This window comes from Oncorhynchus gorbuscha, unplaced genomic scaffold, assembly GCF_021184085.1.
Source record: "Oncorhynchus gorbuscha isolate QuinsamMale2020 ecotype Even-year unplaced genomic scaffold, OgorEven_v1.0 Un_scaffold_1488, whole genome shotgun sequence".
Classification (NCBI taxonomy): domain Eukaryota; kingdom Metazoa; phylum Chordata; class Actinopteri; order Salmoniformes; family Salmonidae; genus Oncorhynchus; species Oncorhynchus gorbuscha.
In genome coordinates this window covers 41,393-107,229 of record NW_025746253.1, presented here as the reverse complement: position 1 = coordinate 107,229, position 65,837 = coordinate 41,393, and the positions used below count along the sequence as shown (strand labels likewise).

The following is a 65,837-nucleotide window of genomic DNA, read 5'->3' as shown; positions in this document are numbered from 1 at the left end:
TCCCATCTCCCTCTGCCTCCCCTTTCTCATGTAATGCCTCTTTACCTCCCTCCCAGCTCCCTCTGCCTCCCCTTTCTCATGTAATGCCTCTTTACCTCCCTCCCATCTCCAGATGCCTCTGCCTCCCCTTTCTCATGTAATGCCTCTTTACCTTCCCATCTCCCTCTGCCTCCCCTTTCTCATGTAATGCCTCTTTACCTCCCTCCCATCTCCCTCTGCCTCCCCTTTCTCATGTAATGCCTCTTTACCTCCCTCCCATCTCCTCTGCCTCCCCTTTCTCATGTAATGCCTCTTTACCTCCCCTCCCATCTCCCTCTGCCTCCCCTTTCTCATGTAATGCCTCTTTACCTCCCTCCCATCTCCCTCTGCCTCCCCTTTCTCATGTAATGCCTCTTTACCTCCCTCCCAGCCCAGATCTCCCTTTCTCATGTAATGCCTCTTTACCTCCTCCCAGCTCCCCTTTCTCATGTAATGCCTCTTTACCTCCTCCCATCTCCCTCTGCCTCCCCTTTCTCATGTAATGTCTCTTTACCTCCCTCCCAGCTCCAGATGCCTCCCCCTTTCTCATGTAATGTCTCTTTACCTCCCTCCCAGCTCCAGATGCCTCCCCTTTCTCATGTAATGCCTCTTTACCTCCCTCCCAGCTCCAGATGCCTCCCCTTTCTCATGTAATGTCTCTTTACCTCCCTCCCAGCTCCAGATGCCTCCCCTTTCTCATGTAATGCCTCTTTACCTCCCTCCCATCTCCCTCTGCCTCCCCCTTCTCATGTAATGTCTCTTTACCTCCCTCCCAGCTCCAGATGCCTCCCCTTTCTCATGTAATGCCTCTTTACCTCCCTCCCATCTCCCTCTGCCTCCCCCTTCTCATGTAATGTCTCTTTACCTCCCTCCCAGCTCCAGATGCCTCCCCTTTCTCATGTAAGATCCCAGCTCCAGATGCCCAGAGGGAGACGGTGTTTGTTTGTGCTGTCTGCAACTCCACCCTCAGCAAGTGAGAAATGACTTCCACCTCCTACCCACTCATGGAAACCTAGGGAGGGTACTGCCCCTCCTACCCAGGGTTCGAAGCTCCTTGGCTGGGTAGAGCCCGCGGCAGATCAGCCTCTACCCCGCCTGGGGTGGTTCAAAACCCCAGGTTGTCTGGTTCTCTGGCTCCAGCCCAGGTGACCAGGTTATTAAGATGAACCAGTCCCAAATGGCAACCTATTCCCTATAAATTACACTGCTTTTGCCCAGAGCCCTATGGGGTTCCCTATGGGCCCTGGTCTACAGTAGTGGACTATATAGGGAATAGGGTGTCATTTGGGACACTACCACAGACTCTCATCAGCTTGTGTTGCATTGAGATTTATCCTGTACTGTCATTCTGTCAATGGAGGTCCTGAGAATGCTGAGAGGTGTGTGTGTGTGTGTGTGTGTGTGTGTGTGTGTGTGTGTGTGTGTGTGTGTGTGTGTGTGTGTGTGTGTGTGTGTGTGTGTGTGTGTGTGTGTGTGTGTGTGTGTGTGTGTGTGTGTGTGTGTGTGTGTGTGTGTGTGTGTATGTATAGGATATGCTATAGATTGACCCTGTTATAACTTATCCATTCTGTAGTGGTTTTATATGTTGGTCCTAATGTTAATTTAATGGATGTAAAGACAGGATGCTAAAGACTATGCCTCAGTCCTAAATGGCATTCTCTAATCCCCATGGAGCATAACCTAACCCCATGGAGTGATTTCCAGAGGTGATCCCAGAGCTGTGTTCAAATACTCATACTAGCTGTACTATTTGTGATGTAACATTGAGTATGTAGTTAAGTACTTATTGGACATAGTATGCCAAATGTTCCTGGATGTCGTACTAAATTCACCTAAATACGAAGTATACAAGCAGTGGACACTATTTCTGTGCTTTTAGGGACCATAATGCAATTCTTCAGAAAATGGGCGTGGCTTCACCAACGTTTTCAGATTTGAGGAAAATGGCTGACGAGAGCAGATAGAAATGAATTGCTTTAAGAAAATGTTGAGCAATGTAATAAAGTAATGACTTTTCAAACAAGTTAAACGTTATGTTGGCTGACAATTTATTAGCTACGCTGTCCTTACGAACCACAGCATGTCATTCAGCAGTATGTACCGGGCTGTTAGCTAGCTACCTAACGTTAGTTGGCTACTAATACATTGAACTTGCCAGGTAGTACATTGAACTTGCCAGGTAGTATATTAACTAACTACCAAATGTTTATTGACTTGATTATTCACATCATTCTTAGCTAAGTGCACAGAATAGCTGAATAAAACGCGTTGAATATGGCCGGTGTCAGTAAACGTTGTCAAGGGAAAAAAGCGTTATTAAATTGTTGCCTGCAGCACAGTTAGTCACCAACACCCTGGATAAAATGAAAACTGCCTAACCAGCTCTGCTAGGGTGAGTAAAATGGTCAGGGTGAGGGTTTCTCTCATTTGTGTCTGGAGGTAGCTAGCCAGTTAGCTTGGGTGCTTGACTGCCGTTGTGAGGACAGAACGCTCAGATCAACCCTACTCATTTACATTTACATTTAAGTCATTTAGCAGACACTCTTATCCAGAGCGACTTACAAATCCCATGGAGATCTCTGCAGCCAGTTTGACCTCTGCCTCCACTCCTTGGCCAGAGCGTCTATTGTGGGCTCCGAGACCGAAAAGCTCTGGATTTACGAACTGACAACGCTTTACGAACGCACCCCATATTGAATTTACAGACACAGCCGAAATCGTAAAATGTCTAGCGAGTAATTTGTTATGCTAACAAGCCAGCAAGAGGTTGCATAGCAACAGCATCAACTTCTGGTAGACAGGCGAAGTGCTAGTACACTCAACTGAAAGGATACCCTTCGTTTCCAGTATTCTAAAATTAACTAATAGTATGTAGTATACAGGAGGTTGGTATGGGTACTTGAACACAGCACAGGCTTTAGATTGACACATAAGAATGTACATGTTACACTTTTACCATTGTGATCACCAATATTCAATCCACTGAAAGTTTATATTTATCCAATTTATTAATTAATTCATTTGTTTGATTAGCTTGACAGGAATGGAGGAGTTTGTTTACTCTTCATTGCTTCAATAAACTGTGATTTTGAATGTTTGAAATTAATTTATGGCATATTTTTCCTGCCTTTTTTCAGCCTAGTTGTAGAGAGCTCTGTTTAAAAAATAAAAAATGTAAAAAGAGAGTGTGCAGGTTTGGTGCATCTGTTTGCGTTTCACTACCGTAAACATTGTATCTGTCCCATTGTGGCGTCTGTGAGAGCTAAGCAGCACCATAGAGGTCATCTCCTTTTTGAGGTAGTCCTCAACTACTACTTCTATGACTTGGTAAACATACTGAAAAGGTGCATACTGCCACTTGCATTGTGTTGTTTGAACAGATATAAAGCCAAGGTTGGTGATTTACTGCCACCTGCAGTCATGACTACTTCAGAATCATCCTCAATGGTGCTGCCCATGCTAAAACAGGCCTTTGGGCACTAGAGTCCTCTATCTATCTCTATGGTCACTACTCAACCCAAATTCACCACATGCCAGAAGGCTCCAGGTTCCTCTCCTCACAACCCAAATCTATCACATGCCAGAAGGCTCCAGGTTCCTCTCCAATCCTCTCCTCACAACCCAGGGAGAATCTCAATAGTCTGAAGTACTTTCCTTACTTTGTTGTTTTCCTTAATTCCACCTGTCTTCCTCCGTATTGTTTCCACCTTTCCTATCTCCTAAAATCAGTTTGTATTACCAGAAGGAAAGGAAACAAGGAGAGGAATGTACAGTCGTAGCCAAAAGTTGAGAATGAGACAAATATACAGTTTCACAAAGTCTGCTGCCTCAGTTTGTATGATGGAAATTTGCATATACTCCAGAATGTTATGAAGAGTGATCAGATGAATTGCAATTCATTGCAAAGCCCCTCTTTGCCATGCAAATGAACTGAATCCCCCCAAAAACTGTCCATTGCATTTCAGCCCTGCCACAAAAGGACCAGCTGACATCATGTCAGTGATTCTCTCGTTAACACAGGTGTGAGTGTTGACGAGGACAAGGCTGGAGATCACTCTGTCATGCTGATTGAGGTCGAATAACAGACTTGAAGCTTCAAAAGGAGGGTGATGCTTGGAATCATTGTTCTACCTCTGTCAACCATGGTTACCTGCAAGGAAACACGTGCTGTCATCGTTGCTTTGCACAAAAGGGCTTCAAAGGCAAGGATATTGCTGCCAGTAAGATTGCACCTAAATCAACCATTTATTGGATCATCAAGAGCTTCAAGGAGAGCGGTTCAATTGTTGTGAAGAAGGCTTCAGGGCGCCCAAGAAAGTCCAGCAAGTGCCAGGACTGTCTCCTAAAGTTGATTCAGCTGCGGGATCGGGGCACCACCAGTACAGAGCTTGCTCCGGAATGGTAGCAGGCAGGTGTGAGTGCATCTGCACGCACAGTGAGGCAAAGATCAGGGACAGTCTGATATTCTGCAAAAGGTACAGGGATTGGACTGCTGAGGACTGGGGTAAAGTCATTTTCTCTGATGAATCCCCTTTTCGATTGTCCGGAGAAGACAAGGTGAGCGCTACCATCAGTCCTGTGTCATGCCAACAGTAAAGCATCCTGAGACCATTCATGTGTGGGGTTGCTTCTCAGCCAAGGGAGTGGACTCACTCACAATTTTGCCTCGGAACACAGCCATGAATAAAGAATGGTACCAACACATCCTCAGAGAGCAACTTCTCCCAACCATCCAGGAACAGTTTGGTGAAGAACAATGCCTTTTCCAGCATGATGGAGCACCTTTCCATAAGGCAAAAGTGATAACTAAGTGGTTCGGGGAACAAAACATCAATATTTTGGTTCCATGGCCAGGAAACTCCCCAGACCTTAAACCCATTGATAATTTGTGGTCAATCTTCAAGAGGCGGATGGACAAACAAAAACCCACCAATTCTGATAAACTCCAAGCATTGATTATGCAAGAATGTGCCGCCATCAGTCAGGATGTGGCCCAGAAGTTAATTGACAGCATGCCAGGGCGGATTGCAGAGGTCTTAAAAAAGAAGGGTCAACACTGCAAATATTGACTCTTTGCATCAACTTAATGTAATTGTCAATAAAACACTTATGAAATGCTTGTAATTATACTTCCGTATTCCATAGTAACATCTGACAAAAATATCGAAAGATACTGAAGCAGCAAACTTTGTGTAAATTAATATTTGTGTCATTCTCAAATCTTTTGGCCACGACTGTACACAAGTGCTACGCAATGATATATAGACCACGCCCCGCGCCCTACCCCCTCGTGTGAGGTCCTCCCAACCCCCGCCGCTCTCTGCCCCACCCCATCCTCTCCTCCCCCTCTGTCTCTTCCTCCCGCCCTCCAACCCGTCCCAGTGTCCCAGTAAAGCGCTTTGAGCTCCGGGACTCGTCCTAGTAGCCTAACGCCGTCAGATGGAAACATGGCGACTGAGGTGAGAATGAATAGACTAATCTATCGTCTTCTTCAGCCTATGTCTTTCCCTTTACCTCTATGGGCATATGGTTGTATTGTCTTCCATGTGAGCAGGTAGCCTTGTGGAGACGGTTGTAACCTATATTCTGAACCGTTTGAATGGCGTTTGTCAGTAACAGCAAGGTTAGCCCTATGATAGAAAAGATTGTGTAGCATACAATCATTTCAATCTCTGTTATCAAGCAACAATAGAAATCAACACAACAGTTGTTTATTTACGTATAAAAAGTTCATTTCGAATATAACATTTGCTCAAACGGGTCAGGCAGGCAGGTTCATTTTGGCAAATAAATAATCTGTTTTGATTAGAAATGGAAGGCTTGTCATTTTAACACTTCTTCGGTCACCCTGACCGTCATGGCATGTGAATAGCATATAATCCCTATATCATTATATTGCCATATTAAAGGCGTCGGGAGGCTACGTGCCTGAATAGAGGTTAGTTAGAGGAATTATCTTTGTAGCACGAACAGCATTTCCAGGGCTGTGTAGCCTATGCTACAACTTGTGCTTGAGAACAGGGATAAGCAAGCAATCCTCGCGCCGTTAAGCTGTTTTGGTGAAAGCAGAGCTCTTGTTTTTTTTTTGTCTCTAGAGTTCCGCCGTTAATCCGGTATAGGCAGGCTGGCCCGTGCTAGTGCTGAAACCTACTAAAGAGAGATCAGCACCGTGGACAGCAACCCATTGAGGTCAAGGAGAGAAAATCTCCGCGTTTACAACGTTATTCCGTCCAACTGCCCTTTTTATTGGCTCTCATTCATCGACACATTGGGGAAACAAGCTTGACGAACCATAACAGCCTAAACTAGTTTCCCAAAGCAAGAAACTAGACTGGCCTACACCCCCCCCACACCCACGCCTAAACGGCTAAGTCCACAACTATGGACATCAAGCGTCTTTAGGGAGGGGGGGGGACGATCATTTGGTGCCATCCTTGGCCTATTGAGCCTTCTAACCCTGCTCTTACAGAGATTGATTTGTTGTGAGCTGTTCTGTGATGTTGGGCCTTCTTCTATTGGCTCAATTCCATGATCCGGCTGCTGTAGCAGTGTGCATGGTCAGAGAGAGAGGAGAGAGAGAGAGAGAGAGAGAGAGAGAGAGAGAGAGAGAGAGAGAGAGAGAGAGAGAGAGAGAGAGAGAGAGAGAGAGAGAGAGAGAGAGAGAGAGAGAGAGAGAGGGAGAGAGAGGAGAGAGAGAGAGAGAGAGAGAGAGAAGAGAGAGAGAGGGAGAGAGGAGAGAGGAAGAAAGGAGAGAGGGGACGGGAGAGAAGAGAGAGGGAAAGGAGAGAGGGGAAGGGAGTTAGCTACAGAGAGAGAAGACCAGTTAGAGATAGAGGAGAGAGAGTGTGTCTGTGTCTGTCTGGGCCGTGATCCAACGGACTGCCAGACAGACTTTGATTGAACACCTCTCCTCTATCATCGTATACCCCTAAAGACTACATCAGCCACTGTTTGTATACATTACCTCTTGAACAGAGAGTATGTGTGTGTGTGAGAGAGAGAGCGAATGAGCAGTTTAGTTTTATTCTCATGGTGAGTCATACACACTGCTTCCTCAGAACCAGAAAGTTAATCCATATTAGAATTCTATCCACAATCTCTCTCTCGCTCCCCCTCTCTTCCTCACACTCCTTTCTCTCTCCTCTCTCTCTCCCCAAATATGTGTGTGGTGTGGTGTGGTGTGTGTGTGTGTGGTGTGTGTGTGTGCGCGCTCTTATGTGTGTTTGTGTCCTGTAGTTCCATAACCTCCAAGAGTTGAGGCATAGTGCATCTCTGGCCAACAAGGTGTTCCTGCAGAGAGACTACAGTGAAGGGACCACCTGCCGCTTCCAGACCAAGTTCCCTTCTGAGCTGGAGAGCAGGGTGGGTAGTCTAACACACACACACCACACACCACACACACACCACACACCACACACACACCACACCACACCATACACACACACACCACACACCACACCATACACACACACCACACCACACACCACACACACACACACACCACCACACCACACACCACACACACACACCACACACACACACACACACACACACACACACACACACACCACACACCACACCACACACCACACCCCACACCACACACACACCACACCACACCACACCACACACACCACAAACACACACACCACACACCACACCACACACACACCACACCACACACCACACACACACCACACACCACACACACACACACACCACACACCACACACACACACACACACACACACACACACACACACACACACACACACACCACACCACACACCACACACACACACACACACACACCACACACACACACACACACACACACACACCACACCACACACACACACACACACCACACACACACACAAACACACACACACCACACACACACACCACACCACACACCACACACACACACACCACACACACACATGGCTGAAAAGACCGCTAACTGAGTGTCTCTCTGTCAGATTGAGCGGCCGTTGTTTGAGGACACCGTGAAGAGGTTGAATATCTACTATGCGGAGGCAGAGAAGATGGGAGGCCAGTCCTACCTGGAGGGATGTCTGGCCTGCGCTACAGCCTACCTCATCTTCCTATGTATGGAGACACGCTATGAGAAGGTGAGACCGGGCTAAACCACCACAAGAGAACCACAGTAGAACTTCAGTAAGACCACAATATAAACACAGTATAACCCCACAGTAGAACCACCACACTAGAACCACATAGTAGAACATCACAGTAGAACCACACAATATAAACACATTACGATCACAGTAGAACCACACAGTAGAAACATTACGACCACAGTAGAACCACACAGTAGAAACATTACGACCACAGTAGAACCACATAGTAGAACCTGAGGCCCAAGACACCAGTGTGAACGTCAACAGTGAAGAGGTGACTCCGGGATGCTGGCCTTCTAGGCAGAGTTACAAAGAAAAAGCCACAACTCAGACTGGCCAATAAAAAGAAAAGATTAACATGAGCAAAAGAACACAGACACTGGACAGAACACAGACACTGGACAGAACACAGACACTGGACAGAACACAGACACTGGACAGAACACAGACACTGGACAGAACACAGACACTGGACAGAGGACCTCTACCTAGAAGGCCAGCATCCCGGAGTCGCCTCTTCACTGTTGACGTTGAGACTGGTGTTTTGCGGGTACTATTTAATGAAGCTGCCAGTAGAGGACTTGTAAAGGTGTCTGTTTCTCAAACTAGACACTCTAATGTATAGTCGGGGCCAAAAGTTTTGAGAATGACACAAATATTAATTCTCACAAAGTTTGCTGCCTCAGTGTCTTTAGATATTTGTGTCAGATGTTACTATGGATACTGAAGTATAATTACAAGCATTTCATACGTGTCAAAGGCTTTTATTGACAATTACATTAAGTTGATGCAAAGAGTCAATATTTGCAGTGTTGACCCTTCTTTTTTAAGACCTCTGCAATCCGCCCTGGCATGCTGTCAATTAACTTCTGGGCCACATCCTGACTGTTGGCAGCTCATTGTTGCATAATCAATGCTTGGAGTTTGTCAGAATTTGTGGGTTTTTGTGTGTCCATCCGCCTCTTGAGGATTGTTCTCAATGGGATTAAGGTCTGGGGAGTTTCCTGGCCATGGACCCAAAATATCGATGTTTTGTTCCCCAAGCCACTTAGTTATCACTTTTGCCTTATGGCAAGGTGCTCCATCATGCTGGAAAAGGCATTGTTCGTCACCAAACTGTTCCTGGATAGTTGGGAGAAGTTGCTCTCGGAGGATGTGTTGGTACCATTATTTATTCATGGCTGTGTTGTGAGGCAAAATTGTGAGTGAGCCCACTTCCTTGGCTGAGAAACAACCCCACACATGACTGGTCTTAGGATGCTTTACTGTTGGCATGACACAGGACTGATGGTAGCGCTCACCTTGTCTTCTCCGGACAAGCTTTTTTCAGGATGCCCCAAACAATCGGATAGGGAATTCATCAGAGAAAATGACTTCACCCCAGTCCTCAGCAGTCCAATCCCTGTACCTTTTGCAGAATATCAGTCTGTCCCTGATGTTTTTGCTGGAGAGAAGTTGCCTCTTTGCTGCCCTTCTTGACACCAGGCCATCCTCCAAAAGTCTTTGCCTCACTGTGCGTGCAGATGCACTCACACCTGCCTGCTGCCATTCCTGAGCAAGCTCTGTACTGGTGGTGCCCCGATCCCGCAGCTGAATCAACTTTAGGAGACAGTCCTGGCACTTGCTGGACTTTCTTGGGCGCCCTGAAGCCTTCTTCACAACAATTGAACCGCTCTCCTTGAAGCTCTTGATGATCCGATAAATGGTTGATTTAGGTGCAATCTTACTGGCAGCAATATCCTTGCCTGTGAAGCCCTTTTTGTGCAAAGCAATGATGACGGCACGTGTTTCCTCGCAGGTAACCATGGTTGACAGAGGTAAAACAATGACTTCAAGAACCACCTTCCTTTTGAAGCTTCCAGTCTGTTATTCGAACTCAATCAGCATGACAGATTGATCTCCAGCCTTGTCCTCGTCAACACTCACACCTGTGACATGATGTCAGCTGGTCCTTTTGTGGCAGGGCTGAAATGCAGTGGAAATGTTTTTTGGCGATTCAGTTCATTTGCATGGAAAAGAGGGACTTTGCAATTAATTGCAATTCATTTGATCACTGTTCTTCTAACATTCAGGAGTATATGCAAATTGCCATCATACAAACTGAGGCAGCAGACTTTGTGAAAATTAATATTTGTGCCGTTCTCAAAACATTTGGCCACAACTGGACTGTCCTCTTGCTCAGTTGTGCACCGGGGTCTCCCACTCCTCTTTCTATTCTGGTTAGAGACAGTTTGCACTGTTCTGTGAAGGGAGTAGTATGCAGAGCTGTACGAGATCTTCAGTTTCTTGGCAATTTCTTGCATGGAATACCGTCATTGCTCAGAACAAGAATAGACTGACAAGTTTCAGAAGAAAGTTATTTGTTTCTGCCCATTTTGAGCCTGTAATTGAACCCAAAAATGCTGATGCTGCAGATACTCAACTAGTCTAAAGAAGGCCAGTTTTATTGCTTCTTTAATCAGAACCGTTTTCAGCTGTGTTAACATAATTGCAAAAGGGTTTTCTAATGATCAATTAGCCTTTTAAAATGATAAACTTGGATTAGCTAACACAACGTGCCATTGGAACACAGGAGTGATGGTTGCTGATAATGGGCCTCTGTAGATATTCCATTAAAAATCAGCCGTTTCCAGCTACAATAGTCATTTACAACATTAACAATGTCTACACTGTATTTCTGATCAATTTGATGTTATTTTAATGGACACAAAATAATAGCTTTTCTTTCAAAAACAAGGACATTTCTAAGAGACCCCAAACTTTTGAACGATAGTGTATGTTCCTTACTTTGTCATACTGTCTCCCTCTTTTGTTATTTCTTTCTCTCACTGTTCCCTCTCCCCCTCTCTCTCTAACCCTTTCATCCCCCTCTTTCTCAATCTCCCCCAGGTGTTGAAGAAGATAGGCAGGTACATCCAGGAGCAGAATGAGAAGATCTACGCCCCGCGAGGTCTACTCATCACTGACCCCATTGAGAGGGGCATGAGGGTCGTATCCTTACAGCTACTACTGCTACTCTGTGTGTGTGAGAGAGAGACAGACAAAGAAAAACAAAGACAGAGATGAAGAAAACAATAGACAGAGAGATTAAGAAAACAATATAGACAGAGAGGGTGAACAGTACACATGTATGAGATTTAAAGAGGGAGAAAGAGATGGAGCGAGAGAGATGACGAGTCAACAGTACACGTGGACTCCCAAGAATAAGGAGCTTGTACAGTGCGTGTGTATTGGATAGACCCAGACCCTCCTTATAGACCCAGGCCCTCCTTATAGACCCATACCCTCCTTATAGACCCAGACCCTCCTTTTAGACCCAGATACTATTGACCCAGACCCTCCTTATAGACCCAGACCCTCGTTATAGACCCAGACCCTCCTTATAGACCCAGACCCTCGTTATAGACCCAGACCCTCCTTATAGACCCCGACCCTCCTTATAGACCCAGGCCCTCCTTATAGACCCAGGCCCTCCTTATAGACCCAGACCCTCGTTATAGACCCAGACCCTCCCTATAGATCCAGACCCTCCTTATAGACCCAGACCCTCCTTATAGACCCAGACCATCCTTATAGACCCAGGCCCTCCTTATAGACCCAGGCCCTCCTTATAGACCCAGGCCCTCCCTATAGACCCAGACCATCCTTATAGACCCAGACCCTCCCTATAGACCCATACCCTCCCTATAGACCCAGACCCTCCTTATAGACCCAGACCCTCCCTATAGACCCAGACCATCCTTATAGACCCAGACCCTCCCTATAGACCCATACCCTCCCTATAGACCCAGACCCTCCCTATAGACCCTCCCTATAGACCCATACCCTCCCTATAGACCCAGGCCCTCCTTATAGACCCAGACCCTCCTTATAGACCCAGACCCTCCCTATAGACCCAGACCATCCTTATAGACCCAGACCCTCCCTATAGACCCATACCCTCCCTATAGACCCAGACCCTCCCTATAGACCCAGACCCTCCTTATAGACCCAGACCCTCCCTATAGACCCAGACCATCCTTATAGACCCAGACCCTCCTTATAGACCCAGACCCTCCTTATAGACCCATACCCTCCCTATAGACCCTCCTTATAGACCCAGACCCTCCTTATAGACCCAGACCCTCCCTATAGACCCAGACCATCCTTATAGACCCAGACCCTCCTTATAGACCCAGACCCTCCTTATAGACCCATACCCTCCCTATAGACCCTCCTTATAGACCCAGACCCTCCTTATAGACCCAGACCCTCCTTTTAGGCCCAGAACCACCCTTTAGACCCATACCCTCCCTATTGACCCAGACCCTCCTTATAGACCCAGACCCTCCTTTTAGACCCAGACCCTCCTTTTAGACCCAGATACTCCCTATTGACCCAGACCCTCCCTATTGACCCGGACCCTCCCTATTGACCCAGACCCTCCCTATTGACCCAGACCCTCCCTATTGACCCGGACCCTCCCTATTGACCCAGACCCTCCTTTTAGACCCAGACCCTCCTTTTAGACCCAGACCCTCCTTTTAGACCCAGACCCTCCTTTTAGACCCAGATACTCCCTATTGACCCAGACCCTCCCTATTGACCCGGACCCTCCCTATTGACCCAGACCCTCCTTATAGACCCAGACCCTCCCTATACACCCAGACCCTCCTTATAGACCCCGACCCTCCTTATAGACCCAGACCCTCCTTATAGACCCAGACCCTCCCTATAGACCCATACCCTCCTTATAGACCCAGACCCTCCTTATAGACCCAGACCCTCCCTATAGACCCAGACCCTCCTTATAGACCCAGACCCTCCCTATAGACCCAGACCCTCCCTATAGACCCAGACCCTCCTTATAGATCCAAACCCTCCTTATAGACCCCGACCCTCCTTATAGACCCCGACCCTCCTTATAGACCCCGACCCTCCTTATAGACCCGACCCTCCTTATAGACCCCGACCCTCCTTATAGACCCCGACCATCCTTATAGACCCCGACCCTCCTTATAGACCCCGACCCTCCTTATAGACCCCGACCTTACCTATTGAACCAGACCCTCCCTATACACCCAGACCCTCCTTTTAGACCCAGACCCTCCCTATAGACCCAGACCCACCCTTTAGACCCAGACCCTCCCTGTAGACCATCCCTATCGGAGTGTGTTCCTTCCTTTAACCCCATCCTGTCCAGATAGAGATCTCTATCTATGAGGACCGAGGCTCCAGTGGCTCCTGCTCAGGCTCCAGCTCTACGTCCGGCAGCAGTGCTCGGTGACCGGGTACATGTCACCTCCTCGCCACCTCCCCGGTCCCTGGAACGCTACACCCAACCACAGTGTTCGGTGACTGGGTCCACGGCACCTCTACCCCCCTGATCCCTGGAGCTCTACAACCCTGGTCCCTTAGAGAACCACCCCGACAGCAGTGCTTGGTGGGCTGGGTATGCCTCACCTACCGCAACCACAATGGCCCTGACCGTAACAAACTTGAGCTAACCGACCGAACATTCGATCGCAACTGAACCACATGGACCGAAGCAGATCAAGCTGAATCTATCAACGTTGGGAATACTGACGATTTAAAATTGCATTTTGGTTACATCCCAAATGACAGCTTCTTCAGGCCCTGTTAAAAAAGACACTATATAGGGAGCCATTTGGGACACAAGTCCTCCTATAGTGCACTAGTTTGGGGCTCTGGTTAAAAGTAGTGCACTAGTTTGGGGCTCTGGTTAAAAGTAGTGCACTAGTTTGGGGCTCTGGTTAAAAGTAGTGCACTGTGTTTGAAGATAGTAGTGTTCAAGACAGGGACTAGGGTGTCATTTGATATGGAACGATGATGGACTACTACACACCTACCCGTATTCATTAGTGCACATCGTAGTGAAACGTTTGAACCAGGGAAAACAGTTCTTATTGGACACGTTTCAGGTAGTCCCTCTACTGTTTCAGTTGGTTTTCTGCCGTTTGCTGTCTTGTGAATAGGCCCACGACCCAGACACGTACTGTAGGAGATCTAGGGTACTTCCCAAATGGCACCCTATTCCCTATATAGTGCTCTAATTCTGACCTGGGCCCTAGTAGTGCACTATATAGGGAGTAGGGAGCCATTTGGGATGTGGCACTACACAGCTCGGCTGAGATGTAAACCACATGGATGGGCTGATAGTAGCAAACAGATGAATGCAGCTCGTTCCATCCAGAGACATATATTTTAGCCTGTATAATGGCTCAGGTACCATCCACTGGTCAGTGTCATGATGCAGCTTGGTATCAAACACGCCACAACCCAGCTAACCTCTCGTCTTCAGTGCTGAACCACCAGCCCTCCTAGATCATGATTATGCAAATACACAGCTACCTGTATAGACTATGTAGCATCCTTTAACATAGTGTTCTTCAGTCCTGGTGTTTTAGTGCTGGTCTGGAACGAACGCCTGCACCAGGACCCTGTAATAAAGTCATGAACAATTCTTCCTGCACGCGCACAAACACTCCTTCCTTTTTTGCTACACAAACCCTCCTCCAAAGAACCATAAACTGCCAAAATGTCATTATTTATTGATGTGAAGCGTCTGCCTTTTTATTTTCATCTGGGACATGTTTAGGCAAATGTAGAGAACTGGAACCTTCATTAAATGTAGAGAACTGGAACCTTCATAAATGTAGAGAACTGGAACCTTCATTAATGTAGAGAACTGGAACCTTCATTAATGTAGAGAACTGGAACCTTCATTAATGTAGAGAACTGGAACCTTCATTAATGTAGAGAACTGGAACCTTCATTAATGTAGAGAACTGGAACCTTCATTAATGTAGAGAACTGGAACCTTCATTAATGTAGAGAACTGGAACCTTCATTAATGTAGAGAACTGGAACCTTCATTAATGTAGAGAACTGGAACCTTCATTAAAGTAGAGAACTGGAACCTTCATTAAAGTAGAGAACTGGAACCTTCATTAAAGTAGAGAACTGGAACCTTCATTAATGTAGAGAACTGGAACCTTCATAATGCTTGTTGTTGTTTGATACTCATGATCAGAAGAACTTTAATAAATAATCACTGCTCTTCCATCACTCCATTTTAACATGTCATATTTTTCACTGTAAAGGAAATACCCCCTGGGCACACACTGGTTTAGAATTCCATGTTATTTCAGTGGAGTGGGCACACACTGGTTTAGAATTCCATGTCATTTCAGTGGAATAGACGTTGAATTGACTTCTCTAGTCTGGTAAATATCTTCTCTCTCCCCAGAACCTAATCAAGCATCTGATGCAATTATGTGAGATTTTCAATCTGGGTTTCCGAAATTACATTCAGTATCACACCGTTTTCAAACTGTTACAGACAACATGCCTAAACGTTCCATTCACGTCTTACTATTTGGTCCAACTGAGCATGCCGACCCCCCCCCCCCCCCCCAAAAAAAAAAGAAGTGCATAGTTGTCCAGAGTTGAGGGGTCAAGGGTCACTCCTTCTAGCATCATACATGTCAAAGTTCATCCGGTAGGACCTTGACACTCCTGGAGCATCATTGGAGTCCATGCGAGGGCTGTGGTCAAAAGTAGTGCACGATATAGGGATTGACCAGGCTACCATATGGAACTCAGTCAAGCAATCCCCATGGAGGCATGCGACTGAGGGGCCTCATATCTCCATTCAGACCATGGAGAGGGCCAGTAGAAATAGGAGGGAGAGCCCAGAGAGGACGGGTCCCGGCTGGGGTGAGGAAGAGCGGACCCCCTGGAAGAACGGAGCAACAGCTGCAGAGAGATGGAGAAAGAGGGTAGTAACTAGTGGGTACCGTCTAGGGTTAGTCTGAGGGTAGTAACTAGTGGGTACCGTCTAGGGTTAGTCTGAGGGTAGTAACGAGTGGGTACCGTCTGAGGGTAGTAACGAGTGGGTACCTCTAGGGTTAGTCTGAGGGTAGTAACCAGTGGGTACCTCTAGGGTTAGTCTGAGGGTTGTAACGAGTGGGTACCGTCTAGGGTTAGTTTGAGGGTAGTAACGAGTGGGTACCTCTAGGGTTAGTCTGAGGGTAGTAACGAGTGGGTACCGTCTAGGGTTAGTTTGAGGGTAGTAACGTGTGGGTACCTCTAAGGTTAGTCTGAGGGTAGTAACGAGTGGGTACCGTCTGAGGGTAGTAACGAGTGGGTACCTCTAGGGTTAGTCTGAGGGTAGTAACGTGTGGGTACCGTCTAGGATTAGTCTGAGGGTAGCGACGAGTGGGTACCGTCTAGGGTTAGTTTGAGGGTAGTGACGAGTGGGTACCGTCTGAGGGTAGTAACGAGTGGGTACCGTCTGAGGGTTGTAACGAGTGGGTACCGTCTAGGATTAGTCTGAGGGTAGTGACGAGTGGGTACCGTCTGAGGGTAGTAACGAGTGGGTACCGTCTGAGGGTTGTAACGAGTGGGTACCGTCTAGGGTTAGTTTGAGGGTAGTAACGAGTGGGAACCGTCTAGGGTTAGTCTGAGGGTAGTAACCAGTGGGTACCTCTAGGGTTAGTCTGAGGGTAGTAACCAGTGGGTACCTCTAGGGTTAGTCTGAGGGTAGTAACGAGTGGGTACCGTCTGAGGGTTGTAACGAGTGGGTACCGTCTAGGGTTAGTTTGAGGGTAGTAACGAGTGGGTACCTCTAGGGTTAGTCTGAGGGTAGTAACGAGTGGGTACCGTCTAGGGTTAGTTTGAGGGTAGTAACGAGTGGGAACCGTCTAGGGTTAGTCTGAGGGTAGTAACGAGTGGGTACCGTCTAGGGTTAGTCTGAGGGTAGTAACGAGTGGGTACCTCTAGGGTTAGTCTGAGGGTAGTAACGAGTGGGTACGGTCTGAGGGTCTGAGGGTAGTGGGGTCTAGGGTTAGTCTGAGGGTAGTAACGAGTGGGTACCGTCTAGGGTTAGTTTGAGGGTAGTAACGTGTGGGTACCTCTAGGGTTAGTCTGAGGGTAGTAACGAGTGGGTACGGTCTGAGGGTAGTGACGAATGGGTACCTCTAGGGTTAGTCTGAGGGTAGTGACGAGTGGGTACCGTCTAGGGTTAGTCTGAGGGTAGTAACGAGTGGGTACCATCTAGGGTTAGTCTGAGGGTAGTGACGAGTGGGTACCGTCTAGGGTTAGTCTGAGGGTAGTGACGAGTCAGTACCGTCTGAGGGTAGTGACGAGTGGGAACCGTCTAGGGTTAGTCTGAGGGTAGCGACGAGTGGGTACCGTCTAGGGTTAGTCTGAGGGTAGTAACGAGTGGGTACCGTCTAGGGTTAGTCTGAGGGTAGTAACGAGTGGGTACCGTCTAGGATTAGTCTGAGGGTAGTAACTAGTGGGTACCGTCTGAGGGTAGTAACGAGTGGGTACCGTCTAGGATTAGTCTGAGGGTAGTAACGAGTGGGTACCGTCTAGGATTAGTCTGAGGGTAGTAACGAGTGGGTACCGTCTGAGGGTAGTAACTAGTGGGTACCGTCTGAGGGTAGTAACGAGTGGGTACCGTCTGAGGGTAGTAAAGAGTGGGTACCTCTAGGGTTAGTCTGAGGGTAGTAACGAGTGGGTACCGTCTGAGGGTAGTAACCAGTGGGTACCTCTAGGGTTAGTCTGAGGGTAGTAACGAGTGGGTACCGTCTGAGGGTAGTAACGAGTGGGTACCTCTAGGGTTAGTCTGAGGGTAGTAACGAGTGGGTACCGTCTAGGGTTAGTCTGAGGGTAGTAACGAGTGGGTACCGTCTAGGGTTAGTCTGAGGGTAGTGACGAGTGGGTACCGTCTAGGGTTAGTCTGAGGGTAGTGACGAGTGGGTACCGTCTAGGGTTAGTCTGAGGGTAGTAACGAGTGGGTACCGTCTAGGGTTAGTCTGAGGGTAGTAACGAGTGGGTACCGTCTAGGGTTAGTCTGAGGGTAGTGACGAGTGGGTACCGTCTGAGGGTAGTAACGAGTGGGTACCGTCTGAGGGTAGTAACGAGTGGGTACCGTCTAGAGTTAGTCTGAGGGTAGCGACGAGTGTGTACTGTTGGTAGGTAAAAGGAGAGGGAACGAGGGAGGAGAGCACCAGGCATATCATCAGTCCCCTCCATCCCTCTCTACTCACCCACACATGCCCTCCCGTCCTTGGTGGGCTTGTGGCCCCTGGAACATGTCTTCCTGGGGCCACAGTTATAGTGGCCGTAGGTGTTGATGCAGACTGGACGGCTCTTAGGGCACACCGGGGGCCCACTCTGTTGCTTACACTCGTTGTTGTCTGGGGGAGGGTTAAGGAGGGGGGTGTTAAGGATTTCATCCCCAACAAACATTTGGTTGATAAAATATTTTCATCAACTAAATATTTTCTTGAAAGAGAGTCTGATTCACTAGTTGTTGTCTGGCAGGGGAGGGCCAGGGTGGTTGGTGAGGGAGAAGGGAGGGGGGGGTAGTGAGGCATGAGGTAGTGAGACAAGGGGAGGGTGAATAGAGGGGTTGGGGGGCAGTGTGAGGGAGAAGGGTCAGAGGGAGGGATGGAAAAGGTATGGGAATAATTGATTACAGATCTTGTGCTTTGAAAAGATTGTTGGATTCCATCAATGTTGTTGTATTGATTTATTAGGGATGGTTAATTATTCTAAAACAAAAGAGCAAAGGGGAACAGTTTGACTTGTCAAGAAAAAGAAAGAAAAGTAGAACAATAAGGTAACACTTACAGAGAAGATGACACTTATGAAAGATCGAAGCAAAACAGAGATAATCTACTAGTTCAAATGACAAACAATATGGAGTGTCATTGGTCTTCGACAGTATACATTTTCTTGATGACAAGGCATATTTTTATTTTGCTTCAAGGCATCTCATTCACTGCCCTCACATACCTGCAGAGATAGAGAGGACCAGAGAGGAGCGAGAATGAGAGAGCGGGCGGAACTTCATTTATTAATCTGTATGTTTTACTATATTGTAAATGTTGTTATATTCCATCTATTCTCTGCCAGACAAGACAGATCTACATACCTGCACAGCGGCCATTCTTGACAAAGAATCCTTCCCCACACTGAAAAAGACCAGGACGTCAGTTCAAAGACATTCCCAGCTCCGCCATTTTGAATGCTAACAGAATGTAGTTGATGATTCAGTCACTTGTATTTCATCTGATGCTGTTGGGAGAAAGTCTAACATGCTGACTGCACCGGGCGTCCGCATGTTGAGTTTGTCCACCCACACCAGACACGATCAGAACACGCAGGTTGAAATCTCAAATTAACTCTGAACCAACTATATTAATTTGGAGACCGGTTGAAAAACATTAAACATTTATGGCAATTTAGCTAGCTTGCTGTTGCAGCTAATTTGTCCTGGGATATAAACATTGGGTTGTTATTTTACCTGAAATGCACAAGGTCCTCTACTTTGACAATTAATCCAAGTTTGTTTCTAGAAATCTCTCCTCCTTCAGGCTTCTTCCACTTTGGACTTTATATGGCAGTTGGCAAACAACTTTAAGGTGCATTACCACCACCAACTGGACTGGAGTGTGGACCTCAGTTCATCTTTCAATCACCCACGTGGGGCCTCCCGGGTGGCGCAGTGGTTAAGGGCGCTGTACACCAGCGCCAGCTGTTCCACCAGAGACTCTGGGTTCGCGCTCAGGCCGCGACCGGCCTAGCGTTGTCCAGGATAGGGAGGGATTGGCCGGTAGGGATATCCTTGTCTCATCGCGCACCAGCGACTCCTGTGGCGGAGTCGAGGTTGCCAGGTGCACAGTGTTTCCTCCGACACATTGGTGCGGCTGGCTTCCGGGTTGGATGCGCGCTGTGTTAAGAAGCAGTGCGGCTTGGTTGGTTTGTGTATCGGAGGACGCATGACTTTCGTCTCTCCCGAGCCCGTACGGGAGTTGTAGCGATGAGACAAGACTAACAATTGGAAATTGGGGAGAAAAAAGGGGTAAAATTCAACAACAAAAAAAAAAAAAAAAAAATCACCCACGTGGGTATATGCTCCTAAAAACCAATGAGGAGATGGGAGAGGCGGGACTTGCAGCAAATAGAATCAAGTTCTATTTTAGCGCCTTTTTACACAGACACTCATTGACGCGCGCGAGCACTGTGGATGCAATGATTGAATAACATGTCAGCATGTAACGGTTAGAAATCTCCACACAATGTAATTAAAACAGAAAACCTACTGTTGTCATTGGGTAAGAATGTAAGAATGTAGTCACTGGTGATGGATTGGCTGAAACTTTTACCCAGGGTCATAGTTCATAGTTCATATGTCGTGGTGTAAGTCCGCAGAGCGTACCTGGGTATCAGGGGTCAGCACAGACTCCTCCCCCTCTTTAGGGTAGCCAATCTCCATCACAGAGTTCATGTCACCAGGCTGCAGTGGGCGGGCCACGGAACGGCCATCCGGCCAATAGACCTCCACCACGGTGACCTCGTCCTTGCCTGTGAGCCAATGTGAAGAAAGGAAGATAAATGCACAAGCTATCCAGAACTATCCAGAACTACTAGCTAATATGTCTACAAGATGTCTGCTGCACAGGAGGTTGGTGGCACCTTAAATCGGGCAGAACAGGCGTGTGGTAATGACTGGAGCGGAATGGTATCAAATACATCCAATTATTGCCAGGTGTTTGATGCCATTCCATGTGCTCCGTTCCAGACATTATTATGAGCCGTCCTCCCCTCAGCAGCCTCCACTGCGCCCTATGCACTCGTGGAGATCTGAGAGGATTTGATTGGGAGAAGCAGTATGGCGAAACTTCCACATCCGAGCCAGAGGGGAAATTGGATCATCAAATTGACTGCACCTATTAAATCCTCTCAGGTCTCTACAAGTGCATAGGGTCTAGGGGTCCATTTGGGATTAGGCCGTAAATGGGAAATAAACAGGAAGTTACCCAGTCCAAAGTGGGCGACAGGCTCCATCTCACAGAGGTACCCCGAGCCACCGTCGATGATGCGCATGAGAGCCCCACTCCGATTGGTGTAGGCCGTGACCCGGGCCCCGCGGGCGAAGGAGCCGAACCGCGTGCGAGGGATTACACGCAGCCAGTGATTGGACGAGCCCTGTCAGGGTGAAAGGTCAGAGGGTAAAGCTGATGGGTCAGGAATATGTCGGGTGATATCATGGGCCCTGTTCAAACACTTGAGTTCATCCTCCTTCCTTCCATATAAATATGATAATAAACAAGGAGATAACACATTGATTTGGAATCGTCGCCTTGCATTAAAATATCTCAATGAAATCTCATCCGCTTGCAGTAATTCTCCACCAGGGGGCAGTAATTCTCCACCAGGGGACAGTAATGAGGTCGTGACCATAGAGAGAAAAGGGGGTCTGGATGGATAGAACCCGTTGTAGCAGGATCAGTACTCCAGCACTGCTGTTCAATCACCAATATTAGTGTGGAGGTTGTTTTTTTTCAACCCAAAATAATAAGAAATTTTACTACTTTAAAAAAATGGAGAAAGCCCATGCTGTCACAGGAGCCATGATGGCTATACAGTCTGGGTAGACAGTACACTGTCCCGCTCTCAGCACATATCAAAGCTGCAGGCTAAAGTTCAATCTAGACTTGGTTTCCTCTATCGTAGTCGCTCCTCTTTCACCCCAGCTGCCAAACTAACCCTGATTCAGATGACCATCCTACCCATGCTAGATTACAGGTCAGCAGGTAAGGGTGCTCTCGAGCGGCTAGCTGTTCTTCACCATTCGGCCATCAGATTTGCCACCAACACTCCTTATAGGACACATCACTGCACTCAACTCATCATCTCTGTATACCCGTCGCAAGACCCACTGGTTGATGCTTATTTATAACCCCCCCCCACCAAGATATCTACCGCAGCCCTCATCCTCCCCATACAACATCCATTCTGCCAGTCGCATTCTGTTAAAGGTCCCCAAAGCACACACATCCCCGGGCCGCTTGTTTTCTCAGTTTGCTGCAGCTAGCGACTGGAACGAGCTGCAACAAACACTCAAACTGGACAGTTTTATCTCAATGTCTTCATTCAAAGACTCAGTCATGGACCCTCTGACTGACATTTGTTGCTCCTTTGCGTGATGTGTTGTTGTCTCTACCTTCTTGCCCTTTGTGCTGTTTTCTGGGCCCAATAATGTTTGTACCATGTTTTGTGCAGCTACCATGTTGTTGTCATGTTGAGTTGCTACCATGCTGTGTTGTCATGTGTTGCTGCCTTGCTATGTTGTTGTCTTAGGTCTCTCTTTATGTAGTGTTGTCTCGCTTGTCGGGATGTGCGTTTTGTCCTATATTTATATGTTATTTTTATTTATTGTATATATATATATATTTTAATCCCAGCCCCCATCCCCATAGGTCTTTTGCCTTTTGGTAGGGCGTCATAGTAAATAAGAATTTGTTCTTAACTGAATTGCCCTAGTTTAATAAAATAAATAGTTTTTCAAAATGGCATAGATGCAAAGATATGCCGTCTATCTACCTCTATGTTAGTGACGCCATCTATCTACCTCTATGTTAGTGACTGACCTGAGTGACCTTGAAGACAGAGATGGGCTGAGAGGCACTCTCCCCATGAGCCACCAGCAGGTCCAACTGACCGTCCCCGTCAAAGTCTGTTACCGTGGCACCTGTCAATCACAGAGTCAACACATCAAACGGGCCAATCAAAAACAGGGCCTGTTTAACCCTAGTAAACCAGGGGAACTACCTGAACCAGGTGTGTTGTAATTTATGTTTTTAACTAATACTAAAACAGAATACATTAGTTTAAGAAGACTTTATTCATCTTGTATAAAAGGGAAGTCAAACTACATTTCTTGAGTGCCGAGTGTCTGCAGATTTTCGCTCCTAGTTTCCTTGATAAAGGAAGGTCATTGAAGAGTTAGGATCTCCTCTCACCTGGTTGTCATGGTCTTAATTAGACACGGAAACAACAAAACCAGCTGATACACGGTCCTCTGGGAATTGAGTTTGACTCCCCTGTTGTATAGGGACCAAAAGAATGAGTCTGCATGGTGTGGTTACCTGTACCCCGGCCCTGTGGCTCTGCTGCCTCCCCCACGTTTAGCTCCTCTATCTGGGGGTCAGCACCAGTCCTCCTGGCCACCCTGGAGGAGCAGGCAGACAACACACATCAGAAACACTTTCTATCTCTCACACACAGTTCAAGTCAAAGTTGGTGTCAGGGGTCAGAGGTACCTAAAGAGCCTGTTGGGGGCGTATCCTCTGTAGGCGATGTTGTTGAAGAAGATGTCCAGCTCCTGGTCATTGTCAAAGTCAGCAGCAATAACCGTCCGCACGGGAGAGGGAGAGGAGAACGACCCACTGGCTATGTCCTGAGGAAGGAGCGAACAGAGAGGTTTATGGTCTTTGTTTCCATCCACTTCCCTTTGATCTCTTTCACTAACCTCCCTCTCCCATCCTGCTTCAACCCCCACTCCTCTCCAACCTCCCTCTCCCATCCTGCTTCAACCCCCACTCCTCTCCAACCTCCCTCTCCCATCCTGCTCCAACCCCCACTCCTCTCCAACCTCCCTCTCCCATCTTGCTCCAACCCCCACTCCTCTCCAACCTCCCTCTCCCATCCTGCTCCAACCCCCACTCCTCTCCAACCTCCCTCTCCCATCCTGCTCCAACCCCCACTCCTCTCCAACCTCCCTCTCCCACTCCTCTCCAACCTCCCATCCTGCTCTAACCCCCACTCCTCTCCAACCTCCCATCCCATTTCAACCCCCACTCCTCTCCAACCTCCCTCTCCCATCCTGCTCCAACCTCCCATCCTGCTCCAACCCCCACTCCTCTCCAACCTCCCTCTCCCATCCTGCTCCAACCCCCACTCCTCTCCAACCTCCCATCCTGCTCCAACCCCCACTCCTCTTCAACCTCCCTCTCCCATTGTGCTCCAACCCCACTCCTCTCCAACCTCCCATCCTGTTTCAACCCCCACTCCTCTCCAACCCCCCTCTCCCATTTCAACCCCACTCCTCTCTCTCACTCTGAATCTCTGGTTGTTGTCCTGTAGGTACAGTCTGTGCTGGCCGTTCCAGTTTCCGTAGACGATGTCAGTCTTCCCGTCAGCGTTAAAGTCTGCCAGCGCCACACCTCGGCCGTGCTGGTTGCGGTCCTCCACACCTACACGGGGAGCCACATCACTGTCATCACAACTCCTGTGCAGAGATCATGGCTATGGTCCAATTATCTCTCCTTCCTCCCACACACCCACCCTAGACACACACACCCACCCTAAACACACACACACCCACCCTAGACACACACACCCACCCTAGACACATACACTCTAGACACACACACCCACCCTAGACACACACCCACCCTAAACACACACACACCCACCCTAAACACACACACACACCCACCCTAGACACACACCACCCACCCTAGACACACACACACCCTAGACACACACACACCCACCCTAGACACACACACCCACCCTAGACACACACACACCCACCCTAGACACACACACCCACCCTAGACACATACACTCTAGACACATACACTCTAGACACACACACCCACCCTAGACACACACCCACCCTAAACACACACACACCCACCCTAGACACACACACTCTAGACACGTCGCTCTGGATAAGAACGTCTGCTAAATGACTTAAATGTAAATGTAAATGTAGACACACACACTCTAGACACACCTGCCTGTTGAGCCATGTCAGTGAAGGTTCCGTCTCCATTGTTCCGGAATAGGAAGTTAGGTCCGTTCTCGTTGTCACAGAACACGTCAGAGCTGCTCTGGCTCAGGATTGGTCCAACCACTACACCACGCCCACCTGGTGGGAGGAGACAAACAGATACATAATATAGAAGATATTAGTTTGAGATGGGTAAGCGCACACACACATTTCTTCCATTCACTCTTGTCCAGTACCTGTGTACTTGTTGACCCCGGCCTGTGCTGCTACGTCAGACAGGGCGATGATGCCCTTGGCCAGGTCACTGGCTGCCTCGTCCATCTCTATCAGGGCATGGGGACCAACATTTGCACTGGCATAGTTAGCTACATACACAGCATAACGCCCTGTACCCTACAGGAGAGAGAAAGAGGGGGATTAGAGAGGGGGGGGGTACAGACATAGACCACACACACAGAAAATATACACAGCATAATGCCCTGTACCCTACAGTAGAGAGAAAGAGGGGGGATTAGAGAGAGGGGGGTACAGACATAGACCACACACACAGAAAATATACACAGCATAATGCCCTGTACCCTACAGTAGAGAGAAAGAGGGGGGATTAGAGAGGGGGGGGGTACAGACATAGACCACACACACAGAAAATACGCCCTGTACCCTACAGTAGAGAGAAAGAGGGGGATTAGAGAGAGGGGGTACAGACATAGACCACACACACAGAAAATATACACAGCATAATGCCCTGTACCCTACAGTAGAGAGAGGGGGGGGGGGTTAGAGAAAGAGAGGGGGTGGGGGCATACAGACATATAGACGACAGACAGACACACACAGATGGACAGAGAAAATAGTGAGAGAGGATGGAGACTATTTACATACTTTTCTGTCCACACACGCCACGGAGCGTCCTGCCATCCGATTGGCTACTCCTCTGCGCACGTTGATGTCATCCCCCAGCAGGTCCTCGAAGCGTCCGTTACGGAACTTAAAGAGCTTGTCAGAGTATGTGGCCCGACCTTCCAAAAGAAGGTTGCTACTGACTACCAGAGTAACCATTGTTGTTGTTTAAGCATTGTTGATGGTGTTTGTGTTTACCTGCTGTTATTGTTATTTACCAGAGTAAGCGTTGTTTGTATTGAGGAAGTAGATCTCCTCCCGCCCGTCCCCGTCTACGTCGCAGGCGGTCACCCCGATGGCGTTCCCCAGGGCATCTCTCAGGGCGTAGAATGGAGAGCTGCGGTCATCCACCGCTATGTTCACCAGCCTCTGCTGACCACGGTCATACTTCAGCACCAGGTTAGGACCGTTGTACCTGAGAATGGAGAACATTAGTAGGTGTAGTGGAGAACATTAGGAGGTGTAGTGGAGAACATTAGGAGGTGTGGAGAACGTAGAGAACATTAGGAGGTGTAGTGGAGAACATTAGGAGGTGTGGAGAACATTGGAGAACATTAGGAGGTGTAGTGGAGAACATTAGGAGGTAGAGAACAGTGGAGAACATTAGGAGGTGTAGTGGAGAACATTAGGAGGTGTAGTAGAGAACATTAGTAGGTGCAGTGGAGAACATTAGTAGAGAACATTAGGAGGTGTAGTGGAGAACATTAGGATGTGTAGTGGAGAACATTAGTAGAGAACATTAGGAGGTGTAGTGGAGAACATTAGGTAGGTGTAGTGGAGAACATTAGGAGGTGTAGTGGAGAACATTAGTAGGTGTAGTGGAGAACATTAGGTGGTGTAGTGGAGAACATTAGAAGTGGAGAACATTAGAGAACATTAGGAGGTGTAGTGGAGAACATTAGTAGAGAACATTAGGAGGTGTAGTGGAGAACATTAAGAGGTGTAGTGGAGAACATTAGGAGGTGTAGTGGAGAGAACATTAGGAGGTGTAGTGGAGAACATTAGGAGGTGTAGTGGAGAACATTAGGAGGTGCAGTGGAGAACATTAGGAGGTGTAGTGGAGAACATTAGGAGGTGTAGTGGAGAACATTAGTAGAGAACATTAGGAGGTGTAGTGGAAAACATTAGGAGGTGTAGTGGAGAACATTAGGAGGTGCAGTGGAGAACATTAGGAGGTGCAGTGGAGAACATTAGTAGAGAACATTAGGAGGTGTAGTGGAGAACATTAGGAGGTGTAGTGGAGAACATTAGGAGGTGTAGTGGAGAACATTAGGAGGTGTAGTGGAGAACATTAGGAGGTGTAGTGGAGAACATTAGGAGGTGTAGTGGAGAACATTAGGAGGTGTAGTGGAGAACATTAGGAGGTGTAGTGGAGAACATTAGGTGTAGTGGAGAACATTAGAGGTGTAGTGGAGAACATTAGGAGGTGTAGTGGAGAACATTAGGAGGTGTAGTGGAGAACATTAGTAGAGAACATTAGGAGGTGTAGTGGAGAACAGTGAACATTAGTAGAGAACATTAGGAGGTGTAGTGGAGAACATTAGGAGGTGCAGTGGAGAACATTAGGAGGTGTAGTGGAGAACATTAGGAGGTGTAGTGGAGAACATTAGGAGGTGTAGTGGAGAACATTAGTAGAGAACATTAGGAGGTGTAGTGGAGAACATTAGGAGGTGTAGTGGAGAACATTAGTAGAGAACATTAGGAGGTGCAGTGGAGAACATTAGGAGGTGTAGTGGAGAACATTAGTAGAGAACATTAGGAGGTGTAGTGGAGAACATTAGAGATTAGTAGAGAACATTAGGAGGTGTAGTGGAGAACATTAGGAGGTGTAGTGGAGAACATTAGGAGGTGTAGTGGAGAACATTAGGAGGTGTAGTGGAGAACATTAGTAGAGAACATTAGGAGGTGCAGTGGAGAACATTAGGAGGTGTAGTGGAGAACATTAGTAGAGAACATTAGGAGGTGTAGTGGAGAACATTAGTAGAGAACATTAGGAGGTGTAGTGGAGAACATTAGGAGGTGTAGTGGAGAACATTAGGAGGTGTAGTGGAGAATATTAGGTGGTGTAGTGGAAAACATTAGGAGGTGTAGTGGAGAACATTAGGAGGTGTAGTGGAAAACATTAGGAGGTGTAGTGGAGAACATTAGGAGGTGTAGTGGAGAACATTAGGAGGTGTAGTGGAGAACATTAGTAGAGAACATTAGGAGGTGTAGTGGAGAACATTAGGAGGTGCAGTGGAGAACATTAGGAGGTGCAGTGGAGAACATTAGGAGGTGTAGTGGAGAACATTAGGAGGTGTAGTGGAGAACATTAGGAGTGGAGAACATTAGGAGGTGTAGTGGAGAACATTAGGAGGTGTAGTGGAGAACATTAGGAGGTGTAGTGGAGAACATTAGGAGGTGTAGTGGAAAACATTAGGAGGTGTAGTGGAGAACATTAGGAGGTGTAGTGGAGAACATTAGGTGGTGTAGTGGAGAACATTAGGAGGTGTAGTGGAAAACATTAGGAGGTGTAGTGGAGAACATTGGGAGGTGTAGTGGAGAACATTAGGAGGTGGTGTAGTAGAGAACATTAGGAGGTGTAGTGGAGAACATTAGGTGAGTGGGTGGAGAACATTAGGAGGTGTAGTGGAGAACATTAGGAGGTGCAGTGGAGAACATTAGGAGGTGCAGTGGAGAACATTAGGAGGTGTAGTGGAGAACATTAGGAGGTGTAGTGGAGAACATTAGGAGGTGTAGTGGAGAACATTAGGAGGTGTAGTGGAGAACATTAGGAGGTGTAGTGGAGAACATTAGGAGGTGTAGTGGAGAACATTAGGAGGTGTAGTGGAGAACATTAGTAGAGAACATTAGGAGGTGTAGTGGAGAACATTAGGAGGTGTAGTGGAGAACATTAGGAGGTGTAGTGGAGAACATTAGGAGGTGTAGTGGAGAACATTAGTAGAGAACATTAGGAGGTGTAGTGGAGAACATTAGGAGGTGTAGTGGAGAACATTAGGAGGTGCAGTGGAGAACATTAGGAGGTGGAGAACATTAGGAGGTGTAGTGGAGAACATTAGGAGGTGGAGAACATTAGGAGGTGTAGTGGAGAACATTAGGAGGTGGAGAACATTAGGAGGTGTAGTGGAGAACATTAGGAGGTGTAGTGGAGAACATTAGGAGGTGTAGTGGAGAACATTAGGAGGTGTAGTGGAGAACATTAGGAGGTGTAGTGGAGAACATTAGGAGGTGTAGTGGAGAACATTAGGAGGTTAGTGGAGGTGTAGGAGTGGAGAACATTAGGAGGTGTAGTGGAGAACATTAGTATGTGTAGTGGAGAATATTAGGAGGTGTAGTGGAGAACATTAGGAGGTGTAGTGGAGAACATTAGTAGAGAACATTAGGAGGTGTAGTGGAGAACATTTAGAACATTAGAGGTGTAGTGGAGAACATTAGGAGGTGCAGAGAACATTAGGAGGTGTAGTGGAGAACATTTAGAACATTAGGAGGTGTAGTGGAGAACATTAGGAGGTGTAGTGGAGAACATTAGGAGGTGCAGTGGAGAACATTAGGAGGTGTAGTGGAGAACATTAGTAGAGAACATTAGGAGGTGTAGTGGAGAACATTAGGAGGTGCAGTGGAGAACATTAGGAGGTGTAGTGGAGAACATTAGGAGGTGTAGTGGAGTGTAGAGAACATTAGGAGGTGTAGTGGAGAACATTAGGAGGTGTAGTGGAGAACATTAGGAGGTGTAGTGGAGAACATTAGAAGTGGAGAATATTAGGAGGTGTAGTGGAGAACATTAGGAGGTACAGTGGAGAACATTAGGAGGTGTAGTGGAGAACATTAGGAGGTGTAGTGGAGAACATTAGGAGGTGCAGTGGAGAACATTAGGAGGTGTAGTGGAGAACATTAGTAGAGAACATTAGGAGGTGCAGTGGAGAACATTAGGAGGTACAGTGGAGAACATTAGGAGGTGTAGTGTAGAGAACATTAGGAGGTGTAGTCCTAAATGGTACCCTATTCCCTGGATAGTGCACTACTTTGACCAGAGCCCTATTCCCTGGATAGTGCACTACTTTGACCAGAGCCCTATTCCCTGGATAGTGCACTACTTTGACCAGAGCCCTATTCCCTGGATAGTGCACTACTTTGACCAGAGCCCTATTCCCTGGATAGTGCACTACTTTGACCAGAGCCCCAACTTCAGAACCAGGTTAGGGCCGTTGAACCCAAGAATGGGTGTAAGTTGAGAATATTGGGTAATTTATGCACAGCCTGTAAAGTCCTATGGTCCAGTACACTGTACTCAATGATGGCATTTGAATGCCCTCTCCAACTCTCTCTTTCTTTATCTAACCCCCCACCCACACTCTCACCCCGCCACCACCACCTCCAGGTCTCCGTCTCCATCCACATCAGTAACGGCCATCCCATAGTTCAGCTGGGTGGGGTTGTGCTGGTTGTCAGGAGGTAGGACCGTCTCAGTCACTGACCGAAACATGGGCTCGGAACTCTGGGCCAAACCACGCCCACACAGCACCAGAAGGGGGAGGAGCAGGGGAAGACCCGCACACCAACGCAGCATCATCACAACAATCTGAATAGAAATGGAATTGATCCAAATTCCCCAATTCTGCAACAGACACCAAATGGGCTTTTAGTTAAATATTCACAAAGTTACAGGGTGTTTATATGTAACCTTAGACCACTATGTTAATACACGGTTTTAAACACCATCATTTGATATCAACATTAGAATCATAGGGCATGCATAGCATAGTATAGGTTACTGCAGAATATAGGTTGGTGAGAGCAGGTACAGCAGGCAGCACACTGAACAATAACAAAAACATTGTCTACAGTGCATAATTTACATCATTACATCATCGACTCAACAGCAATACCCTCAAACGGCGAAATTCCTATTTACCCCTGTCCAAAAGAGCCTAACATGACAATTACCTATAGAAAAATGTGCGTACCAGTGTACAAAAGTGAAAACGTACCATAAATATGCAATGAGGAAAACTATCAAGAGAAAAACCATACATGCAGTGAAGACCTCGTGCATTAGATTACGTCAAGAGTTCTGCGTGCACCTGCAACAGGTTTTATTATACTATGATTATGTCGTCAGTTGTGCAATACTGTAATCACAACTGTAATACTGAGATGAACACTTATTTCAGAACATGGACCTCCTGTGCGCTGCTGTTTATTCGTTTGGGAGAAGAAGAGATCATTTCATTCAAACACTGCACATAAATCTTACTTTATATCAGTTTTCTGCAGGACTCCGGTGTTCTATCCTTCGACTGTGGAAGCGCTAGGATGAGAAAAGGTTACTGTATTACAATGCGTTGTGTAAATTGCCTTATACAATTTCAATGTTGTTGCATTATGCAAGCACTTGTGTAAGTGGTTATCCAATAAGGGTGGAACGAATACTTTTAATATTCGGCGGTTCGACCAATGACTTGTCTTTTTCTCAACAGAACTACAACTACCAGCAGCGATTTTAGTATTACGTAATATACATGCGACAGTATGTTTTTTCCCCTTCTAATTCTAAACATCCGGCGGTTTGCTGTTCGGTTGATATCTAGCCAAGTGATAAGCGACAGATTAAGGTATTTTTCTAATGCTTATATGTTTATGATCGTAAGGAAATAATTGTATAGAATGTCTTGCTCTACAGTGCGTTATGCGTTTAGGTGTATTCGGGTTATTGCTAGTTACACTGGATGCTGCTGCATAACGCAGCCAAGTCTAATTTATCACTCAAACACCCCGTTACTGACAACGAATTAGCAGAGAGTGTAGTTAACCAGTTTGGACTTGTTTTTAATTTAGAACAGTATAGTTGTGTAAGATTTGTACATGCAGTTGAAATGGTTCTAAATACCATGGCGCATGCGTGTTAGCTATTAAACTCATGAGGGGGCTTATGCGACTTAACTAAAGAGAATTGGAGAGAGGGGCCTAGCTGCTCAATTAACCTATGCATCTTTAATGATTTGTTCCTCCTCCTTTCTCTTCCATGTAGGACTGTTGTATGGTGATGGAGGAGGAACAACCTCAAGAGGACTGCGCCCAACCCCAGCCCTCCGCATCCTGCTCCAAGAAGGCAGACAAGCCCCTCTACCAGCCCAAGAAGAAGCAAGACGGCCCCAAAGATAAGGCTCAAACCCAGGGAGATGGCAAACCAAAGCCCAGGCCTCGCTACACGGACAAGGCCCGAAAGAATGCCAAGAACAAGAAGGACAAAGGAGGGAAGACGGGAGGAGAGGGGAATGGAGTCCTAAACGGTGAGGCCAAACTGGAGGAGACGGTAGAAGAAGGAGGAGGCAGCGACACGGGGCCACAGAATGACGGACAGGCTGCTACAGCCAACCAGGGAGGAGATGGAGATGTGGGTTCGCGACTGGAGACGGGGAGCAAGAGTTCTCCATCTGAGAGAGAAGGGGGACCCTGGGAGGGGATAGAGGCAGGCCCTCAGGAAGAGGAGGAGGAGGAGAGCTGGGACGCTCTCTTTGATGATGAAGGAGAGTGTTTGGAACCCCATGTGCTAGAGGAGGTGAGTCTGTCTACCTGTGTCTGTCCCCATCTGTCAGGAGGTGAGTCTGTCTACCTGTGTCTGTCCCTGTCTGTCAGGAGGTGAGTCTGTCTACCTGTGTCTGTCCCTGTCGGTCAGGAGGTGAGTCTGTCTACCTGTGTCTCTCCCTGTCTGTCAGGAGGTGAGTCTGTCTACCTGTGTCTGTCCCTGTCTATCAGGAGGTGAGTCTGTCTACCTGTGTCTCTCCCTGTCTGTCAGGAGGTGAGTCTGTCTACCTGTGTCTCTCCCTGTCTGTCAGGAGGTGAGTCTGTCTACCTGTGTCTCTCCCTGTCTGTCAGGAGGTGAGTCTGTCTACCTGTGTCTCTCCCTGTCTGTCAGGAGGTGAGTCTGTCTACCTGTGTCTCTCCCTGTCTGTCAGGAGGTGAGTCTGTCTACCTGTGTCTGTCCCTGTCTATCAGGAGGTGAGTCTGTCTACCTGTGTCTGTCCCTATCTGTCAGGTGAGTCTGTCTACCTGTGTCTGTCCCTGTCTGTCAGGAGGTGAGTCTGTCTACCTGTGTCTGTCCCTGTCTATCAGGAGGTGAGTCTGTCTACCTGTGTCTGTCCCTGTCTGTCAGGAGGTGAGTCTGTCTACCTGTGTCTGTCCCTGTCTGTCAGGAGGTGAGTCTCTGTCCCTGTCCCCCAGATTACTGCTGTAACACTCAGTGTATGTCTGCTACATGTTTGCTACTTATTAGTGGTACTATCGCTGCAATGCTGTTATTTACACATCTACTGTTCTGTCTATAGTTGGAAATCGTTAGGAGACTAGCAAGCAAAATGACTCTCTCACCCTCTCTCTCTCTCACCCTCTCTCTCTCTCACCCTCTCTCTCTCTCACCCCCTCTCTCTCTCACCTTCTCTCGCTCACCCTCTCTCTCGCTCACCCTCTCTCTCGCTCACCCTCTCTCTCGCTCACCCTCTCTCTCTCACCCTCTCTCTCTCTCAGCTGGCTATAAAGCAGGGCAGGAAGAAGCGGCCGGTGCAGGAGGCCAGGTTTGACTACTACAGCTTGGATCAGGACAGAGAGGGGGATGATGACACTGAGCTCACGGAGGATGAGCTGTCTAACATCATAGAAATCTACGACTTCCCCACAGAGTTTAAGACTGAAGACCTGGTCAAATCCTTCCAGGCCTACCAGTACGTACCAGCCTTCACTGTCTTTTTCCGAGTCCTGAGGTTCAGTCACACCCTAGTCCCTATCAATACACAGCGATGATCCGTCGAGGGGCAGCCGACGCTCCACCTACAGTATGTGGTGAAGCTCCGCCTACAGTATGTGGGCGAAGCTCCGCCTACAGTATGTGGGCGAAGCTCCGCCTACAGTATGTGGGCGAAGCTCCGCCTACAGTATGTGGGCGAAGCTCCGCCTACAGTATGTGGGCGAAGCTCCGCCTACAGTATGTGGGCGAAGCTCCGCCTACAGTATGTGGGGTGAAGCTCCGAGATGCTGATGTGGGTAAGCTCCGCCTACAGTATGTGGCTGTGATGAGATGCTGAAGGTGTTTGTGTGTGTGTGTGTAGGCAGAGAGGCTTTGACATCCAGTTTGTGGACGATACACACGCCCTGGCTCTCTTCAACAGCCCCATAGCAGGTGAGTCACACAGCTTTTATAAAGGAAAGGAAAAGCCATAGACTCTGGCAGCTCTGTCCAACACTGTCAGTTATTCACACACCTCATCACAGGTGAGCTACACCTGACCACAGGTGACGGATACAGTTGAACATGTTTCATACCTTATCGAAAACACCGCGTGTCTCTCTTCTGTCAAACTTTACTGAAGATGTTTGGATGATCAAATGAAGTAGTGGTCAACATGTTTTAATAGTAGAGCTGACTTAGCTGTCTTCTCAGTCAACACCCAAGTCAACATCTGAGGTAAACATTTAGCAACTGAACTCTCTGTCTGTGCACGTGGGTTATTGTGTGTGTGTGTGTGTCAGCTCGGGAGGCTCTGAGGACCAAACACCCGCTGTTGAAGGTCAGGTCTCTGGCTAAAGCCTCCGTCACCACCAGGGCCAAGGCTCGCAGCTGCTCAGGTACTGACTGTCCTCTCTTTCATTCATCTGTCCATCCTTTATCCTCCATTATCTGACTGAGTATTTCTGGAACTCCTTCATCTTAGACCTGGTCTGTCTGTCTGTCTTTCTGTCTGTCATATCTCATCTCCTGTATTTCTCTCTCATATATCTCCTGTATTCTCTCTCATATATCTCCTGTATTCTCTCTCATATATCTCCTGTATTCTCCCTCTCATATCTCCTGTATTCTCTCTCATATATCTCCTGTATTCTCTCTCATATATCTCCTGTATTCTCTCTCATATATCTCCTGTATTCTCCCTCTCATATATCTCCTGTATTCTCTCTCCTGTATTCCCTCTCATATATCTCCTGTATTCTCTCTCATATATCTCCTGTATCTCTCTCATATATCTCCTGTATTCTCTCTCATATATCTCCTGTATTCTCTCTCATATATCTCCTGTATTCTCTCTCATATATCTCCTGTATTCTCTCTCATATCTCCTGTATTCTCTCTCATCTCCTGTATTCTCTCTCATATATCTCCTGTATTCTCTCTCATATATCTCCTGTATTCTCTCTCATATATCTGCTGTATTCTCTCTCATCTCCTGTATTCTCTCTCATATATCTGCTGTATTCTCTCATATCTCCTGTATTCTCTCTCATATCTCCTGTATTCTCCCTCTCATATCTCCTGTATTCTCTCTCATCTCCTGTATTCTCTCTCATATATCTGCTGTATTCTCCCTCTCATATCTCCTGTATTCCCTCTCTCTCCTGTATTCTCTCTCATCTCCTGTATCTCATATATCCTGTATTCTCCCTCTCATATATCTCCTGTATTCTCTCTCATATATCTCCTGTATTCTCTCTCATATATCTGCTGTATTCTCCCTCTCATATCTCCTGTATTCTCTCTCATATATCATCTCCTGTATTCTCTCTCATATATCTCTGTATTCTCTCTATCTCCTGTATTCTCATATATCTCTGTATTCTCCCTCTCATATCTCCTGTATTCTCCCTCTCATATCTCCTGTATTCTCTCTCATCTCCTGTATTCTCTCTCATATATCTGCTGTATTCTCCCTCTCATATCTCCTGTATTCTCTCTCATATCTCCTGTATTCTCTCTCATCTCCTGTATTCTCTCTCATATATCTGCTGTATTCTCTCTCATCTCCTGTATTCTCTCTCATATATCTGCTGTATTCTCTCTCATATATCTGCTGTATTCTCCCTCTCATATCTCCTGTATTCTCCCTCTCATATCTCCTGTATTCTCTCTCATCTCCTGTATTCTCTCTCATATATCCTGTATTCTCCCTCTCATATCTCCTGTATTCTCTCTCATATCTCCTGTATTCTCTCTCATCTCCTGTATTCTCCCTCTCATATCTCCTGTATTCTCTCTCATATATCTCCTGTATTCTCTCTCATATATCTCCTGTATTTCTCTCATATATCTCCTGTATTCTCTATCTCATATCTCCTGTATTCTCTATCTCATATCTCCTGTATTCTCTATCTCATATCTCCTGTATTCTCTATCTCATATCTCCTGTATTCTCTTCATTTATTCTTCCCTGCTTCTCCCTTTCTTGTCACTTGTTGTGTATTCTTTGTCCATCTTCCTTGCTTTTTAAAAACTTTATTTTACTTTCTTTGCCCCCCCCCCTTTCTCTTCCTCTTTCAATCCCTCAACACTGTCCCTCCTCTCCTCCAGACTACCTGCTCCCTACTAAGGAGCGTCCCCAGACCAGTGCAGTGTTGGCCCGCAGGCTGGTGATGGGGGCGCTGGGCGTCAAGAGTCCCCAGAGCAAAGAGCACCGTGAAGCAGAGAGAAAGAAACTGCAAGATGCCAGAGGTACGTGATTTCAAGGGGCAATCTGTAATTCTAGTAATAATAACAACAGAGGTGACCCCGCCACTTGTTTTGGTAAACGGCTGAGGGATGTAACCCCTCTCCAATTCACAGACCGCTATGTGTGCAAGGACTGACCATCCATCACATCAGACTGATCGTTTTAACCATATTTTGAAGCTATACGGTGCATTCAGAAAGTATTCAGATCCCTTGACTTTTTCAACATTTTGTGACGTTACAGCCTGATTCTAAAATGTGTATATATATATAAAAACAAAAAATAATCAATTTGTTCAATTTGCAAAAATGTCTAAACCTTTTTTTTCTCCACACGATTATGGGGTGTTGTTTTCTAGATCTATGTATTAAAACTCTTTTAGAATAAGGGGTTCTGATGGGGTACGACCAATGATGGGGATAACCCTGGGTGACTGACAGGGGCGCTGTTTTGAAGCCACCGCAAAGCCGTCTTGGTACTCCTGCATTGTAAATATATACAGTATATCACAAAAGTGAGTACACCCCTCACATTTTTTGCAAATATTTGAGTGTATCTTTTCATGTGACAACACTGAAGAAATGACACTTTGCTACAATGTAAAGTAGTGAGTGTACAGCTTGTATAACAGTGTACATTTGCTGTCCCCTCAAAAGAACTCAACACATCAACCATTAATGTCTAAACCGCTGGCAACAAAAGTGAGTACACCCCTAAGTGAAAATGTCCAAATTGGGCCCAATTTTCCCTCCCCGGTGTCATGTGTCTCGTTAGTGTTACAAGGTCTCAGGTGTGAATGGGGAGCAGGTGTGTTAAATTTGCTGTCATCGCTCTCACACTCCCTCATACTGACTGATCACTGGAAGTTCAACATGGCACCTCATGGCAAAGAACTCTCTGAGGATCTGAAAAAAAGAATTGTTGCCCTACATAAAGATGGCCTTTCAAAGGCGGTTTAGACATTAATGGTTGATGTGTTGAGTTATTTTGAGGGGACAGCAAATGTACACTGTTATACAAGCTGTACACTCACTCCTTTACATTGTAGCAAAGTGTCATTTCTTCAGTGTTGTCACATGAAAAGATATACTCAAATATTTACAAAAATGTGTCGGCCTCCCGGGTGGCGCAGTGGTTAAGGGCACTGTACTGCAGCGCCAGCTGTGCCATCAGAGAATCTGGGTTCGCGCCCAGGCTCTGTCGTAACCGGCCGCGACCGGGAGGTCCGTGGGGCGATGCACAATTGGTCTAGCGTCGTCCGGGTTAGGGAGGGTTTGGCCGGTAGGGAAATCCTTGTCTCATCGCGCACCAGCGACTCCTGTGGTGGGCCAGGCGCAGTGCGAACTAACCAAGGTTGCCAGGTGCACGGTGTTTCCTCCGGTGCGGCTGGCTTCCAGGTTTGATGGCGCTGTGTTAAGAAGCAGTGCGGCTTGGTTGTGCATGACTTTAAACCTTCGCCTCTCCCGAGCCCGTACGGGAATTGTAGCGATAAGACAAGACTAACGCTACGAAATTGGGGAGAAAAAGGGGTCAAATTCAACAACAAAAAAACAAACAAAAAATGTGATATACTGTATATATATATATATTGGAAGCTATGGAAATGCATTTATTAATGTCAACATTAGTTTTTGACAAGCAGATTTACACTGTTATACAAGCTGTACACTCACTACATTGTAGCAAACCTTAATGCAAACTTTAAATTAGATTATTCAAACAGGAACATAAAAAAAATAGAATAAAAACATTGTTAAATATTTTATTTCTAATCTTACTGTCCCACTACAACAGCAAAAAATTTAAATACAAGTAATTTTGTCCTTGAAACATTTAATTCAAATATTGTAGAATTCCATTCATTCCTATGGAGGACTGATCCCTCTGGGGAGTGCCAACATGGCCGTAATTAATTAGCCAATACGTAGCGTCAGCAATCCAGGGTTTATCCACATCATTAGTATGCCAGTTGAAGTAAGCTGTCGTAGAGTGTTGCTACCACTAGGGGTGGTGTTCTGTCAGTGATATCTTTCCAGGACCGTGAACCCGAAGAAGAGTCTCAGCCTCAGAGAGACTGAGGACAATGCGCTCATCTAGTGTTCTATAAACACACACACACACACACTGCACGTCCTGGAAATGGCTTCCAGTCATGTTGTTTTAAGTGTAGCCTTGCTTCCAAAGACCAGCTATTGGGGGGAAAGTAGTGTCCTGAGGAGATACAAATATAGAACAGATTGTCAGGAAGAACGGACAACTAGATGTCTTCTGGTGGTGACCACTTCTTTCACTGAGAGAGAGAGGAGACGTGTGTGTGTGTGTGTGTGTGTGTGTGTGTGTGTGTGTGTGTGTGTGTGTGTGTGTGTGTGTGTGTGTGTGTGTGTGTGTGTGTGTGTGTGTGTGTGTGTGTGTGTGTGTGTGTGTGTGTGTGTGTGTGTGTGTGTGTGTGTGTGTGTGTGTGTGTGAGAGAGAGAGGTTTGGTTTCTGGTTAGACAGCTGACACACACACTCTCCCGTCTCTCTGGCTAAGAGTTTCCTTGAGTTGTTCTCCTCACGCCCTGTGTTGCCGGGCAGAACCTCTACTCTATAATTTCCCTGTTGTTTATTTCTCCTCCCAGGGGTTTTATAAGTGGATATATACAGCCAGCAGGACCAGTCCACTCTGGTGTTATTTCCCCTCCCAGGGGTTTTATAAGTGGATATATACAGCCAGCAGGACCAGTCCACTCTGGTGTTATTTCCCCTCCCAGGGGTTTTATAAGTGGATATATACAGCCAGCAGGACCAGTCCACTCTGGTGCAGTTGGCACCTACTACCAAAGGCACTTAAATATGTTGTCTTGCCCATTCACCCTCTGAATGACACACATACACAATCCATGTCTCAAGGCTTAAAAATACTTCTTTAATCTGTCTCCTTCCCTTCATTGGTTGAAGTGGATTTAACAAGTGACATCAGTAAAGGAGTACAGGTTTCACCTGGGAGGGAGGGGAGGTACGGAGGGGAGGGGGGGGAGGGGGAGGACGGAGGGGAGGGGAGGGAGGGACGGAGGGGAGGTACGGAGGGAGGGGAGGGAGGGGAGGGACGGAGGGGATCGTGACGGAGGGGAGGCACGGAGGGGAGGGAGGGAGGGGAGGTACGGAGGGGAGGTACGGAGGGAGGCGAGGGACGAGAGGGAGGCGAGGGAGGAGAGGGAGGCGGGACGGAGGGGAGGCGAGGTACGGAGGGGAGGCGAGGTACGGAGGGGAGGGGAGGGAGGGAGGGGAGGGAGGGAGATGACTGCTTATGGAACTGCCTTTGTTTTCTGGCTGGATAACTGTTGTGCTCTACTGTTCTCAGGTGAACTTACAGGATGTTATGTGATCATAGACATTATGTGTCTCTGTGTGAAGCTCTGTTGAGATTGTTCTAGCGCTCCCTCCCCCTGGTGCCCAGGGAGCACAAGACATTGAAAAGACGTCTTTTCAACCAGAAAATACGTCTTTTCAACCAGAGAAGACATATTTTCAACCAAATAAGATATTATTATAAGGTGGGATGTGCTTTTATACAGTAACATCCTGTAGTCATATACACTCTTCTGTGATTCATACAGTAGACTGAATCATATACACTCTTCTGTGATTCATACAGTAGACTTAATCATATACACTCTTCTGTGATTCATACAGTAGACTTAATCATATACACTCTTCTGTGATTCATACAGTAGACTGAATCATATACACTCTTCTGTGATTCATACAGTAGACTTAATCATATACACTCTTCTACATTTACATTTAAGTCATTTAGCAGACGCTCTTATTCCAGAGCGACTTACAAATTGGTGCATTCACCTTATGACATCCAGTGGAACAGTCACTTTACAATAGTGCATCTAAATCTTAAAGGGGGGGTGAGAGGGATTACTTATCCTATCCTAGGTATTCCTTAAAGAGGTGGGGTTTCAGGTGTCTCCGGAAGGTGGTGATTGACTCCGCTGTCCTGTGATTCGTGAGGGAGTTTGTTCCACCATTGGGGGCCAGTGCAGCGAACAGTTTTGACTGGGCTGAGCGGGAACTGTACTTCCTCAGTGGTAGGGAGGCGAGCAGGCCAGAGGTGGATGAACGCAGTGCCCTTGTTTGGGTGTAGGGCCTGATCAGAGCCTGGAGGTACTGAGGTGCCGTTCCCCTCACAGCTCCGTAGGCAAGCACCATGGTCTTGTAGCGGATCATATACACTCTTCTATGGTTCATACAGTAGACTTAATCATATACACTCTTCTGTGATTCATACAGTAGACTGAATCATATACACTCTTCTGTGATTCATACAGTAGACTGAATCATATACACTCTTCTGTGATTCATACAGTAGACTGAATCATATACACTCTTCTGTGATTCATACAGTAGACTTAATCATATACACATGATTCATACAGTAGACTTAATCATATACACTCTTCTGTGATTCATACAGTAGACTTAATCATATACACTCTTCTGTGATTCATACAGTAGACTTAATCATATACACTCTTCTGTGATTCATACAGTAGACTGAATCATATATTCACTCTGAATCATCATGTGATTCATACAGTAGACTGAATCATATACACTCTTCTGTGATTCATACAGTAGACTTAATCATATACACTCTTCTGTGATTCATACAGTAGACTGAATCATATACACTCTTCTGTGATTCATACAGTAGACTGAATCATATACACTCTTCTATGATTCATACAGTAGACTGAATCATATACACTCTTCTGTGATTCATACAGTAGACTGAATCATATACACTCTTCTGTGATTCATACAGTAGACTGAATCATATACACTCTTCTGATTCATAAGTCATATACACTCTTCTGTGATTCATACAGTAGACTTAATCATATACACTCTCAGTGATTTACAGACTGAATCATATACACTCTTCTGTGATTCATACAGTAGACTTAATCATATACACTCTTCTGTGATTCATACAGTAGACTTAATCATATACACTCTTCATGATTCATACAGTAGACTTAATCATATACACTCTTCATGATTCATACAGTAGACTTAATCATATACACTCTTCTGTGATTCATACAGTAGACTTAATCATATACACTCTTCTATGATTCATACAGTAGACTTAATCATATACACTCTTCTGTGATTCATACAGTAGACTTAATCATATACACTCTTCATGATTCATACAGTAGACTTAATCATATACACTCTTCTGTGATTCATACAGTAGACTTAATCATATACACATGATTCATACAGTAGACTTAATCATATACACTCTTCTGTGATTCATACAGTAGACTTAATCATATACACTCTTCTATGATTCATACAGTAGACTTAATCATATAAGTTCTATATTCTATGTGTACTTCAGTGTGGTTATTAGATTCATTAGGATCCCCGTTAGCCGACACCAATGGAGACAACTGGTCTTACTGGGGTCCGACACATCATGAAAAATACATTACAGACCAAAGAAATAAATGTTAAAATGGACATTTACAGACATGAACATGTGCTGTGTGTCTATCAGTGACAGTCAGTCAGACTGTTCTGTACAACTTCCTGTGTTCAGATTAGTTCTTGTTCAAGAGGTTGACAACGACAGCAAAAACATTAGCAGTGCGTTTCTTCATGTCCTTTCAACAGATGTGTTCTGGATAATGATACGGTAAGAGGCAGTCCTCTCTAAGTGTCTTTCACAAAACCCTGAAGAAATGAAGGATAATATATTACATGTTGCTCCTTTAAAGTGGAACTAGTCTTTGTCTTTATGATAGTATTGACAACTAGTAGTGGTATTGATTTACTTTCCTATCAACCTGTCTTGTCTGTCTTTCAGAGCAGAAGCGTCTGGCAGCTAAACAGAGAGACGACGCCTGGGAAGGGAAAGCCTGACGGAGAGGAACCACTTCCTCCATCCTCCCTCCACCGTAGGGACTAGACACACCTCTGTCCCCTCTGCCCTCCATCCTCCCTCCACTGTAGGGACTAGACACACCTCTGTCCCCTCTGCCCTCCATCCTCCCTCCACTGTAGGGACTAGACACACCTCTGCCCTCCATCCATCTCTCCACCGTAGGGACTAGACACTCTCCTGTCTGCCCTCCATCCTCCCTCCACTGTAGGGACTAGACACACCTCTGTTCCCTCTGCCCTCCATCCCCCTCCACTGTAGGGACTAGACACACCTCTGTCCCCTCTGCCCTCCATCCTTCCCACTGTAGGGACTAGACACACCTCTGTCCCCTCTGCCCTCCATCCTCACTCCACCGTAGGGACTAGACACACCTCTGTTCCCTCTGCCCTCCATCCCTCTGTAGGGACTAGACACACCTCTGCCCTCCATCCTCCCTCCACTGTAGGGACTAGACACACCTCTGTTCCCTCTGCCCTCCATCCTCCCTCCACCGTAGGGACTAGACACACCTCTGTTCCCTCTGCCCTCCATCCTCCCTCCACCGTAGGGACTAGACACACCTCTGTTCTCTCTGCCCTCCATCCTCCCTCCACAGTAGGGACTAGACACACCTCTGTTCCCTCTGCCCTCCATCCTCCCTCCACCGTAGGGACTAGACACACCTCTGTTCTCTCTGCCCTCCATCCTCCCTCCCAGTAGGGACTAGACACACCTCTGTTCCCTCTGCCCTCCATCCTCCCTCCACCGTCTGGGACTAGACACACCTCTGTTCCCTCTGCCCTCCATCCTCCCTCCACTGTAGGGACTAGACACACCTCTGTTCTCTCTGCCCTCCATCCTTCCTCCACCGTAGGGACTAGACACACCTCTGTTCTCTCTGCCCTCCATCCTTCCTCCACCGTAGGGACTAGACACACCTCTGTTCTCTCTGCCCCACATCCTCCCTCCACTGTAGGGACTAGACACACCTCTGTTCCCTCTGCCCTCCATCCTCCCTCCACCGTAGGGACTAGACACACCTCTGTTCCCTCTGCCCTCCATCCTCCCTCCACTGTAGGGACTAGACACACCTCTGTTCCCTCTGCCCTCCATCCTCCCTCCACCGTAGGGACTAGACACACCTCTGTCCCCTCTGCCCTCCATCCTCCCTCCACCGTAGGGACTGGACACACCTCTGTCCCCCTCCCACCTACACAGGGCAGCTGTTCTGAAGCCACACTGGACTGAACAGAACTGAACTCAGCCAAAGCCCAAAGTTCGTTAGCAGAAGTTTTTATCTTGAAACCTGGTCAGCTTTAGATTAATCATCACTACTAACATTGATAACAGGGTCATATGAAGGTTAGGGGTCATATGGCGGTTAGGGGTCATATGGAGGTTAGGGGTCATATGGAGGTTAGGGGTCATATGGAGGTTAGGGGTCATATGTCGGTTAGGGGTCATATGTCGGTTGGGGGTCATATGGAGGTTGGGGGTCATATGGAGGTTGGGGGTCATATGGAGGTTAGGGGTCATATGGGAGGCTCCCATGCAGGGTAGCCAGGGTTATTATGGATGAGCGTATAGTACAGGGATGCGCTGCGGGGTTTTGCACTCACCCTGCACTAAAACACCTGCTGTGCTGATTCACCTAATTCATGAAGAATAGTTTTAGGTGCTTTTACACCTGCATTGTTTGCTGTTTGGGGTTTTAGGCTGGGTTTCTGTACAGCACTTTGAGATATCAGCTGATGTACGAAGGGCTATATAAATAAATTTGATTTTATTTTATTTGTTGTTTTGTTAGTGGTGGGCTGGAACAAAACCCTGCACACATACAGCACACTGATGGCCCTGTGTAAGTTGTGATGTTCTCAACAACCACCAGTTGATGCTAGACAGAACAGTGTGGCAGTTAAACAGTCAGGTGGTGTCCCCTCCAGGGTTGGGGTCATGTTAGACAGAACAGTGTGGCAGTTAAACAGTCAGGTGGTGTCCCCTCCAGGGTTGGGGTCATGCTAGACAGAACAGTGTGGCAGTTAAACAGTCAGGTGGTGTCCCCTCCAGGGTTGGGGTCATGCTAGACAGAACAGTGTGACAGTTAAACAGTCAGGTGGTGTCCCCTCCAGGGTTGGGGTCATGCTAGACAGAACAGTGTGACAGTTAAACAGTCAGGTGGTGTCCCCTCCAGGGTTGGGGTCATGCTAGACAGAACAGTGTGACAGTTAAACAGTCAGGTGGTGTCCCCTCCAGGGTTGGGGTCATGCTAGACAGAACAGTGTGACAGTTAAACAGTCAGGTGGTGTCCCCTCCAGGGTTGGGGTCATGCTAGACAGAACAGTGTGGCAGTTAAACAGTCAGGTGGTGTCCCCTCCAGGGTTGGGGTCATGCTAGACAGAACAGTGTGACAGTTAAACAGTCAGGTGGTGTCCCCTCCAGGGTTGGGGTCATGCTAGACAGAACAGTGTGGCAGTTAAACAGTCAGGTGGTGTCCCCTCCAGGGTTGGGGTCAGCTCCATTTAGATTCCAGTCAGTTCAGAAACTGAAGCGTGTTCCAAATCCTCATTATCCTCATTGAAAAGCATTGAGGAGAATTGGAATTTCGCTATACTTGCTGAATTGACAGGAATTCAAATTAAACTGACCCCGACCCCGATACCCTCATATTCTGTTTTTATTTACTTTTTATATTGATTTATTACCAGCTGATGGGGAGGAGCTAATTATGACCTAATTTATGTTACATGTATTAATCTTATAAAAAATAATCTCAGTCAGGAAGTGTATCTTGAATCATCCTCCCCCAGTTTCTGCTCATGCTAAAGCAGACTGGTTTTAGTTTAGGGATAGTGTGTCAAGCGTCTGAGTATGAGAGCTGATCCAGGATCAGGTCCCAACCTGTCCACACAATCCTTATTAATTGTGTTCTAAAAGGCAAAACTGATCCTAGATCAGCACTTCTACCCTGAGACGAATGAGACATTGGGGCCCAGCTATCTTAACGGCTTAATAATGATGAGCGAGGACTGACACACCAATTAACATTATGATGAAGTCTCAGTTGCTCCCTAACGTTTGTAAAAATGTTTTTGTAAAAACAATGTATTTTCTTTTCCTATTGTATTGTTCAGTGAACAGGGTTTGTCACTGTTTATCTCTTATTGGTTGTTTAATAAATCATTTTTAAACTCTTTGTCTGCTTCTCTTTGTCCTGCCTCTCTCTCTCTCGTTGTCCTGCCTCTCTCTCTTTGTCCTGCCTCTCTCTCTCTCTTTGTCCTGCCTCTCTCTCTCTCTTTGTCCTGCCTCTCTCTCTCTCTCTCTTTGTCCTGCCTCTCTCGCTCTCTGTCCTGCCTCTCTCTCTCTCTCGCTCTCTGTCCTGCCTCTCTCTCTCTCTCGCTCTCTGTCCTGCCTCTCTCTCTCTCTTTGTCCTGCCTCTCTCTCTCTCTTTGTCCTGCCTCTCTCTCTCTCTCTCTTTGTCCTGCCTCTCTCTCTCTCTCTCTCTCTTTGTCCTGCCTCTCTCTCTCTCTTTGTCCTGCCTCTCTCTCTCTCGTTGTCCTGCTCTCTCTCTCTCTCGTTGTCCTGCCTCTCTCTCTCTCGTTGTCCTGCCTCTCTCTCTCTCGTTGTCCTGCCTCTCTCTCTCTCGTTGTCCTGCCTCTCTCTCTCTCGTTGTCCTGCCTCTCTCTCTCTCGTTGTCCTGCCTCTCTCTCTCTCGTTGTCCTGCCTCTCTCTCTCTCGTTGTCCTGCCTCTCTCTCTCGTTGTCCTGCCTCTCTCTCTCTCTCTCTCTCTCTCGTTGTCCTGCCCCTCTCTCTCTCTCTCTCTCTCTCTCTCTCTCTCTCTCTCTCTCGTTGTCTCTCTCTCTCTCGTTGTCCTGCCTCTCTCTCTCTCTCTCGTTGTCCTGCCTCTCTCTCTCTCTCTCTCTCTCTTTGTCCTGCCTCTCTCTCTCTCGTTGTCCTGCCTCTCTCTCTCTCTCGTTGTCCTGCCTCTCTCTCTCTCTCTTTGTCCTGCCTCTCTCTCTCTCGTTGTCCTGCCTCTCTCTCTCTCTTTGTCCTGCCTCTCTCTCTCTCTCTCTCTTTGTCCTGCCTCTCTCTCTCTCTCTCTCTTTGTCCTGCCTCTCTCTCTCTCGTTGTCCTGCCTCTCTCTCTCTCGTTGTCCTGCCTCTCTCTCTTTGTCCTGCCTCTCTCTCTCTCGTTGTCCTGCCTCTCTCTCTCTCTTTGTCCTGCCTCTCTCTCTCTCTTTGTCCTGCCTCTCTCTCTCTCTCTTTGTCCTGCCTCTCTCTCTCTCGCTCTCTGACCTGCCTCTCTCTCTCTCGCTCTCTGTCCTGCCTCTCTCTCTCTCTCGCTCTCTGTCCTGCCTCTCTCTCTCTCTCGCTCTCTGTCCTGCCTCTCTCTCTCGCTCTCTGTCCTGCCTCTCTCTCTCTCTCTTTGTCCTGCTCTCTCTCTCTCTCTCTCTTTGTCCTGCCTCTCTCTCTCTCTCTTTGTCCTGCCTCTCTCTCTCTCTTTGTCCTGCCTCTCTCTCTCTCGTTGTCCTGCCTCTCTCTCTCTCGTTGTCCTGCCTCTCTCTCTCTCGTTGTCCTGCCTCTCTCTCTCTCTTTGTCCTGCCTCTCTCTCTCTCGTTGTCCTGCCTCTCTCTCTCTCTTTGTCCTGCCTCTCTCTCTCTCGTTATCCTGCCTCTCTCTCTCTCGTTGTCCTGCCTCTCTCTCTCTCTTGTTGTCCTGCCTCTCTCTCTTGTTGTCCTGCCTCTCTCTCTCATTGTCCTGCCTCTCTCTCTCTCTCTCTCTCTCTCTCTCGTTGTCCTGCCCCTCTCTCTCTCTCTCTCTCTCTCTCTCTCTCTCTCTCTCTCCTCTCTCTCTCTCTCTCTCGTTGTCCTGCCTCTCTCTCTCTCTCGTTGTCCTGCCTCTCTCTCTCTCTCTCTCTCTCTCTCTCGTTGTCCTGCTCTCTCTCTCTCTCTCTCTCTCTCTCGTTGTCCTGCCTCTCTCTCTCTTTGTCCTGCCTCTCTCTCTCTCTTTGTCCTGCCTCTCTCTCTCTTTGTTGTCCTGTCCTCTCTCTCTCTTTGTCCTGCCTCTCTCTCTCTTTGTCCTGCCTCTCTCTCGTTGTCCTGCCTCTCTCTCTCTCGTTGTCCTGCCTCTCTCTCTCGTTGTCCTGCCTCTCTCTCTCGTTGTCCTGCCTCTCTCTCTCTCGTTGTCCTGCCTCTCTCTCTCTCGTTGTCCTGCCTCTCTCTCTCTCGTTGTCCTGCCTCTCTCTCTCTCTTTGTCCTGCCTCTCTCTCTCTCTTTGTCCTGCCTCTCTCTCTCTCTCTTTGTCCTGCTCTCTCTCTTTGTCCTGCTCTCTCTTCTCTCTTTGTCCTGCCTCTCTCTCTCTCTTTGTCCTGCCTCTCTCTCTCTCTTTGTCCTGCCTCTCTCTCTCTCTTTGTCCTGCCTCTCTCTCTCTCTTTGTCCTGCCTCTCTCTCTCTCTCTTTGTCCTGCCTCTCTCTCTCTCTCTTTGTCCTGCCTCTCTCTCTCTCTCTTTGTCCTGCCTCTCTCTCTCTCTTTGTCCTGCCTCTCTCTCTCTCTCTTTGTCCTGCCTCTCTCTCTCTCTTTGTCCTGCCTCTCTCTCTCTCTTTGTCCTGCCTCTCTCTCTCTCTTTGTCCTGCCTCTCTCTCTCTCTCTTTGTCCTGCCTCTCTCTCTCTCTTTGTCCTGCCTCTCTCTCTCTCTTTGTCCTGCCTCTCTCTCTCTCTTTGTCCTGCCTCTCTCTCTCTCTTTGTCCTGCCTCTCTCTCTCTCTCCTGCCTCTCTCTCTCTCGTTGTCCTGCTCTCTCTCTCTCGTTGTCCTGCCTCTCTCTCTCTCGTTGTCCTGCCTCTCTCTCTCTCTCGTTGTCCTGCCTCTCTCTCTCTCTTTGTCCTGCCTCTCTCTCTCTCGTTGTCCTGCCTCTCTCTCTCTCGTTGTCCTGCCTCTCTCTCTCTCGTTGTCCTGCCTCTCTCTCTCTCGTTGTCCTGCCTCTCTCTCTCTCGTTGTCCTGCCTCTCTCTCTCTCGTTGTCCTGCTCTCTCTCTCTCTCTTTGTCCTGCCTCTCTCTCTCTCGTTGTCCTGCCTCTCTCTCTCTCTTTGTCCTGCCTCTCTCTCTCTCTCGTTGTCCTCTCTCTCTCTCGTTGTCCTGCTCTCTCTCTCTCTCTCTCTTGTCCTCCTGCCTCTCTCTCTCGTCTTTGTCCTGCTCTCTCTCTCTCTTTGTCCTGCTCTCTCTCTCTCTCTCTTTGTCCTGCCCTCTCTCTCTCTCGTTGTCCTGCCTCTCTCTCTCTCTCGTTGTCCTGCTCTCTCTCTCTCGTTGTCCTGCCTCTCTCTCTCTCTTTGTCCTGCCTCTCTCTCTCGTTGTCTGCCTCTCTTCTCCTTTGTCCTGCCTCTCTCTCTTTGTCCTGCCTCTCTCTCTCTCTTTGTCCTGTCCTGTCCTCTCTCTCTCGTTGTCCTGCCTCTCTCTCTCGTTGTCCTGCCTCTCTCTCTCTCGTTGTCCTGCCTCTCTCTCTCTCGTTGTCCTGCTCTCTCTCTCTCTCGTTGTCCTGCCTCTCTCTCTCTCGTTGTCCTGCCTCTCTCTCTCTCTTTGTCCTGCCTCTCTCTCTCGTTGTCCTGCCTCTCTCTCTCTCTTTGTCCTGCCTCTCTCTCTCTCTTTGTCCTGCCCTCTCTCTCTCTTTGTCCTCTCTCTCGTTGTCCTGCCTGCCTCTCTCTCTCTCTCTTTGTCCTGCCTCTCTCTCTCTTTGTCCTGCTCTCTCTCTCTCTCTTTGTCCTGCCTCTCTCTCTCTCTCTTTGTCCTGCTCTCTCTCTCTCTGTCCTGTCCTGCCTCTCTCTCTCTCTTTGTCCTGCCTCTCTCTCTCTTTGTCCTGTCCTGCCTCTCTCTCTCTCTTTGTCCTGCCTCTCTCTCTCTCTTTGTCCTGCCTCTCTCTCTCTCTTTGTCCTGCCTCTCTCTCTCTTTGTCCTGCCTCTCTGTCCTGTCCTGCCTCTCTCTCTCGTTGTCCTGCCTCTCTCTCTCTCGTTGTCCTGCCTCTCTCTCTCTCGTTGTCCTGCCTCTCTCTCTCTCTTTGTCCTGCCTCTTCTCTCCTGCCTCTCTCTCTCTCTCTCTCTCTTTGTCCTGCTCTCTCTCTCTCTCTTTGTCCTGCCTCTCTCTCTCTCTTTGTCCTGCCTCTCTCTCTCTCTTTGTCCTGCCTCTCTCTCTCTCTTTGTCCTGCCTCTCTCTCTCTCTTTGTCCTGCCTCTCTCTCTCTCTTTGTCCTGCCTCTCTCTCTCTCTTTGTCCTGCCTCTCTCTCTCTCTCTCTCTTTGTCTGTCCTCTCTCTCTCTCTCTTTGTCCTGCCTCTCTCTCTTTGTCCTCTTTGTCCTGCCTCTCTCTCTCTCTCTCTCTCTCTCTTTGTCCTGCCTCTCTCTCTCTCTTTGTCCTGCCTCTCTCTCTCTCTCTCTTGTCCTCTCTCTCTGTCCTCTCTCTCTCTCTCTTGTCCTGCCTCTCTCTCTCTCTCGTTGTTGTCCTGTCCTCTCTCTCTCTCTCGTTGTCCTGCTCTCTCTCTCTCTTTGTCCTCTCTCTCTCTCTCTTTGTCCTGCCTCTCTCTCTCTCTTTGTCCTCTCTCTCTCTCTCTTTGTCCTGCCTCTCTCTCTCTCTTTGTCCTGCCTCTCTCTCTCTCTTTGTCCTGCCTCTCTCTCTCTCTCTCTCTCGTTGTCCTGCCTCTCTCTCTCTCTTTGTCCTGCCTCTCTCTCTCTCGTTGTCCTGCCTCTCTCTCTCTCTCTCTGTCCTCTCTCTCTCTCTCTCTTGTCCTGCCTCTCTCTCTCTTTGTCCTGCCTCTCTCTCTCTCTTTGTCCTGCCTCTCTCTCTCTCGTTGTCCTGCCTCTCTCTCTCTCGTTGTCCTGCCTCTCTCTCTCTCTGTTGTCCTGCTCTCTCTCTCTCTCTTTGTCCTGCCTCTCTCTCTCTTTGTCCTGCCTCTCTCTCTCTCTTTGTCCTGCTCTCTCTCTCTCTTTGTTGTCCTGCCTCTCTCTCTCTCGTTGTCCTGCCTCTCTCTCTCTCTTTGTCCTGCTCTCTCTCTCTCTTTGTCCTGCCTCTCTCTCTCTCTGTCCTCTCTCTCTCTCTCTGTTGTCCTGCCTCTCTCTCTCTCGTTGTCCTGCCTCTCTCTCTCTCGTTGTCCTGCTCTCTCTCTCTCTCTCTCTCGTTGTCCTGCCTCTCTCTCTCTTTGTCCTGCCTCTCTCTCTCTCCTGCCTCTCTCTCTCTTTGTCCTGCTCTCTCTCTCTCTCTCTTTGTCCTGCCTCTCTCTCTCTCTTTGTCCTGCCTCTCTCTCTCTTTGTCCTGCCTCTCTCTCTCTCTTTGTTGTCCTGCCTCTCTCTCTCTCTTTGTCCTGCCTCTCTCTCTCTCTTTGTCCTGCCTCTCTCTCTTTGTCCTCTCTCTCTCTCTCTTTGTCCTGCCTCTCTCTCTCTCCTGCTCTCTTTGTCCTGCCTCTCTCTCTGCCTCTCTCTCTCTCTCTGTCCTGCCTCTCTCTCTCTCGTTGTCCTGCCTCTCTCTCTCTCGTTGTCCTGCCTCTCTCTCTCTTTGTCCTGCCTCTCTCTCTCTCGCCTCTCTCTCTTTGTCCTGCCTCTCTCTCTCTCTCTCTCTCTCTCTCTTTGTCCTGCCTCTCTCTCTCTCTCTTTGTCCTGCTCTCTCTCTCTCTCTCTCTCTTTGTCCTGCCTCTCTCTCTCTCGCTCTCTGTCCTGTCCTGCCTCTCTCTCTCTCTCTGTCCTGCCTCTCTCTCTCTCTCTGTCCTGTCCTGCTCTCTCTCTCTTTGTCCTGCCTCTCTCTCTCTCTCTCTGTCCTGTCCTGCTCTCTGTCCTCTCTCTCTCTCTCTCTCTCTTTGTCCTGCCTCTCTCTCTCTCTTTGTCCTGCCTCTCTCTCTCTCTCTCTGTCCTGCTCTCTCTCTCTCTCTCTGTCCTGCTCTCTCTCGCTCTCTGTCCTGCCTCTCTCTCTCTCTCGTTGTCCTGCTCTCTTTGTCCTGCCTCTCTCTCTCTCTTTGTCCTGCCTCTCTCTCTCTGTCCTGCCTCTCTCTCTCTTTGTCCTGCCTCTCTCTCTCTCTTTGTCCTCTCTCTCTCTCTTTGTCCTGCCTCTCTCTCTTTGTCCTCTCTCTCTCTCTCGTTGTCCTGCTCTCTCTCTCTCTCTCTTTGTCCTGCTCTCTCTCTCGCTCTCTGTCCTGTCCTGCCTCTCTCTCTCTCGCTCTCTGTCCTGCCTCTCTCTCTCTCTCTTGTCCTGCCTCTCTCTCTCTCTCGTCCTGCCTCTCTCTCTCTCTGTCCTGCCTCTCTCTCTCTCTCTGTTGTCCTGCTCTCTCTCTCTCTCTTTGTCCTGCCTCTCTCTCTCTCTCTCTCTTGTCCTGCTCTCTCTCTCTCTCGTTGTCCTGCCTCTCTCTCTCTCGTTGTCCTGCCTCTCTCTCTCTTGTCCTGCCTCTCTCTCTCCTGCCTCTCTCTCTCTCTTTGTCCTGCCTCTCTCTCTCTTCTTTGTCCTGCTCTCTCTCTCGTTGTCCTGCCTCTCTCTCTCTTTGTCCTGCCTCTCTCTCTCTTGTCCTGCCTCTCTCTCTCTCGTTGTCCTGCCTCTCTCTCTCTCGTTGTCCTGCCTCTCTCTCTCTCTTTGTCCTGCCTCTCTCTCTCGTTGTCCTGCCTCTCTCTCTCTCTCTCGTTGTCCTGCCTCCTGCTCTCTCTGTCCTCTCTCTCTCTCTCTCTCGTTGTCCTGCCTCTCTCTCTCTCCTGCCTCTCTCTCTCTCTCTCTCTCTCTCTCTCGTTGTCCTGCCTCTCTCTCTCTCTCTCGTTGTCCTGCCTCTCTCTCTCTCTCTCTCTCGTTGTCCTGCCTCTCTCTCTCTCGTTGTCCTGCCTCTCTCTCTCTCTTTGTCCTGCCTCTCTCTCTCTCTTTGTCCTGCTCTCTCTCTCTCTTTGTCCTGCCTCTCTCTCTCTTTGTCCTGCCTCTCTCTCTCTTTGTCCTGCCTCTCTCTCTTTGTCCTGCCTCTCTCTCTCTCTGTTGTCCTGCCTCTCTCTCTCGTTGTCCTGCCTCTCTCTCTCTCGTTGTCCTGCCTCTCTCTCTCTCGTTGTCCTGCCTCTCTCTCTCTCTTTGTCCTGCCTCTCTCTCTCTCTTTGTCCTGCCTCTCTCTCTCTCTCTTTGTCCTGCTCTCTCTCTCTCTCTTTGTCCTGCCTCTCTCTCTCTCTCTCGTTGTCCTGCTCTCTCTCTCTCTCTCTCGTTGTCCTGCTCTCTCTCTCTCTCTCTCTCGTTGTCCTGCTCTCTCTCTTTGTCTCTCTCTCTCTCTCGTTGTCCTGCCTCTCTCTCTCTCTTTGTCCTGCTCTCTCTCTCTCTCTCTTGTCCTGCCTCTCTCTCTCTCTTTGTCCTGCCTCTCTCTCTCTTTGTCCTGCCTCTCTCTCTTTGTCCTGCCTCTCTCTCTCTCGTTGTCCTGCTCTCTCTCTCTCGTTGTCCTGCCTCTCTCTCTCTCGTTGTCCTGCCTCTCTCTCTCTCGTTGTCCTGCCTCTCTCTCTCTCGTTGTCCTGCTCTCTCTCTCTCGTTGTCCTGCCTCTCTCTCTCTCGTTGTCCTGCCTCTCTCTCTCTCTCTTTGTCCTGCCTCTCTCTCTCTCTCTCTTTGTCCTGCCCTCTCTCTCTCTCTTTGTCCTGCTCTCTCTCTCTCTCTTTGTCCTGCCTCTCTCTCTCTCTCTTTGTCCTGCTCTCTCTCTCTCTCTCTCGTTGTCCTGCCTCTCTCTCTCTCTCTCTCTCTCGTTGTCCTGCCTCTCTCTCTCTCTCTCTCTCTCTCTCGTTGTCCTGCCTCTCTCTCTCTCTCTCTCTCTCTCGTTGTCCTGCCTCTCTCTCTCTCTTTGTCCTGCCTCTCTCTCTCTTTGTCCTGCCTCTCTCTCTCTCTTTGTCCTGCCTCTCTCTCTCTTTGTCCTGCCTCTCTCTCTCTTTGTCCTGCCTCTCTCTCTCTCGTTGTCCTGCCTCTCTCTCTCTTTGTCCTGCCTCTCTCTCTCTCGTTGTCCTGCCTCTCTCTCTCTCGTTGTCCTGCCTCTCTCTCTCTCGTTGTCCTGCCTCTCTCTCTCTCGTTGTCCTGCCTCTCTCTCTCTCTCGTTGTCCTGCCTCTCTCTCTCTCGTTGTCCTGCCTCTCTCTCTCGTTGTCCTGCCTCTCTCTCTCTCTTTGTCCTGCCTCTCTCTCTCTCTCTCTTTGTCCTGCCTCCTCTCTCTCTTTGTCCTGCCTCTCTCTCTCTTTGTCCTGCCTCTCTCTCTCTTTGTCCTGCCTCTCTCTCTCTTTGTCCTGCTCTCTCTCTCTCTCTTTGTCCTGCCTCTCTCTCTCTCGTTGTCCTGCTCTCTCTCTCTCTCTTTGTCCTGCCTCTCTCTCTCTCTTTGTCCTGTCCTGCCTCTCTCTCTCTCGTTGTCCTGCCTCTCTCTCTCTCTCTCGTTGTCCTCTCTCTCTCTCTCTTTGTCCTGCTCTCTCTCTCTCTCGTTGTCCTGCCTCTCTCTCTCTCTCTCTCGTTGTCCTCGTTGTCCTCTCTCTCTCTCGTTGTCCTGCCTCTCTCTCTCTCGTTGTCCTGCCTCTCTCTCTCTCGTTGTCCTCTTGTCCTGCTCTCTCTCTCTCTCTCGTTGTCCTGCCTCTCTCTCTCTCTCTCGTTGTCCTGCCTCCCTCTCTCTCTCTCTCGTTGTCCTGCCTCCTCTCTCTCTCTCTGCCTCTCTCTTGTCCTGTCCTCTCTCTCTCTCGTTGTTGTCCTGTCCTCTCTCTCTCTCGTTGTCCTGCCTCTCTCTCTCTCTTTGTCCTCTCCTGTCCTCTCTCTCTCTCTCTCGTTGTCCTGCCTCTCTCTCTCTCTCGTTGTCCTGCCTCTCTCTCTCTCTCTCGTTGTCCTGCCTCTCTCTCTCTCCTCTCTGTCCTCCTCTCTCTCTCTCTGTCCTCTCTCTCTCTCTCTCGTTGTCCTGCTCTCTCTCTCTCTCGTTGTCCTGTCTCTCTCTCTCTCTCGTTGTCCTGCCTCTCTCTCTCTCTCGTTGTCCTGCCTCTCTCTCTCTCGTTGTCCTGCTCTCCTCTCTCTCTCTCGTTGTCCTCCTCTCTCGTTGTCTCTCTCTCGTCTCGTTGTCCTGCCTCTCTCTCTCTCTCGTTGTCCTGCCTCTCTCTCTCTCTCGTTGTCCTGCCTCTCTCTCTCTCTCGTTGTCCTGCCTCTCTCTCTCTCTCGTTGTCCTGCCTCTCTCTCTCTCTCTCTCGTTGTCCTGCCTCTCTCTCTCTCTCTCTTTGTCCTGCCTCTCTCTCTCTCTCTCTTTGTCCTGCCTCTCTCTCTCTCTCTCTTTGTCCTGCCTCTCTCTCTCTCTCTTTGTCCTGCCTCTCTCTCTCTCTCTCTTTGTCCTGCCTCTCTCTCTCTCCTTGCTGCTTCTCTCTCTCTCCTTGCTGCTTCTCTCTCGCTCCTTGCTGCTTCTCTCTTGCTCCTTGCTGCTTCTCTCTCGCTCCATGCTGCTTCTCTCTCGCTCCTTGCTGCTTCTCTCTTGCTCCTTGCTGCTTCTCTCTCGCTCCTTGCTGCTTCTCTCTCGCTCCTTGCTGCTTCTCTCTCGCTCCATGCTGCTTCTCTCTCGCTCCTTGCTGCTTCTCTCTCGCTCCATGCTGCTTCTCTCTCGCTCCATGCTGCTTCTCTCTTGCTCCATGCTGCTTCTCTCTTGCTCCTTGCTGCCTGTCTGTTTGTGCATATTTTGTTTGAGTTGGGAGCAATTCCATTCCAACTCCTGTCATTGGTTGAACATTGCCTTTAAAAGGTGCATTGAATCCCGGCCCGTACCGACCCTCGACAGTGATGCCGAGTCGGTCTGTAAGCCAGAAACACTATGGAAACTGAACAAGAGAATAAACATAGAACTGAAAGAAACAGCCACTGTGACACACACTTGCCACCCACCCACCCAGCCACATCCACCCTAAACACCCACCCTGCCAGCCACCCACCCTAAACACCCAGCCACCCACCCACCCAACCCTGCCACCCACACACCCACCCAACCCAGCCACACACCCACCCAACCCTGCCACCCACCCTAAACACACACCCACCCAACCCTGCCAGCCAGCCACCCACACACCCAACCCTGCCAGCCACCCACCCTAAACACCCAGCCCTGCCATAGCGTGATGTGAGATCTGTGGTCAGACCATGATAATATCAGAGCTTCAGGCTTTATGAGGTAACGTGCCGCGGGGCTACAAGCTTGGCGATCGCACACTAACCACAATGTGCCAGTCTAACAGGCACTCCAGCCGGGCTGCTTAGGACTTGTCCCATTCCACACTTTCATCTTCAGTCTTGAGAACCACAGACACATATGTGGTGGAGGTCTTTATAGGGAGAGATGCCAGCTGTCATGCCAACCCAATGCCCACGTGTCATGGCGTGGAGGTTGGTAGGTTGGAACACACAGTAGTTACCAAGCAACCGTTTAACCGCAGTGTCAACCGTGTGTTTAAGACTGGAGGGAGGAAGAGGTCCCAAATGGCACCCTATTCCCTGTGGTGTGCACTACCTTTAACCAGTGCCCATGTAGTGTAGTGTACTATAATAGGGAATAGGGTGTGATTTTGCCCACGACCAGGGAGTCATGACGTTTCTGGTGAGAGATCCCTAATACTGCTAAGATGAGGATTTCTGTATGTAAAGTATTTGAGCTGTAATGTCTTTTTTTCGTTATGTGTCGGACCCCAGTGAGACTGTCGCCATGGAGATCCTAATCAATCACCTTGAAGAGAGAAGGAGAGGGAGGAGGAGGAGGTGATGTTTGGGGGGGAGGAGGTGAGGGGGGAGAGGAGAGGGAAGAGGAGGAGGTGATGGGGGAGAGGAGAGGGAAGAGGAGGAGGTGATGGGGGGAGGAGGTGATGGGGGGAGAGGAAGACTGGGAGGAGGGAAAGAGAAAGCAATAGGAAGGAGAGGAATACTGGGAGGAGAGGGAATAGGAGGGAAAGAGAAAGCAATAGGAAGGAGAGGAAGACTGGGAGGAGAGGGAATAGGAGGAGGGAAAGAGAAAGCAATAGGAAGGAGAGGAATACTGGGAGGAGAGGGAATAGGAGGAGGGAAAGAGAAAGCAATAGGAAGGAGAGGAAGACTGGGAGGAGAGGGAATAGGAGGAGGGAAAGAAAGCAATAGGAAGGAGAGGAAGACTGGGAGGAGAGGGAATAGGAGGAGGGAAAGAGAAAGCAATAGGAAGGAGAGGAAGACTGGGAGGAGAGGGAATAGGAGGAGGGAAAGAGAAAGCAATAGGAAGGAGAGGAAGACTGGGAGGAGAGGGAATAGGAGGAGGGAAAGAGAAAGCAATAGGAAGGAGAGGAAGACTGGGAGGAGAGGGAATAGGAGGAGGGAAAGAGAAAGCAATAGGAAGGAGAGGAAGACTGGGAGGAGAGGGAATAGGAGGAGGGAAAGAGAAAGCAATAGGAAGGAGAGGGAATAGGAGGAGGGAAAGAGAAAGCAATAGGAAGGAGAGGAAGACTGGGAGGAGAGGGAATAGGAGGAGGGAAAGAGAAATCAATAGGAAGGAGAGGAAGTTGAAACGGACTCAAGTTGCTCTGCCAGTCTATATCCTCTGTGATGCTTCTCCAATGAATGTAATGACCAGGGTTGTGTTCATTAGTGCATAACGTTTTGCAACGGAAGTCAACGATGTAGATTCCTCATTGGACAAGTTCAGTTTGCGCCTCGCTGTTTCGGTCTGTTTTCTTCCGTTTTGGCGCTGAATGAACATGCAGCAGATCTGGGGCTTGTTGAATATACGGTCGGCCTGATGTGTATTCTAAGCCTCTGGCGGCTGTTTATTTGAATGTGACCTAAATACGCCTTTTCTGACTACAACATTACAGCTATAGTTAGACACTGACTAAAACTTAAACACACTCATCTCAGCACGCCGCAGCTAAAATAGGCAGCATATTGAGTACATGCCCTAATTGGTTGGGTAAAAGAGGGTGTGTGTGTGTGTGTGTGTGTGTGTGTGTGTGTGTGTGTGTGTGTGTGTGTGTGTGTGTGTGTGTGTGTGTGTGTGTGTGTGTGTGTGTGAGAGGAGTGTGTGTGTGTGTGTGCGTGCGTGCGTGCGTGCGTGCGTGTGTGCGTGTGAGAGGAGTGTGTGTCTGAGGTTGGAAACGGCAGTAAAGCCTCTATGTTCCCTAGGTCAGGATGGAGGTCATGGCTCTATATCCACACTTTCTGAATGAATGAATGAAAGGTTTCTCGTGGTTTAATTATGAGGAGTTTAAATGTACATTCGATAGCTAATGATAGTATTAATCATCAAATGCTATACACTCAAATGACCAGGTACCAAAAGAGCCATATCGTTTGGTAATCAGGTGTTTATTGTTCTCTACCATTGCCAAGTATCAGGTGCAGTACTTATTAGGTACAACCATAGTGCATCCCAAATGTCACCCTATTCCCAAAACATAGAGCACTGCTTTTAACCAGAGCTCTACTGGTCACTATAATATCTACCTGTATGATGAGGTTTACTGGTGTTAAAACAGACTGATGACAGCAACTATAGGATTTATCCTAATGAAACATAAACAACTATAATATCTACCTGTATGATGAGGTTTACTGGTGTTAAAACAGACTGATGACAGCAACTATAGGATTTATCCTAATGAAACATAAACAACTATAATATCTACCTGTATGATGAGGTTTACTGGTGTTAAAACAGACTGATGACAGCAACTATAGGATTTATCCTAATGAAACATAAACAACTATAATATCTACCTGTATGATGAGGTTTACTGGTGTTAAAACAGACTGATGACAGCAACTATAGGATTTATCCTAATGAAACATAAACAACTATAATATCTACCTGTATGATGAGGTTTACTGGTGTTAAAACAGACTGATGACAGCAACTATAGGATTTATCCTAATGAAACATAAACAACTATAATATCTACCTGTATGATGAGGTTTACTGGTGTTAAAACAGACTGATGACAGCAACTACAGGATTGATCCTAATGAAACATAAACAACTATAATATCTACCTGTATGATGAGGTTTACTGGTGTTAAAACAGACTGATGACAGCAACTATAGGATTTATCCTAATGAAACATAAACAACTATAATATCTACCTGTATGATGAGGTTTACTGGTGTTAAAACAGACTGATGACAGCAACTATAGGATTTATCCTAATGAAACATAAACAACTATAATATCTACCTGTATGATGAGGTTTACTGGTGTTAAAACAGACTGATGACAGCAACTATAGGATTTATCCTAATGAAACATAAACAACTATAATATCTACCTGTATGATGAGGTTTACTGGTGTTAAAACAGACTGATGACAGCAACTATAGGATTTATCCTAATGAAACATAAACAACTATAATATCTACCTGTATGATGAGGTTTACTGGTGTTAAAACAGACTGATGACAGCAACTATAGGATTTATCCTAATGAAACATAAACAACTATAATATCTACCTGTATGATGAGGTTTACTGGTGTTAAAACAGACTGATGACAGCAACTACAGGATTTATCCTAATGAAACATAAACAACTATAATATCTACCTGTATGATGAGGTTTACTGGTGTTAAAACAGACTGATGACAGCAACTACAGGATTTATCCTAATGAAACATAAACAACTATAATATCTACCTGTATGATGAGGTTTACTGGTGTTAAAACAGACTGATGACAGCAACTACAGGATTTATCCTAATGAAACATAAACAACTATAATATCTACCTGTATGATGAGGTTTACTGGTGTTAAAACAGACTGATGACAGCAACTACAGGATTTATCCTAATGAAACATAAACAACTATAATATCTACCTGTATGATGAGGTTTACTGGTGTTAAAACAGACTGATGACAGCAACTATAGGATTTATCCTAATGAAACATAAACAACTATAATATCTACCTGTATGATGAGGTTTACTGGTGTTAAAACAGACTGATGACAGCAACTACAGGATTTATCCTAATGAAACATAAACAACTATAATATCTACCTGTATGATGAGGTTTACTGGTGTTAAAACAGACTGATGACAGCAACTATAGGATTTATCCTAATGAAACATAAACAACTATAATATCTACCTGTATGATGAGGTTGAAACATTATACTATAATATTAAAACATGAGGTGATGAAACATAAACAACTAATATCTACCTTTGATGAGGTGATGAAACATAAACAACTATAATATCTACCTGTATGATGAGGTGATGAAACATAAACAACTATAATATCTACTGTATGATGAGGTGATGAAACATAAACAACTATAATATCTACCTGTATGATGAGGTGATGAAACATAAACAACTATAATATCTACCTGTATGATGAGGTGATGAAACATAAACAACTATAATATCTACCTGTATGATGAGGTGATGAAACATAAACAACTATAATATCTACTGTATGAGGTGATGAAACATAAACAACTATAATATCTACCTGTATGATGAGGTGATGAAACATAAACAACTATAATATCTACCTGTATGATGAGGTGATGAAACATAAACAACTATAAAACATGAGGTGATGAAACATAAACAACTATAATATCTACCTGTATGATGAGGTGATGAAACATAAACAACTATAATATCTACCTGTATGATGATGAAACATAAACAACTATAATATCTACTGTATGAGAGGTGATGAAACATAAACAACTATAATATTACCTGTATGATGAGGTGATGAAACATAAACAACTATAATATCTACCTGTATGATGAGGTGATGAAACATAAACAACTATAATATCTACCTGTATGAGACTGATGACAGCATAAACAACTATAGGATTTATCCTGTATGATAATGAAACATAAACAACTATAATATCTACCTGTATGATGAGGTTTACTGGTGTTAAAACAGACTGATGACAGCAACTATAGGATTTATCCTAATGAAACATAAACAACTATAATATCTACCTGTATGATGAGGTTTACTGGTGTTAAAACAGACTGATGACAGCAACTATAGGATTTATCCTAATGAAACATAAACAACTATAATATCTACCTGTATGATGAGGTTTACTGGTGTTAAAACAGACTGATGACAGCAACTATAGGATTTATCCTAATGAAACATAAACAACTATAATATCTACCTGTATGATGAGGTTTACTGGTGTTAAAACAGACTGATGACAGCAACTATAGGATTTATCCTAATGAAACATAAACAACTATAATATCTACCTGTATGATGAGGTTTACTGGTGTTAAAACAGACTGATGACAGCAACTATAGGATTTATCCTAATGAAACATAAACAACTATAATATCTACCTGTATGATGAGGTTTACTGGTGTTAAAACAGACTGATGACAGCAACTACAGGATTTATCCTAATGAAACATAAACAACTATAATATCTACCTGTATGATGAGGTTTACTGGTGTTAAAACAGACTGATGACAGCAACTACAGGATTTATCCTAATGAAACATAAACAACTATAATATCTACCTGTATGATGAGGTTTACTGGTGTTAAAACAGACTGATGACAGCAACTACAGGATGTATCCTAATGAAACATAAACAACTATAATATCTACCTGTATGATGAGGTTTACTGGTGTTAAAACAGACTGATGACAGCAACTACAGGATGTATCCTAATGAAACATAAACAACTATAATATCTACCTGTATGATGAGGTTTACTGGTGTTAAAACAGACTGATGACAGCAACATAAACAGGATTAATATCCTAATGAAACATAAACAACTATAATATCTACCTGTATGATGAGGTTTACTGGTGTTAAAACAGACTGATGACAGCAACTACAGGATTTATCCTAATGAAACATAAACAACTATAATATCTACCTGTATGATGAGGTTTACTGGTGTTAAAACAGACTGATGACAGCAACTACAGGATTTATCCTAATGAAACATAAACAACTATAATATCTACCTGTATGATGAGGTTTACTGGTGTTAAAACAGACTGATGACAGCAACTATAGGATTTATCCTAATGAAACATAAACAACTATAATATCTACCTGTATGATGAGGTTTACTGGTGTTAAAACAGACTGATGACAGCAACTATAGGATTTATCCTAATGAAACATAAACAACTATAATATCTACCTGTATGATGAGGTTTACTGGTGTTAAAACAGACTGATGACAGCAACTACAGGATTTATCCTAATGAAACATAAACAACTATAATATCTACCTGTATGATGAGGTTTACTGGTGTTAAAACAGACTGATGACAGCAACTATAGGATTTATCCTAATGAAACATAAACAACTATAATATCTACCTGTATGATGAGGTGATGAAACATAAACAACTATAATATCTACCTGTATGATGAGGTGATGAAACATAAACAACTATAATATCTACCTGTATGATGAGGTGATGAAACATAAACAACTATAATATCTACCTGTATGATGAGGTGATGAAACATAAAAACTATAATACTATAATATCTACCTGTATGATGAGGTGATGAAACATAAACAACTATAATATCTACCTGTATGATGAGGTGATGAAACATAAACAACTATAATATCTACCTGTATGATGAGGTGATGAAACATAAACAACTATAATATCTACCTGTATGATGAGGTGATGAAACATAAACAACTATAATATCTACCTGTATGATGAGGTGATGAAACATAAACAACTATAATATCTACCTGTATGATGAGGTGATGAAACATAAACAACTATAATATCTACCTGTATGATGAGGTGATGAAACATAAACAACTATAATATCTACCTGTATGATGAGGTGATGAAACATAAACAACTATAATATCTACCTGTATGATGAGGTGATGAAACATAAACAACTATAATATCTACCTGTATGATGAGGTGATGAAACATAAACAACTATAATATCTACCTGTATGATGAGGTGATGAAACATAAACAACTATAATATCTACCTGTATGATGAGGTGATGAAACATAAACAACTATAAAACTGTACATAAACAATATAATTTATGAAACATAAACAACTATAATATCTACCTGTATGATGAGGTTGATGTTAAAACAGACTGATGACAGCAACTATAATTTATCTGTATGATGAGGTGATGAAACATAAACAACTATAATATCTACCTGTATGATGAGGTTTACTGGTGTTAAAACAGACTGATGACAGCAACTATAGGATTTATCCTAATGAAACATAAACAACTATAATATCTACCTGTATGATGAGGTTTACTGGTGTTAAAACAGACTGATGACAGCAACTATAGGATTTATCCTAATGAAACATAAACAACTATAATATCTACCTGTATGATGAGGTTTACTGGTGTTAAAACAGACTGATGACAGCAACTATAGGATTTATCCTAATGAAACATAAACAACTATAATATCTACCTGTATGATGAGGTTTACTGGTGTTAAAACAGACTGATGACAGCAACTATAGGATTTATCCTAATGAAACATAAACAACTATAATATCTACCTGTATGATGAGGTTTACTGGTGTTAAAACAGACTGATGACAGCAACTATAGGATTTATCCTAATGAAACATAAACAACTATAATATCTACCTGTATGATGAGGTTTACTGGTGTTAAAACAGACTGATGACAGCAACTATAGGATTTATCCTAATGAAACATAAACAACTATAATATCTACCTGTATGATGAGGTTTACTGGTGTTAAAACAGACTGATGACAGCAACTATAGGATTTATCCTAATGAAACATAAACAACTATAATATCTACCTGTATGATGAGGTTTACTGGTGTTAAAACAGACTGATGACAGCAACTACAGGATTTATCCTAATGAAACATAAACAACTATAATATCTACCTGTATGATGAGGTTTACTGGTGTTAAAACAGACTGATGACAGCAACTACAGGATTTATCCTAATGAAACATAAACAACTATAATATCTACCTGTATGATGAGGTTTACTGGTGTTAAAACAGACTGATGACAGCAACTACAGGATTTATCCTAATGAAACATAAACAACTATAATATCTACCTGTATGATGAAACATAAACAACTGATGACATAATATCTACCTGTATGATGAGGTTTACTGGTGTTAAAACAGACTGATGACAGCAACTACAGGATTTATCCTAATGAAACATAAACAACTATAATATCTACCTGTATGATGAGGTTTACTGGTGTTAAAACAGACTGATGACAGCAACTATAGGATTTATCCTAATGAAACATAAACAACTATAATATCTACCTGTATGATGAGGTTTACTGGTGTTAAAACAGACTGATGACAGCAACTACAGGATTTATCCTAATGAAACATAAACAACTATAATATCTACCTGTATGATGAGGTTTACTGGTGTTAAAACAGACTGATGACAGCAACTATAGGATTTATCCTAATGAAACATAAACAACTATAATATCTACCTGTATGATGAGGTGATGAAACATAAACAACTATAATATCTACCTGTATGATGAGGTGATGAAACATAAACAACTATAATATCTACCTGTATGATGAGGTGATGAAACATAAACAACTATAATATCTACCTGTATGATGAGGTGATGAAACATAAACAACTATAATATCTACCTGTATGATGAGGTGATGAAACATAAACAACTATAATATCTACCTGTATGATGAGGTGATGAAACATAAACAACTATAATATCTACCTGTATGATGAGGTGATGAAACATAAACAACTATAATATCTACCTGTATGATGAGGTGATGAAACATAAACAACTATAATATCTACCTGTATGATGAGGTGATGAAACATAAACAACTATAATATCTACCTGTATGATGAGGTGATGAAACATAAACAACTATAATATCTACCTGTATGATGAGGTGATGAAACATAAACAACTATAATATCTACCTGTATGATGAGGTGATGAAACATAAACAACTATAATATCTACCTGTATGATGAGGTGATGAAACATAAACAACTATAATATCTACCTGTATGATGAGGTGATGAAACATAAACAACTATAATATCTACCTGTATGATGAGGTGATGAAACATAAACAACTATAATATCTACCTGTATGATGAGGTGATGAAACATAAACAACTATAATATCTACCTGTATGATGAGGTGATGAAACATAAACAACTATAATATCTACCTGTATGATGAGGTGATGAAACATAAACAACTATAATATCTACCTGTATGATGAGGTGATGAAACATAAACAACTATAATATCTACCTGTATGATGAGGTGATGAAACATAAACAACTATAATATCTACCTGTATGATGAGGTGATGAAACATAAACAACTATAATATCTACCTGTATGATGAGGTTTACTGGTGTTAAAACAGACTGATGACAGCAACTATAGGATTTATCCTAATGATGAAACATAAACAACTATAATATCTACCTGTATGATGAGGTTTACTGGTGTTAAAACAGACTGATGACAGCAACTATAGGATTTATCCTAATGAAACATAAACAACTATAATATCTACCTGTATGATGAGGTTTACTGGTGTTAAAACAGACTGATGACAGCAACTATAGGATTTATCCTAATGAAACATAAACAACTATAATATCTACCTGTATGATGAGGTTTACTGGTGTTAAAACAGACTGATGAAGCAACTATAGGATTTATCCTAATGAAACATAAACAACTATAATATCTACCTGTATGATGAGGTTTACTGGTGTTAAAACAGACTGATGACAGCAACTACAGGATTTATCCTAATGAAACATAAACAACTATAATATCTACCTGTATGATGAGGTTTACTGGTGTTAAAACAGACTGATGACAGCAACTATAGGATTTATCCTAATGAAACATAAACAACTATAATATCTACCTGTATGATGAGGTTTACTGGTGTTAAAACAGACTGATGACAGCAACTATAGGATTTATCCTAATGAAACATAAACAACTATAATATCTACCTGTATGATGAGGTTTACTGGTGTTAAAACAGACTGATGACAGCAACTATAGGATTTATCCTAATGAAACATAAACAACTATAATATCTACCTGTATGATGAGGTTTACTGGTGTTAAAACAGACTGATGACAGCAACTATAGGATTTATCCTAATGAAACATAAACAACTATAATATCTACCTGTATGATGAGGTTTACTGGTGTTAAAACAGACTGATGACAGCAACTATAGGATTTATCCTAATGAAACATAAACAACTATAATATCTACCTGTATGATGAGGTTTACTGGTGTTAAAACAGACTGATGACAGCAACTACAGGATTTATCCTAATGAAACATAAACAACTATAATATCTACCTGTATGATGAGGTTTACTGGTGTTAAAACAGACTGATGACAGCAACTACAGGATTTATCCTAATGAAACATAAACAACTATAATATCTACCTGTATGATGAGGTTTACTGGTGTTAAAACAGACTGATGACAGCAACTACAGGATGTATCCTAATGAAACATAAACAACTATAATATCTACCTGTATGATGAGGTTTACTGGTGTTAAAACAGACTGATGACAGCAACTACAGGATGTATCCTAATGAAACATAAACAACTATAATATCTACCTGTATGATGAGGTTTACTGGTGTTAAAACAGACTGATGACAGCAACTACAGGATGTATCCTAATGAAACATAAACAACTATAATATCTACCTGTATGATGAGGTTTACTGGTGTTAAAACAGACTGATGACAGCAACTACAGGATTTAT

General features: G+C 46.1%; 3 protein-coding genes and 1 pseudogene across 8 annotated transcripts; 3 read left to right on the top strand and 1 right to left on the bottom strand.

The window, feature by feature from the left end:
* The window catches only part of LOC124023043, a 6,934-nt pseudogene extending 5,939 nt beyond the window's left edge, over window positions 1-995 (top strand).
* A 4,342-nt stretch (window positions 996-5,337) lies between these two features.
* LOC124023048 (golgin subfamily A member 7B-like) lies at window positions 5,338-15,247 on the top strand. Its single transcript, XM_046337640.1, has 5 exons — window positions 5,338-5,477; window positions 7,255-7,380; window positions 8,001-8,153; window positions 11,052-11,153; window positions 13,345-15,247. The coding sequence occupies exons 1-5, from the start codon at window positions 5,466-5,468 to the stop codon at window positions 13,426-13,428; spliced, it is 477 nt and encodes a 158-aa protein (XP_046193596.1). The 5' UTR covers window positions 5,338-5,465; the 3' UTR covers window positions 13,429-15,247.
* Window positions 15,248-15,584: 337 nt separating this feature from the next.
* On the bottom strand, window positions 15,585-31,129 carry crtac1a (cartilage acidic protein 1a). Of its 3 annotated transcripts, none has more exons than XM_046337634.1 (15): window positions 30,651-30,746; window positions 30,021-30,277; window positions 25,881-26,077; window positions 25,645-25,781; window positions 24,999-25,155; window positions 24,766-24,900; window positions 24,081-24,217; window positions 23,285-23,421; window positions 23,111-23,193; window positions 22,613-22,713; window positions 20,999-21,167; window positions 20,398-20,543; window positions 19,111-19,150; window positions 18,221-18,370; window positions 15,585-15,920 (listed from the first exon to the last, which is right to left on the bottom strand). In XM_046337634.1, the coding sequence occupies exons 1-15, from the start codon at window positions 30,693-30,695 to the stop codon at window positions 15,817-15,819; spliced, it is 1,995 nt and encodes a 664-aa protein (XP_046193590.1). In that variant the 5' UTR covers window positions 30,696-30,746; the 3' UTR covers window positions 15,585-15,816. The 3 variants fall into 3 exon arrangements, with proteins under 3 accessions (XP_046193590.1, XP_046193591.1, XP_046193592.1); XM_046337635.1 differs by lacking the exon at window positions 30,651-30,746 and adding an exon at window positions 30,917-31,129 and having other exon boundaries at window positions 15,593-15,920; XM_046337636.1 differs by lacking the exons at window positions 15,585-15,920; window positions 18,221-18,370 and adding an exon at window positions 18,691-18,971.
* r3hcc1l (R3H domain and coiled-coil containing 1-like) lies at window positions 30,852-42,366 on the top strand. Of its 4 annotated transcripts, XR_006836657.1 has the most exons (8): window positions 31,127-31,274; window positions 31,691-32,221; window positions 33,187-33,380; window positions 33,765-33,835; window positions 34,186-34,281; window positions 35,996-36,136; window positions 42,004-42,149; window positions 42,340-42,366. XR_006836657.1 is itself a non-coding variant. In XM_046337638.1 (7 exons), exons 2-7 carry the CDS (start codon window positions 31,700-31,702, stop codon window positions 42,057-42,059), a joined length of 1,080 nt encoding a protein of 359 aa, XP_046193594.1. In that variant the 5' UTR covers window positions 30,852-30,985; window positions 31,691-31,699; the 3' UTR covers window positions 42,060-42,198. The 4 variants fall into 4 exon arrangements, 3 of the variants coding, with proteins under 3 accessions (XP_046193594.1, XP_046193593.1, XP_046193595.1); XM_046337638.1 differs by lacking the exons at window positions 31,127-31,274; window positions 42,340-42,366 and adding an exon at window positions 30,852-30,985 and having other exon boundaries at window positions 42,004-42,198; XM_046337637.1 differs by lacking the exon at window positions 42,340-42,366 and having other exon boundaries at window positions 42,004-42,198.
* Window positions 42,367-65,837: the final 23,471 nt, after the last annotated feature.

What these genes read in the sequence shown, in the direction of transcription:
- LOC124023048 (XM_046337640.1), top strand. An exon ending in CTTCTGAGCTGGAGAGCAGG is followed by an intron (nt 7,381 to 8,000) that starts GTGGGTAGTCTA and finishes TCTCTCTGTCAG; the next exon opens with ATTGAGCGGCCGTTGTTTGA. An exon ending in TGGAGACACGCTATGAGAAG is followed by an intron (nt 8,154 to 11,051) that starts GTGAGACCGGGC and finishes AATCTCCCCCAG; the next exon opens with GTGTTGAAGAAGATAGGCAG.
- crtac1a (XM_046337634.1), bottom strand. Translation starts at nt 30,695, where the DNA reads ATGTATGGTTTTTCTCTTGATAGTTTTCCTCATTGCATATTTATG. An exon ending in TACAAACAACGCTTACTCTG is followed by an intron (nt 25,782 to 25,880) that starts GTAAATAACAAT and finishes TTCTTTTGGAAG; the next exon opens with GTCGGGCCACATACTCTGAC. An exon ending in GCCACAGGGCCGGGGTACAG is followed by an intron (nt 22,714 to 23,110) that starts GTAACCACACCA and finishes TGTGATTGACAG; the next exon opens with GTGCCACGGTAACAGACTTT.
- r3hcc1l (XM_046337638.1), top strand. Translation starts at nt 31,700, where the DNA reads ATGGTGATGGAGGAGGAACAACCTCAAGAGGACTGCGCCCAACCCCAG. An exon ending in AACCCCATGTGCTAGAGGAG is followed by an intron (nt 32,222 to 33,186) that starts GTGAGTCTGTCT and finishes TCTCTCTCTCAG; the next exon opens with CTGGCTATAAAGCAGGGCAG. An exon ending in GAAACTGCAAGATGCCAGAG is followed by an intron (nt 36,137 to 42,003) that starts GTACGTGATTTC and finishes TCTGTCTTTCAG; the next exon opens with AGCAGAAGCGTCTGGCAGCT.